The sequence below is a fragment of the Nyctereutes procyonoides genome, unplaced genomic scaffold (assembly GCF_905146905.1).
Source record: "Nyctereutes procyonoides isolate TBG_1078 unplaced genomic scaffold, NYPRO_anot_genome, whole genome shotgun sequence".
NCBI classification, from domain to species: domain Eukaryota; kingdom Metazoa; phylum Chordata; class Mammalia; order Carnivora; family Canidae; genus Nyctereutes; species Nyctereutes procyonoides.
In genome coordinates, this window is record NW_026575043.1 from 57,176,484 (window position 1) to 57,228,510 (window position 52,027).

Here is a 52,027-nt window from a genome sequence, read left to right on the forward strand (position 1 = left end):
ATTATTTCAAAACAGAAACTTAAAAGCAACAAAAATCATTGTGGGGGGAGGAAGGAGTAAGTTGCTTTCAATTAAAAGAGAAAAAAAGTAACTAACAACCAAATATGTGAACTTTGATTGGATTCCTGATTTTTTGGGGTACCCCGATGGTATGTGGTTACCTAGGGGAATGTCCTCATTCCAAGAAAATGTGGGACCTAATCCTAGGACCCTGGGATCATGACCTGAGCCAAAGGCAGATGCTCAACCACTGAGCCACCCAGGTACCCAATGTATTTGAATAAATACACTGAAGTATTTAGAGGTGAAGTATCATGATGTCCACAATATAGTTATTTAATTAGATTTATTTGTTTATTAGAGAGAGAGACAATGTGAGTTGGGAGGGAGCAGAGGGAAAGAATCTCAAGCAGACTCCCTACTGAGCAGAGCCTGATATGGAACCTGATCTCAAGACCCTGAGATCATACCTGAGCTGAAAGCAAGAGTCAGACACTCAGCCAGCTGAGCCACCTAGTGCCCCTACAGTTTGTTTTTTTAAATAAACTCTACCCCCAATGTAGGGCTTAAACTCACAACCCCAAGATCAAGAGCTGTGTGCTCTGCTGCCTGAGCCAGCCAAGTGCCTCCATGATGTTTAGTTTAACTTCAAATGGTTCAGCAATGTACACGCAAATATAAAACTAAGTGGCACACTATTAACAATTGTAAACAGCGCCTGGGTGGCTTAGCAGTTGAGCGTCTGCTTTGGGCTCACGTCGGGATCCCAGAGTCCTGGGATCGAATCTCGCATCAGGCTCCCAACCGGGAGCCTGCTTCCCTCTGTCTATGTCTCTGCCTCTCTCTCTGTGTTTCTCATGAATAAATAAATAAGATATTAAAAAAACAACAAGGATGACGAGAACAGGAGAGGTGTCAACAGTATATTTTTTCCTTTCCCAATGGTATATATTTGGCAGTTGGAAGGCAGATAAAAGGTCTGCCTTTATTAGAATAAAGCTTAAAGTAACTTCAGAGGGAATACTGATAAGGGGCGAGACCCTAGGAAAGCACATCACTGAAGACACCGGGTCTGCATATGATAGGAATGAATTATGGCCTGGCCTCATGTCACTGGATGCTTGTGGCCACTCTTGAGCTTTCTGCCTTCTTGCTTCCACAGGGAATCTTTTTTAGCCATGCTTGGGCCTTTGTATTCCTTCCTCCAGGTTCTGAGTCCCAAGAGGTTCATCCAGTTGGCTCAGCCTGGGTCACAGGGCTGTGCTGCAGATGTTGGGGAAAGGGCACAGCACTGCTTTTTTGGTTCTGTATTAGGAAAAGGGGCTCAGAACCTGTCTCATGATTACCCAAATTGGAAAGGTGTTTGGATTCTAGGCAGCAAAAAAGGATAAATATTCACCTCCCCTTCTAAGAACATAGTATTTCAGTTCAAAGCAGTCATAAGGGCAACTACTGGGGCACCTGGGGGACTCAGTGGTTGAGTGTCTGCCTTTGGCTCAGGTCGTGATCCCGGGGTCCTGGGACTGAGTCCCACATCAGTCTATTTGAATAAATATCTCACCATCAGAATGGTTAGAGTATTTTGTCAACCTTCTCCAAATGTTAAGAATTCTCAATTGCATGTCAAGGATTTTCATTTTGTTACCTTCTAGAAGAGATTCCATCATTTGAGTTTAATGAGATTTTTTTCATTTCTTAAATTATCATTATTATATCAAAAATCATAAACTGGGGGACCTCTGGGTGGTACAGTTGGTTAAGCATCCTACTCTTGGTTTCGGCTTGGGCCATGATCTTAGGGTCATGAGAAAGAGCACCGCATCAGGCTCTGAGCCCAGCAGGGAATCTGCTGGAGATTCTCTCTCTCTCTCTCTCTCTCTCTCTCTCTCTCTCTCCCCCTTTGCCCCTCCCTGCATTCGCACAAGTGTGAACTCTCTCTCTCTCTCAAATAAATGAATGAAATCTTTTTTAAAAATCATAAACTGGGGGCAGCCCTGGTGGCACAGCGGTTTAGTGCCGCCTGCAGCCCGGGGTGTGATCCTGGAGACCTGGGATCGAGTCCCACGTCGGGCTCCCTGCATGGAGCCTGCTTCTCTCTTTCACTCTCTCTGAATAAATAAATAAATAAATCTTTTTAAAAAAATCATAAACTGGGATTAGAACTCATCACATCAAATTTTCCATTTCACTGTTGCCCACAGGGCCTTAGGACCCATGACTGTTTTTGGCATCCTAAATCAGTTTTCTATATGTTGTGCCACAATGCTTTTTCACTTTGTAACTATGTGGACACCATAAATGCAAAAATTAGCACCTTTGGTGAGGAAGTTAATTTTAGTGTTGAATGTTCCTTTTGTCATTATGAAGCAAGGCTTTAGGCTGCCAAAGTTAATTCTCATTTCTGTGTTTACTTCAAAGAGCTTAAGTGCAAAGGGAAATTTTTTTTTCCCATTATATAATCTTTATACAGTGCTTCTGGTTTGGCAAAAAAAAATACAAACAAAAGATGAACAACCAAACACACACACACACACACACACAGAGGCTTTAATGCTAAATGCACAAAATCATAAGGCAAATTTCATCTAATTGAATTTATTCACATATGACATCATCAGGAAACAGAAAATGAAGATGGTCAGTATTGCTCAAGGGGAAGAAAAATACAACCTCTTCCCTGCAGAAAATTTGGCTTTCCAGCTACTCCTGCCTGTAAAGATCTGCCTTAGAAAACTGCCTGCCAGGAAAGCCAGCCACTTATATTTTCCATGTCTTCAAGCTAAAAATGCATCCAGAGTACTAACAAGCAGTAATGCGCTGCTTTAGATCTCTGCATCTGAATAGCAATGGCTAATGACTTGTAATACTGTATTCTTCTGAGGATGAGAAGTAAAGTGTTATTATTCCCATTTCACAGATTAGAGAACTGAGACCAGGTAGATTAAAAGCTCAACACTACTGGAGTCAACCACGATCAAAACTCAAAGAATGCACAGACCTTCCTACATTCACTCTGCCTTCAGGCTCTTGTCAACTGTTAGGTTGAACTGCATGAAATCGCCGGCGTTTCATTATTTTTGTGTACAAAAAGGCAACTTCATTTATTTATTTTTTTTTTATGATAGTCACAGAGAGAGAGAGAGAGAGAGGCAGGCTCCATGCACCGGGAGCCCGACGTGGGACTCCAGGATCACGCCCTGGGCCAAAGGCAGGCACCAAACCACTGCGCCACCCAGGGATCCCCAAAAAGGCAACTTCATTAAATAATTTATATGATTATACTGGGAGCTTAATATAATTTAACATTTCTCTTTAAGGGGGTGTCTTAGCCCATTTAGGCTGCTATAACAAAATGCCACAGGCTGGGTGGCTTATAAAACACAGAAATTTATTTCTTTTTTTTTTTAATAAATTAATTTTTATTGGTGTTCCAGAAATTTATTTCTTAAACTTCTGGAGGCTGTAAGTCCAAGATCAAAACACCTGCAGATTCAGAGTCTGGTGAGGGCCTCCTTCTGGCTCAGAGCTGCCATTCCTCTCTGTGTCCTCACGTAGCAGAAGGGGCACAGGGGCTCTCTGGGTCTCTTTTATAAAGACCCTAATCCCATTCATAAGGACTCTACCCTCCTGACCTAATTGCCTCCCAAAGACCCCACCTTCTGATAACACCACCTTGGGGCCTCAACATATGAATTTTTTTAAAAGATTTTATTTATTTATTCATGAGATAGAGAGAGAGGGAGAGAGAGAGAGAGAGGCAGAGGGAGAAGCAGTCTTCATGCAGGGAGCCCGATGTGGGACTCGATCCGGGGTCTCCAGGATCACACCTTGGGCTGAAGGCGGCGCTAAACCGCTGAGCCACCCGGGTTACCCCAACATATGAATTTGAAGGGGATATAAACATTCAGTCTGTGGCCAGGGATGATGATGACGATGACGATGATGATGATGATGATGATGATAACAATAATAACAACAACCCAGGTAAGTTACACAAGGCTAGAGGATCTTTTCCCAAGAGAGCTCACTTCCAGGTGCTGACAGGGAGCCTCTGATACTTGCCAGGCAAGCCTCTCCACAGGCTGTTTCTCTGTCCTCACAATCTGGCAGTTGACTTTCTTTTCTTTGTTTTAAGATTTTATTTATTGGGAATCCCTGGGTGGCTCAGCGATTTGGCGCCTGCCTTAGGCCCAGGGCGTGATCCTGGGGACCCGGGATCCAGTCCCACATCAGGCTCCCTGCATGGAGCCTGCTTCTCCCTCTGCCTGTGTCTCCACCTTTCTCTCTCTGTCTCTCTGTGTCTCTCATGAATGAATAAATTAAAAAAAATCTTTAAAAAAAAAAGATTGTATTTATTTAACAGAGAGAGAGAGAGAGAGAGAGAGAGAGCGCACAAGCAAGGGGAGGAGCAGAGGCAGAGGGAGAAGCAGGCTCCCCACTGAGAAGAGAGCCTGACACAGTGCTCGATCCCGGACCCCATGATCATGACCTGAACCGATGGCAGACGCTTAACTGACTGAGTCACCCAGGTGCCCCAGCAGTTAACTTTCCCCAGGATGAGAGATCCAGGAGAGCAAGCAAGGAGGAAGCTGCCATGTTTTTTGTAATCTTTTTTTTTTAAGATTTTATTTATTTATTCATGAGAGACAGAGAGAGAGAGAGAGAGAGAGAGAGAGAGAGGGAGAGAGGGAGAGAGAGGGGCAGAGACACAGGCAGAGGGAGAAGCAGTCTCCATGCAGGGAGCCCGATGTGGGACTCCATCCCAGGACCTTGGGGTCATGCCCTGAGCCAAAGACAGATGCTCAATTGCTGAGCCACCCAGGCACTCTTCAACCTAGGAAAATTTAAAACTCTTATTGGCTTTACTCAACTATTCATGAATTGGGCAGCATCCCACCTAGCAAGAATGGTGCTCTGAGGAACTATACAAAATGGAAAGCTTTTATAAGCAGAGGGGGGCAGGAAAAGAAATTTTCTAGCAAAAAGTGCATTGTTTCAGGCAAGGTCACCTTCCTATGGGGGACCTCAGGGGTCTGTCCTGTAAATTACGTCACTAGTGCTGACCAGGTAATTCCAGACTAAGTGGTTAAAGACTGTGTCCCTGGGAGAGGCTGAAACTGCAATCAGGGTGTTAAATTTTGGTTTGCTGACCTAGACTTAGCACAAGTGACTCCATTTAGGGCCTGTTGTTTCTTTTCTTTTCTTTTTCTTTTTTTTTTTTTTTTAGGGCCTGTTGTTTCTTATCTAACAATGTTTTACACAAATATATTTGTAAGATTCTTAGATTATGGATGCTAAATCTAAAGGATGTACATTTAAATTTCCTTTTAATTGCTTTCCAAAAAAGATTGAACCAATTCACTTCCCCACCAATGATGCATGAAAATGTCTGTCTCTCCCTGCCCATGCCCAATCCTACACTTGAACCATTCCTAAATACAAAACTAATATTCCTTCATCACAGGCCATCAGAGGCTACCCGGAAATAACTATGCATATATGTTCCTGCCAGATAAAGCTATTTGAGTCCCAAATGAAATTCCTAAAGTGAAAAGAAGAGTTCTTAAATCTGCTGAGGCCGCTCAAATGTTCAGGTTCATATTCCTCTGTTCAAAAATTCTACATTTTAATGGAGTTTACATCAGTAAGCATGATTTCAGCACCCAGTCTAAGTGAGCCTGGCTTAAAGAATTAGAAAAATAATTAGCTCACAAAACAGGAAGTTTGAAGCAGGGTTGATCTCTGGGGTCAGTTGATTCAGTGACTCGGCAATTTTCTCAAGCACTCAAAACCTTTTCTTCTTCTTCCCTGCTTGTAAGATGGTTGCCAGAGCAGTGGATATTATACATTTCCTTATTCATGTTTTCATATGGCTTTCTAAGCACGCGCACACACACACACACACACACACCCTCCAGCATGCCTCTCTTTGCCTCTGACTGGCCCACATTTGCCCAGGTTCTGCCCATTCTTTTTTTGTTGTTGTTGAGATTTTTATTTATTTATTTATTTATTTATTTATTTATTTATTTATGTATTTATTTTAGAGAGAGATAGAGCATGAGTGGGTGGAGGGGCAGAGGGAGAGAGAGAATCTGAGGCAGACTCCCAGCTGAGCGCAGAGCCCAACACAGGGCTTGATCCTAGGACCCCAAGATCATGACCTGACCTGAGATCAAGCCACCCAGGCACCCCAGGTCTGCCTATTTTGAAATACTATAATCAGGGTAAAGTGAGTATTGCATTCATTGCATTTGTTTGGTTTTTGGAGACCATCACAGAGAGAGTATGAAATGTCCCCCCTCAAAAGCCATTCTTCCCTGTTTCTGCACCTGATTTTTCCTGGCATACGGACATCCAGAATGAAGACTTATATTCCCAAGCTGCCTATGTTATGAGATGTGGCCATGAGAGTAAGTTCTGGCCAAGCTGAAGTGGCCCATGTAACATCTGGGAGGGCTCTTAAAGGGAGAAAGTAACCCCTTGCCTTTCTTTTCTACTTCATGCTCACTGGAATACTGACATGCTAGCTGGAGCTGCAATCACCATGTTGATCCCAAATGAAAAACTATCTGTGACTGGCGGAGCAGTAGCAGAGGAGGATTGTGGGTCCCTGCTGGTGGAAGTCTGTAAGCATGCTAATCAACTAACTGTATTAGTCTCCTGGGGCTGCTGTAAAAAGTACAATAAACTGGGTAGCTTGAACAACAGACACTTTATTCTCTCATAGTCTGGAAGCAGGAAGTTGGCAAGGTGAATTCCTTATGGGCTCTCTGAGAGATTATTTGTTCCATGCCTCTCTTCTGCTTCTGGTATCTGCTGCCATTCATTGTAGACACATCACACAATCTCTACCTCCATCTTCACATGGCCTCCTCCCTGGGTGTCTTTGTCTTTGTTTCCAAATATTCTTCTTGTAAGGACATCAGTCATATTGGATTAAAGGCCCACCCTCCTCCAGTATGATCCTATCTTAACTAAATATAGCTGCAGCCACCCTATTTCCAAATAATGTCCACCTTTTAAGGTTCTGGATCACGTGAATGTTGCGGGGAGGGGACACTATTCAATCCCATACAATGGGTCATGTCAGTGGTAATATCGTTAAATATAACTTAAACAGAATCTGAGTCTGGCACCAACTATGTGTATCCCCTCTCGGAATATCATCCAGGAATACAGCCCAGCCTATCTTGCACTGTATTATGGCTTTGGGAAGTTTAATCTTTTTCTGAGATTACTCTTGGGCTTCTCATCTCTATTTGACCTAAGTCAAGGGCATTCTGATTAGGGGCAGTATTCTCAGCCTACTCTGAATTTTCAGTGGTACTCTGTAGCGACCATAGGATGTCTACCATGTTCCACGTCATCAAGTAGTTAATTGTGTGCTCTTTCTTCCAGGGACTAAAGGTCTTATTCCTCTCTGCATAATGGGGGCTCAGGGAAGTATGTTACACATAGTAGGTGCTGCACAAAAATTCATACCATTTCCTATCTTTTTTTTTGAGAGAGAGTGGGAGAGCACACATGTGCAAGCCAGGAGGTAGGGCAAGGAGGGGCAGAGGGGGAAAGAGAATCCCAAGCAGGCTCCACATCCAACAAGGAGCCAATATCGGGCTCAATCTCACAACCCTGAGATCACGACCTGAACCCAAACCAGCTGAGCCTCTCAGGAGACTATCTCCTATCTTATTCATTTGGATAGGATTCAATCTATGCCAACTATGAATTTTATCAAACTGATGACTTAATTATCACCAACCATATGATATAAAAATATATAACTTTAAAGTTAAATGTGGTACTTCGAGCCACATTTTTTTCCAAGGGATAAAACAATTCCTTGGAAGAGAGATCTGTTCTTGTAGGCCAAATGGATAACAGTAGAGAGTTTTAAAACTAGTGCACTGGGACGTCTGGGTGGCTCAGCAGTTGAATGTCTGTCTGCCTTTGGCTCAAGGCGTGGTCCCAGAATCGAGTTCCACATCGGCCTCCTGGCATGGAGCCTGTTTCTCCTCCCTCTGCCTGTGTCTCTGCCGCTGTCTCTGTGTCTCATGAATAAATAAATAAAATCTTAAAAAAAATAAAACTAGTACACTAAAATTAGATTGGTTTATTAATATTACTATTTGACATGGTTTTAGATGTTAAATATTATCTTATTCCACTTATTTTTTTTCTTTGTTCTGGAAGTTACCTATTTTTAATCTCATATATTTCCAAAATAGATGAGTTTCAAAATAATTTTAAAAGTTAGCATAGTTGGGACACCTGAGTGGCTCAGTTAACCAACTGAGGCATCTGCTTTCAGCTCAGGTCATGATCCTGGGGTCCTGTGATGGAGACCCATGTCATACTCCCTACTCAGTGGGGAGTCTGCTTCTCCCCCTCTCCTCCCCCCACTCATGCTCCCTGCCCCTTTCTCTCTCAGATAAATAAAATCTTTAAAGTAAAAATAAATAAAAGTTATCATAGTTGTAAGGTTACAGATTGCACTAAATGATTATGTGATGTATGAGAATTCTCAAAGAACTGAAGAGACTTATAATACTTTGCTTGAAATATACATAGTAGTAGATTTTGAAAAAGTAGCCACAATATTTTGCAGCTCATGTCCTCAACAGGTGGGATTTGAGCTGATCTTGCTGACTTGCAATAGAATGTGGCGGGAGATGGCTGGGTGGCTCATTGGTTGAGCATCTGCCTTTGGGATTGAGTCCTGCATCGGGCTCCCCACAGGGAGCCTGCTTCTCCCTCTGCCTATGTCTTTGCCTCTCTCTGTGTGTGTCTCTCATGAATAAATAAAATCTTTGAAAAAGAAAAAAAAATGTGGTGAAAGTGACACTGTGTGAATTTCAAAGTGTAGGCCTCAAGAAGCCTTGTGGTATCTATTTTTGCCTTCCTGAAATGCTTTTACTACATATACATAAGCTGTCTAGACTACTGAATGATGTAAGATCATATAGAGAGGAAAGGTGCCCAGTTGACAACTAGTACCAAGGCCCCAGACATGAGAGTGAAGTATCTCAGCCCCCTGTCCCCAGTCAACCTACCAAATGAATGCAGTTTCATGAGTGAATCTAAATAAGATGAAGAGAACTGCCCAGCCAATCTACAGAATCATGAGAAATAATAAATTTTTGGTGTTATAAGATGCTAAAATTTGGGCTCATCTGTCACACAGCAAAAGATAACTTCCACAGACACAATCTTTAATATATCATTAAACATGGGGCACCTGGCTGGGTCAGTTGGGGGAACATATGACTCTTGATCTCAGGGTCATGAGTTTGAGCCTCATGTTGAGTGTAGAGATCACTTAAAAATGAAATCTTTAAAAAAAAAAAAGAAGTGAAATGCCCAGAAAGGAGATGTTTGAGGTAAAATTAGTCAAAGTTAAAAAACTTATATAATCAACTAAATTAGATAATATTTATGTAAAACTTAGAAATAAATTTATTAGGTTCCCTTTGCATGAATATATATGATCACTATATACTAGGAGTGGAACATATCCTTGCCCTTAGGGTTATTAATAACTCAGAATAATGAAAGGATAAGAAAAATGATTTTTTAAAAAAATGTTCAAGGATTATAAATTCTCAGATAATGGGATTACTACCCACAAACTCATTAGGTTCGGGCAGTCTCACTGAGAAGGTGAGATATTATCATACCGCTTCAAGGCAATGAGGAATTTAGCCTATTTGTTTTCAGGAGAAAAACAGCCAGGCAGAGGAAATAGGCAGATCAAATGCCCTATACTGGCCTGAGAAATCTCTCCTCTGGGTGCTCTAATGCCAGCTTCTTGGAGAGAATTCGGAAGAACTTCACCTTTCTTTCAGTTATGAACGTATTACTGAAATTATGATCGCTGTATGCTGGGCTTAATTTTTTTTATAAATTTATTTTTTATTGATGTTCAATTTGCCAACATATAGAATAACACCCAGTGTTCATCCCATCAAGTGCCCCCTCAGTGCCCATCACCCTGTCACCCCCACCCCCGACCACCTCCCTTTCTACCACCCCTAGTTTGTTTCCCAGAGTTAGGAGTCTCTCATGTTCTGTTTCCCTTTCTGATATTTCCCACTCATTTTTCCTCCTTTCCCCTTTATTCCCTTTCACTATTTTTTATATTCCCCAAATGAATGAGACCATATGTGTTTTTAACTCTTTTGAGGAACCTCCACACAGTTCTCCAGAGTGGCTGCACCAGTTCACATTCCCACCAACAGTGCAGGAGGCTTCCCCTTCCTCCACATCCTCTCCAACATTTGTGGTTTCCTGCCTTGTTAATTTTCCCCATTCTCACTGGTGTGAGGTGGGATCTCAGTGTGGTGTTGATTTGTATTTCCCTGATGGCCAGTGATATGGAGCATTTTCTCATGTGCTTTTTGGCCATGTCTACGTCTTCCTCTGTGAGGAATATGAAGACTTTAAACCAGACAATGCAACAAACAGAATGGGAACTGGTTTAGAGAGCTACAGATCAGGACAGGCATGGAAGGCACGTGGTAGGAACAGAAAGAAACTTGTTAGAGCCGGTGAGAAATTTGCCCTGGGTCTAATCCCACAACCTGTCCTAATCCAGATTCATCTGTCATTCTCGTTTATGACTAATGGACTAGCCTCCACCACTGAGAACACTAAAATCTCACTCTTCTATGATGTCACTCCTACAGAGGTGCAATCTCAGCTGTCTAGAATGATAGAAGGCTGGGTTGGGGTTAAACCTCTTGCATTTTCTATAATTCCCTGTATTATAAAAATTCCAAATATAGCCAGATTGTTGATGGTAAATTATTTTAAAAAGGCATTTTTGATATCTAGAATTTGTGATATATAGAATTTCCCATTACCACATATAATACACATTTTGTTAAAAATAAAATCTAATAAAAAAATTGGGATTTTTTTTTGCATGATCTGTTCTTTCAGTTAGATTATAAAATTACTTTTCACATTTTGCTAGTCATTCTAGTTTTTTCACTTTTTTTCCATTTAATCCATAAGTGAAAAAATAATCCAATTCAGAAAGAAAACCCTGAATATATTGACATATAGGGCATAATATGAACCAAATGTGGATAGGAACTAATAAATTTGTCTACATGAAAATAAACTTAAGAGTACTATAAGGAGAGACAGTCTTACTAATCACACAATTTAAATACTGGGGAAGAAATAATTTTTCAATATCAGTTTCAACCAATAACCCCATTATTGGATATCAGATGGTGAGTTTGCAAAACAAAACATCTTCTGGAAAATAGAACATCACACCAAAATAGTTAATTCATAAAGGAAAAAATACAAAGATTTAACTTTTAACAATCTGAAAATTTCTGTACTACAAAAGGTGTAAACAAAATATATATGACAGATTAAAAACATAATTTTGCAGTGTACCTAAGACATATAGTTTAATGAAGAGTTACTATATATCAGGACCCCTGGGTGGCTCAGTGGTTGAGCCGCTGCCTTTGGCCCAGGGCATGATCCTGGAGACCCGGGATCAGGTCCCGCATCATGCTCCCTGCATGGGGCCTGCTTCTCTCTCTGCCTGTGTCTTTCCCTCTCTCTGTGTGTCTCTCATAAATAAATGAATAAAATCTCTTTTTTAAAAAGTCACTATGTATCATTTAGTAAACAAATATTAGTAAACAAATAGAATGAACAAGGGATATGAAGACAATTTACAGAAGAAGTAAAAATTGCTTGAAACACCCATAAAATATCCAATTTGATAACCTAGGAATGCATCCTATAAACAATTTCCACAAATATTTAAGGTTTTACCTTTAATACTTTTTTTAATGATTTTATTTATTTATTCATAGAGACACACAGAGAGAGGAAGAGACACAGGCAGAGGGAGAAGCAGGCTCCCTGCAGGGAGCCTGACGTGGGACTCGATTCCAGGTCTCCAGGATCACGCCCTGGGCTGCCGGCGGAGCTAAACCGCTGCGCCACTGGGGCTGCCCCTTTTAATACTTTTTAAAAGATTATTTATCTTTAGAGAGAGGACGAGGGCAAGGGAGTGTGTTCAAGTACAAGCTGGGGGAGGGGCAAAGAGAGAAAGAATCTCAAGCTGACTCCACTTGGAGCTCGGAGCCAACTAGGGCAAGATGACCCGATTACCATGACCTGAGCTGAGCTGAAGTTGCAGGCTTTACCAACTGAGCCACCCAGGCACACCTTAAGGATTTATCTTTAAAAATGTTCACTGAAAGGGTGCCTGGGTGGCTCAGTCAGTTAAGCGTCTGCCTTTTGGCTTATGACACAATCTTGGGATCCTGGGATTGAACCCCAAGTAGGTGGAGGGTGTTCCTGCTCAGTGAGGAGTGTGCTTCTCCCTCTCCCAATCTGTACTCTCTCTCTCAAATAAATAAATAAATAATCTAAAAAAAAAGTTCACTGCAGAGGCACCTGGGTAGCTCAGTTGGATGTCTTCCTTTGGCTCAGGTCATGATCTCAGGGTCCAAGGATTGAGCCCTGCAACAGGCTCCCTGCTCTGTGGGGAATGGGCTTCTCCCTGTGCCTCTGCTCTTCCCCTTGCTCATGCCCTCTCATTCTCTGTCAAATAAATTAATTAAATCTTTAAAAAAATAATAAACAATATCGAATAAATGAGGTATGCCACCATGTACTCATTAAGAATAGTAACTGGAGGGGTGCCTGGCTGGTTCAGTCTGTGGAGCATGGGACTCTTGATCTTGGGGTTGTAAGCTGAAACCCCATGTGGGGTACAGAAATTACTTAAAACAAAAAAAATCTTTTTTTAAAGATTTATTTAAAGAATAAATCTTTTTTTTAAAGATTTATTTTATTTATTTTAGAGATACAAGGAGAGCCAGAGCATGACCAGGTGGAGGGACAGAGGCAGAGGGAGAAGCAGGCTACCCCCTGAACAGGAAGCCCAACAATGGGGGACTCAATCCTAGGACCCCGGGATCATGACCTGAGCTAAAGGTAGACACTTGACTGAGCTGCCCAGGGGCCCTTAAAACAAAAAAATATTTAAAAAATAACAATAACTATGGATGCCTGGGTGGCTCAGCAATTGAGCATCTACCTTTAGCTCAGGGCATGATCCCAGAGTCCTGGGTTCAAGTCCCACATCAGGCTCCCTGCATGGAGCCTGCTTCTCCCTCTGCCTGTGTCTCTGCCTCTCTCTGTGTGTCTCATGAATAAATAAATAAAATCTTTAAAAAATAAAAAATTAAAATAAATGAATAAAATAACAATAGCTAGACTTCAAATACTTATGAGTACAGCATAATCTCACTTTTATTGAAACACACTTATACATATAAAACATTTTTAAAAATTCTTAGTTGCATATTTGCTCAGGAAGAAGGTATACCAAACCATAAACAATGACTTTTTTCTCTGAAAGCTGTGATTATAAAGGGCTTTATACCATTTTGTTTAAATTCATAAAAACAAAACTGTATTACATTTATAATTAAAAAAATCAAGACTTTCCATTTGGGGAAAGAAAAAAGTTTGGGGTTTAGAAAATTGGTAAAAAGAATAAATTTCTATACTATATGAAGAAGAATGGTGTGGGTTTCCTTTATAGGAGATTTCCCTTTAAATTGATGGCTTTGTTACTCCCTCTGCTTATAATTCAAAGTCAAGATTTTAAAGAAAAAAAATCAAATCTCTCATTTTACTCTTTACATAGTTATGAAGGAGTATAGTTGCAAATGGAAATTAATTAGAAGTGAAATCTAATGCATAGACATTTAACATCAACTAGTTAGAAGTGTATGGGATGTGAATTTTAGAGGACTGGTTTTCTAAATTACAAAATCCACAAATTCAAAATCCAAATATGAATGACAAATACATGCTCTGCAACTAATAAATAGGGAGCAAGGTCTTTCCACTTAATTTTACAGTCTCCTTCCATTCCCCCTCCCCCTCAAATGCAGTTATTTCTTTAGGAGCCTATATATATAATTATATATATAATATATATATATAATATAATATATATAAATATATATAATTCCCTTTTAGACAGCTGTCACATTTTCCCTCCACTCCAATAGTCTATGGAATAGAATTCCATAGATTAGAACATTTTACCTAGATTGCTGGTGATTTGCAAAACATGCCCATTCAGAGACTTTCAATTTAATAGAGAAATAGGGCAGCCCCAGTGGCGCAGCGGTTAGGCGCCGCTTGCAGCCTGGGGTGTGATCCTGGGGACCCGGGATCAAGTCCCACATCAGGCTCCCTGCATGGAGTCTGCTTCTTCCTCTGCCTGTGTCTCTGCCTCTCTCTCTCTCTCTCTGTCTATGAATAAATAAATAAAATCTTTAAAAAAAATAATAGAGAAATAGCTCTGTAATTAAGAACAATTTATGAATGCTTCAACAAAATAATTTCATCCCGAACATTCTAAAGTGAATTTAGACCATTAAATCAATGCATAAATTAGGTTAAAGGAAAAAGGACTTTCCTCACTTCTGAAGAAAAGCGCAGGCTGTGTGTACATGTTGACTTCTTGGGAACTGAGTCATGCCTTACAAACCACCTGGGTATTCAAAATTGCTCCAACACCCTGTTGGCTTTGCATGCTAATGACAATCTACAAAGTATGACACAGAAGGGCAAAATGGTTCCAGCAGAGAGCCTAAAGAATAGAAGCAACTAGGAGAAAGACTGTTGTTGGTAGAAAGCAGGCTCTTTTTGACCACAGAAGGAAATGCAAGCTTTCGAAAGAAGGAATTAGGTATTTGGCTTTAGTGAGGGCAGTGCCTTTTTCCACGCACTTGCCCAAGAGGACAACTGGTCTTGTTTTAGCAACCTGTATTCCAATCCACATTCCTTCTAACCCAAGGCAAAGATGAGAAACCGGTCCCCAGCCCGACTCCAAGTCCATCCTGAAGTACAAATGTTTGCTTATGACCTCACCTGCCCACACCCGGAGATCTGTGCACCGACAAGTCCACACAACAACCTGTTGTTCAGCCCAGCCCTCTCCATAATACTCAGATACAGCAAGTAGAACAGAGTTTAAAAATGGGGCACCTTCCGAAGGCAACTACTTTCCATTTGGGGGAGGCTTCCTTCCGCAAAAGGTCTCCTCTCCAATTCATTTTCTCAGTTCGGCTTTAGGATGCATCTTTTTAAAAATCCCGCTTGGGCGGTGTTACCCCCTCACTGAAAGATCTTTAAGCAGATCCTTTTCCCTAATAAAATTCAAATCCCATAGTAAAACAATCAAGAGTTCTCAGTAGTGATGAGTCAACAACTCTTTTCAAAGTCTTTTTCTACCACCCTGCGTTTCTTGAGTGTTCCTGCTTGTTATTCATGCCATCATCTGTACATTTAATGCTTGCTTTGTCTGTAGAGTCCTTCTACCTCCCCTCTAAGCTTTAGCTCAGAGCTTCTCTTTTCAGGAGTCTTTAAGTACCTTGCAAAGGAACACTCGAGCTCACAGTCCTATGAATTTGAAGCCAGTCCTCCCTATGCACTCTTCCCACTGTCCCAGGTGGTCAGAGAACCTTGTCCTCTTTCTTGGCGCTCAGTGGACCTTGTGACTAAGAGGGAGCCACTGTCTACTGCTGGTATGTAGGCTCCTAGAAGCAGATCCTACCATTTTCTCCTTGCAGTGTCCCCAAGTACACAGAACTACCTGTGTGTCTTGATAAGCAACTGAACAAGTAAAAAATAGAAGCCAATTTTGAGGAAACTAGTGCTTTTATGACGCTTTTTGACAAGGAGGCAACACGGTGGTGAAAAGCATGGATGTGGGGGTCAGAGCACTCTAGAGTTAGGGTCACCAGGTGACTCACCAGCTGTGCGTCATAGGCACTTCCTCTAAAACATGAAGTTAACCATATCTACACCATGGGGATTACGAACATGGGGTAAAGCCAAGAACACACTTTAACTTGAGACCTGTGGTTTATGCTAAGGAGAATGCCTAGGGATGGACGCCTGGGTGGCTCAGTGGTTGAGCGTCTGTCTTTGGCTCAGGGCGTGATCCTGGAGTCCCGGGATCGAGTCCTGCATCAGGCTCCTGTCTCTCTCTCGTGAATAAATAAATCTTTAAAAAAAAGAGAACACCTAGGTGTTTCTCGCTGGTGCTCCAAGGTATCTTTATAGGGGCATTTTACTTCTACAACCAATCTTCAGCTGGAGACTGGCCTGTCAACAACCACTTCTTGCACTTTGACAAGTCCCTGTAACCTCTCAATGCCACCAGTTTCCTCAGGTTATATACATGTGGTGCTATTATACGTACCTGACAAAAATATTGAGCAAGATAACGTATATAAAACCACTATGGTAGACTAGGATTACTTTTATTATGTACTTCAACTCGGAGGGAAAAAAACCAAATATTTAACATTTTATTCCATTTCTAGCACATTCTGTGAGGGCCTTGAAAATTGCCCCCTTCCTAGGATTTTCTTTCCTTTTCCTGTTTATAGAAGAGTGAATGTGGTTATTCAATTTCTCAAAATGAAAAAAGAAATATGGGACGCCTGAGTGGCTCAGTGGTTTAGTGCCTCCCTTTGGCCCAGGGCGTGATCCTAGAGTCCCGGGATCAAGTCCCACATCGGGCTCCTGGCATGGAGCCTGCTTCTCCCTCTGCCTGTGTCTCTGTCCCTCTCTCTCTCTGTCTCTCAAGAATAAATAAATAAAATCTTAAAGAAAGAAATTTGGAATGGTCTGGATTGGTTGTAGTTTGCTCCCTCTGCTGGCCTGAGGGCAGGATCACAATACCTGAGACTAATTGTTTAAGTCGTTTATTTTCAGGGATGCGACTGTTAACAATGTAATGGCATTCCGTTTAAAGACAACATAGTCCAGCTCTATCTCAAATAGCTGACAATTAAAAGCAACTTGTTTATGTTTACCTTTTATTTCTGAGTATTAATTACCTTAGGGTTCAAATCTAGAAAGTCATTTTTGTACAAAGGCTAGCTGCCCCCCCCTTTTTTTTCCAAAATAATTATTTTAAAAGATTTTGCTGCAGTTAAGGCTGAAAGAACACTGAAAAATGCAAGTTTTCCTAGATTTTCTTTGCTACCACTAATTTTTGCAATCACATAATTCATGTTCAAACTTAACAAGGTTGTATACACTAACTGTGAATCACTTTTTTTATATTCAAAGTCTTAGATAATGTATATGAAAGCTAATTTATTAAACCTTTGTACACAAAGATGAACATACCTGTATAGCAAACTTATATGAGGAATGAAGTTACAAAAAAGTAAAAGTGTTATTAAAATTGATGTGTGTAAATCACTTACAAAAATACCCCAAATGGGGTAAAGCTGCTCATCCCTGATTTTTCTCATTTGGTTGTCAGAGTTGAAATATGAATTTAAAATGGTTAGAATTTTTTTCTTTTAAAAAATGATATATTAAACTTATATACAGGATAATTAGCAAAATGTAGAAAGGGAAAACAATGTACAAAAGACAGATAAAAACCATCAATCACTCTTGACAGACACAATCCAAAAGTAGTAGAAACCTTAGCAAACTATCTCTAAACCAGCTCGTACTTACATTCTCAGCCCCCTCCCACCCCAAGTTTTTATCAGTAAGAATAAAATATAGTAAACCAGCAAGCCCAGTCTTTCTGTTCTGTTCTTTAAAACAGGCCTGACTTCAGGCCACAATTAAGCTTTGGATAGGTTTTTACATGGGAGAGAAAAATCTGAAAACAATTTATCTCCAGTTGTTACTAATTAACAAAACACAAAATTATAGATAATTAAATAGCTCTTCCTGCTATGTCAAGCAGTTATTCGGAGGCCTTTTTGTTTTTCTGCTGGTTTCGGGGAGAGTTCTTTAACAAGTTTCTTATCCTGAGGTACATTCCAGTAGATTCGGCCATATTCTCAAATTCAAATGGCGTTATTCCAGTCGCGAACTTGCTCATGTCAGGTACAGGGCTGTGAATCTTCGTGGCTGTTGAAGGGCTGGTGTCCACATGGAGGAGCTTCTGACTGCCTCCATTACTAACATCGCAGTTCGACAGGCCATTGCCGTTATCAAGAGCATCTTTAGAGTCGATCTGAACAGACTCTTCCTCCTCCTCCTGACAAAGCAACGGAGGCTCAGAATCTGGGCTCAGAGAATGTTCAACTTCCAATTTCTTTGTACAAACGTCTGGTCCCTCAGGTTCCTCAGGCCTCTGCTTTTCAGGGGGTTTCCCCTCAGGAACCGGGAGGTCCAGCTCATGTGGACAAGGAGAAGAGACAACCGAGTTCCCAGTGAGAGGGGTGTCAACGGGAATATCAGAATCGCTGTTCACGCTCTCGGCCTGCTCAAGGGCCGCCCAGATCCGCCTCTGCTGTTCCTCAAGTTCTTCCAAAGTCAGCGAGTCCTCATCCATAGCTGCGGATGCTGCTCTGGTCTGGGGCGAGTCGCTGGGAGTCAGTGGCGGGGTGCCCTTGGGGAGTGGAGGGGTGAAGATGGGCGGAGGAGTCCCCTGTGGCAGGGGAGGAGGAGTGCCAGGGGGCAAAGGGGGCTGGAACTGAAACGCTCCACTTGGAGAGCTGTGTGGGACCTCCGCATCTGGAATAGAACAGTTAAGAAACTGAAGCGGTCGCAGCATCTGTGTTTACCAACATTTCTCATTTGAACTCAGGGGCACCCAGAGAGTCAATGGCCAGATAAGCTGGCCAGGGAGGGGAACACCCCGGATGCTCAGGTACCATAACCATTGCCACCTGAAAAGAACGCCTGTAGGGAGGGCTACGGGCTCTCCCAGTGCCCGGAACTTAAACAAAACCCCTGGAAATCCTGTTGCATGCTGTGTGCACCAGCTCAGAGTGAGGAAACATGAATGATGGCCTAGAGGCAGAGGGATTTCTAGGTAGTCTGTAGGCGCTGCAGATGGGGGCCTGGGGAGGGCGATGGCAAGAAACACAGGCTGGGTGGGCCGCTGCTGCAGGAGACCAAGCTGAGGAGGCAGGATGCGATACCCCTGGCCCTGTCTCCCGGTTCTGTACCTCTGGTCTAGACTGCCCACCTGAACTACGGGTTCATGGAGCTCACTGCCCACTGGTCCTCACCACCTAGAATATGTCCCACTCACAATAGATCCGTCCTGTCTGAAACAACAGATCTTTCCCTCAAAGCTGGACTCCATGCTGTTCTCACCAATGGTACCATGGGTGGCGTCTAGCTGTTCCCATACTGGACCTGTTCATCACCTGAGAGTCTCTCCTCTCCCTCTGCCCCCCACCCCTGGTCCTTGGCTCTCTGGGGTCCATGCTCTCCTGCAGACTGTCACAGCCATGACATTATATTCAGAATATTGGAGTCATCCGTGCCTTTGGACTCATCTTCCTTATATCCACTGTCCAAACTATTCTCACCTTTGTAAAGCATCAATCTTTACAAGTCATTAACCTTCCCACCTCATTAGAAACCCTTCAGTGCTGCCATCACCTACAGAACAAAGGCTGATCTGTGCCTTGGAAGGCCCTCTCTGACCAAGACTCCGCCTACTTCACCATGCCATTTTTTACTGCCGGGTTTAAATCCCAGGTGTCACTCCTCTGTTGGACCAACCAGTGTGCCGTGACGTCTCATGCTCTGCATCTAAATTTCCCATGGACTCAAACGCCCTAACCTACTAGGTAAATTCTTGAATTTATCCCTAGAATGCAGCTCCAAGTCTGTCCTGATCAGGGTCTTGACCTCATCCAGCACAGCAGCTCAGCTTTTCCTCAGTGACACCCCTATGGTCTGTAACCAGCTCTGTGGCTCTGTTATCACTATGGGCCACTGCTTTTATACTACAGTGACATTTAGACCTCTGCCCTCCCTAGGAGACAGTACTGGAAACTTAGGGCAGCGCTTGTGTCCCACGAATCTTCTTGTCCTCAGGGTCTAGTAGAGAGGCTTAAATAGCACAGGTTTTTAAAGTTTGGCAACTTCAACTACCATGATCTCGACGGCTATGCAAAAACCAGTCTGAACTTTCTTCGCTGGGCAATAAGACCTGTGAGGTCAGTAACGTACTGTCACTTAGATTTTAAGAAATCAACTTACTCAGAAACATAAAGAACAACTAAGGGCAGAAACGACACAAAAACACCAGTGGGGGGGGGGCAGGGAGAGCCATCAGGAGAGTGGACCTGAACAAAGACGTTATTACTGAGGTACTGCTGGGATCTGCGGAACCGGCTAGAAACTGGGCCAATATGAAGAAGGGTGGATGCACGTACATATGAATGGCACCTCTCAGTCTGGGACTCACGAGGACACCACTGGCACTCTTCACTACAACACACACCACATAGGAGGAGGGGAGGAGCTCGCGGCAGGGAGGACAGAACTCTCATCAGAAGTCTTTTCTTTTACAACCAATGCACCTTACTCATTTAAGAACAAATCATTCCAAAGCCTAACCCGAGCTTCCTTTGCACAGAATATCATGGAGTGCATTCTTGACAGGAGAATGTCAACATCCATGGGGAAAAGACATGTAGGCAACTCTAGTTCATAATTCCAAACTAAATCACTAAACATGCATGTCTGCAACAGGGGATCCGCTTCACTTATATTCATCACTTGCTAATAAAGTTTTCCACAGGAAAATGATAGTGAGACCAACTCAATGCCTCTTCTTGGGAGTGGGCTGTCCACAGAGGCCATGTGCACTGCTCCTCCTTCTGGACTTCTGCCCCTGTAGGGCAGGAAGAGGCTGGATGAGAGCTGTACCGGGGGTGGGAAGGCCTGCCTCACTTAAGGACCACATACCTGGGTGTTCACAAGCTAGCGCGGTTCAGTTAGTAGACTGTCATGGCTCTTGCACTAAGCACCCTAAAATCTGGTCCTGGTGATGTAATATATGATTACTGATCACTTAAAAGTTGTTCAGAACCTAGGTGGAAAAGTAGGTTGCTATTAAGCACTCTCAAAACCCCTGACATCTGATGAGTAGAGGGGAAACACCAGAAATTTCAACAGAATGAAGGAATGACTGGGGATGGAGAGATGCATGGGGACACAGTGTGGTCAAGACATATGGCTTCAGGCCTTGAGCTTTAGCGTGTGGTCAGTGTTCTGATCCTGGTATTTCGTAGAGGCTCATACTGGCTCATCTTTTAAGTCTGTGTTTTGGGCAAGGAAACTCTTGCCACATGGTCCTTTCTTCTCAGCAGGTGAGTCCACCTTATAGTGACTTCACTTATAAGCGCGGTTTTTCTGAAGAGGCAGAGGCTTATCAACACAGCCAGTTGCCACTGCCCATGGCAGAGGCTAGAGGGCCTTTAGCAAGTTGCCTGGGACCTTGAACCACACCTGGCAAATTTGTGCAAGCAGGCAGATGAGTACAGACACCAGCAGAGGCCCCATACCAGGCACCACTGAGGACAGAATTCTGTCAGAGACCATGGGGTGAGAGTGAGCTGGAGAGCGAAGGCATGGCTGACAAAGGGAGTCTTGGGGCCCTGGCTCAGCTCACCATGTGGCACCACCACGGCTCAGGAGATGTGCCCGTGCCAGACCTGACTGTATGCTATGGAAATGACACATCTCAGGACTCTCATGCACAAGGCATAAATAATCTTTGTTCTGAATGGTCCCATTTGCCTTAGACACCCAGTGTTCTGTGAGCACTGTTGATCCCAGGGTTGTGAGACATGCACGTGGTCTTCCGTCCCAAATCCCACTCCAGCCTGAGAGCCGTAGAGGGAACGTGGGGGAGTGCCTGGGTTCTCAAGACTCTGGCCTTAGGATGAAGAGTCGCACTTCACCACAGGGGGCTCAGGGTGGCTCTGGGCTGGTTAATGATTTGGAAGAGGGGGGAACTTCCCCTGGGAAGCAGGTTCCTCAGGCCTCAGCAGTTCCCCCAACAGGAAATAAATGATGCTCCTGTCACACTGGGCTGAAAATACCTGCATGGAAGTTTGTAGACCCAGTGATGGGAGTGTGTCACCACAAATCGCCACTCTGAGACACAGAAACGATGTCTCAAAAGGTTCAAAACAGAGGCACACAGGTGGCCCAGTCAGTTAAGTGTTGACTCTTGATTTCAACTCAGGTCATGATCTCAGGGTGGTAAGATTGAGCCCCACATCAGGCTCCATGTTGGGCATGGAACCTGATTACGATTATCTTTCTTCTTCCTCTGCCCCCTACACTATTTTTTTAAAGATTTTATTTATTTATTCATGAGAGACACAGAGAGACGGGGAATCCCTGGATGGCTCAGCGGTTTAGTGCCTGCCTTCGGCCCAGGGCGTGATCCTGGAGTCCTGGGATCAAATCCCACATTAAGCTCCCTGCGTGGAGCCTGCTTCTCTCTCTGTGTCTCTCATGAATGGATAAATAAAATCTTTAAAAAAAAAAAAAAAGAGACACAGGCAGAGGGAGAAGCAGGCTCCACGCAGGGAGCCTGATGTGGGACTTGATCCCAGGACTCCAGGATCACACCTTGAGCCAAAGGCAGACGCCCCACAGCTGAGCTGCCCAGGTGTCCTTTGCCCCCTATTCTAAAAAAGAATTTCAAAATGCCAAGCATAGGTGGCTCCTTTCCATAGATATCCTAAGTGCCAAGACCAAAATTCACTTCTTGTGGGCGTTTCCTTCCAACTGAATTTAATTCCACAGGTGATGGAGGCAGATAACTGGCACCGACTGGAATCCCTCAGACAGACAAGATTTTTGCCCTCCACTCGGAAATCTTGGCTAAGTGTTGGCCTCCAGGGATGTAATTTTGTCTGGGACAACTGCCTTCAAGCTTTGGAGAATTTGGCAGAGCCAAATTTCATGAATATGGCAAAGGCTGTAATAATTGTTATGAACTTGCCAACCTTGTGGAAAGCAAGATGGATACTGACATCAGTCTGTAGCTACTCAATGCCCTGTCTGTGCTCTCTATTCTGGCATCAAGAACTCCTGTGGCTGAGACTAAGCGGAGCAAAACTTGTGGGAAAATGGTTGGGGGGGGCTTTGATTTTGGACTTTAATTACCTTGGATTTTAAGGGGATTTATCTGTGACCTTTAAATTCTCCCTGGGAATTTTAAAAATAAGGAGATTCACAAATCGGGGTGATCTGTATTGCTAGCCATCTTACTACTAGGGTATCTAAATGCACTTCATCGGGACAGCTGGGTGGCTCAGTGGTTGAGCCTCCACCTTCAGCTCAGGGAGTGACCCTACGTCTGGGGATGGAGTCCCACCCACGTAAGGTTCCCTGCAGGGAGCCTGCTTCTCCCTCTGCCTATGTCTCTGCCTCTCTCTGTGTCTTTCGTGAATAAATATATAAAACCTTAATAAATAAATAAATGCACTTCATCTTAACATTGCCATCTGATATGTGAACAGGACCAAATAGCTGGGCATAATTTGGGATGGGAGGGGAGGGAGGGAGGCAAGGAAGGAGTTTTTCTGTCTTGGATTCAGAGTAGCTTCGCAGTTCTGATATAAAGTTGATTCATTCCAGAGCTTTCTAGGGGCAAAATCTAGACTACACACCAGCAGTCCCAAGGGAAAGTCCCAAAGACCAGTGGAGTGGTTGGTAGTAGGGGTCGGAGACAGAAAAGTGGGTGTGTGCCTGTCCTGATCCACTGCTGAGGAGTGTCATGGTCCTGGATGGCCACAGCTTCCATACCTAAGCCCAGAGGATTGGGAATAAAAAGCCAGAAAAATATCAGAGGGCAAAGCCTTTGTTCCACTGTGGGTTTCCAGGACAGATTTTCCTCATGGCCTCTCTGTCCTGGGAAGGAAGTACAACTTACCAAGTTGGGGTACGAAGAATGGGAAGAGTAACTGGAAAAGCCTGGCTCAGCTCTGCCTTTCTCCCTCTTAGGATGGAGCTGCTAAAGTAGAACACTTTCTACCGCTTTCCAGGGCGCTGCCCCTATTTGGGGGGCAGTCCAGATCCAGGCCCACTGGGACGGGTAGGTAGACTTGGCAGACTCAGGAACTCAGCTAGCCCCCTTGGTCCTCACACCAAGCTGTCTTCCACCTTACCTTGTATCAGTAGTAGGGGTGAAGTTCTCATCTCCAAGGATAAGATCAAGGCATTCTGCTAGTGCCATAAGCAGCCCCCCTTCCTAATAGAGCATTCGCTCTACCTTCTCAGTGAAATCAAGACCATGAGATGAAACCTACCGGAGTCGAGCTCCATATCTGCAGGCGAGGCTCCTGAGCTGCTTTCCTTCTTCTGCTTCTTTGGGCTGCTAGGGCTGGACTGGGACGAAGACCTCTTGCTGCCAGACCTCAGACTTGGCTGACAGAGAGGAGCCAAGCCAAGCACAAGTTAATGGGGTAAACAAAGAATGAGACGCCACACCTTCCCTTCAATTCCATGCAGAAAACCAATCTGGAGCAAAGTGTAGGTTATTGGTGAATGTAGCTACCCTTGTCCTTGTGATTCATCAGAAAACACAGAGTACAGAGTACTTTACAAAGCCTAAGTGCAATAAGATGCTTAGGAGTTACAAAATCCCACAGATTATAGGCAACACATGCTTAAGAAGCTATTTACCGCTTGGAAGTTAGAAGTAAGGTAATTGGCAAACACGTCCTTCTGTTGACACGCCTGCATTGGTATGGACCCAAACATCCTCCATTCCTAATGAAGAAAAAAGGGAAAAACAAGCCTGGATTTGGAAAACATCATACTTTTGAGATATATATATTTTTAAAAGATTTTATTTATTTATTCATGAGAGACAGAGAGAGATAGAGAGAGAGAGAGGCAGAGACACAGGCAGAGGAAGAAGCAGGCTCCATGCAGGGAGCTCGACGTGGGACTCGATCCCAGGTCTCCAGGATCCCACCCTGGGCCGAAAGCGGTGCTAAACCGCTGAGCCACCGGGGCTGCCCATACTTTTGAGAGTTTGTGAAGTCGAAGTCTCAAATCACATTTTTGCTTCACACGTGACTTTTCCTTTTTAGGAGGATTAATGAAGATGATGGTGCACCCAGGAAAAAAAAAACCCCAACCAACTCCACCTGCAAAATAATCTGAACTCAATACTAAAAGCCTACCTGACAAAATCACCTGGCCCAAAAAGCTTCTACTGATTATAAGCAAAAGTTCTAGGCAGTGAAGACGTGGCCTCCCCACCCCTCACATACTGGCCTGCTGACAGTGCCTTCACTGCTTATCTCTAACATAGTCAGGCACGCTGAGCTTCCATCTTCTGTTCTTTCCCTTTCTAAACCCAGCCTTCGTGGATCCCTGGGTGGCTCAGTGGTTTAGCGCCTGCCTTTGGCCCAGGACGTGATCCTGGAGACCTGTGATCAAGTCCCACATCAGGCTTCTGGCATGGAGCCTGCTTCTCCTTCTGCCTGTGTCTCTGCCTCTCTCTCTCTCTCTCTCTTTCATGAATGAATAAATAAATAAAATCTTTAAAAAATAAAAAAATAAACCCAGCCTTCATCCTTATGGTTCAACACCACTTCTCTCTCTCTCATCTCAAGAGCACATGCAACAGCAGTTCTCGAGGAAAGTCACTTTGGGCTCTTGTCAAATCTACAGATTCCAGGGTCAGATTAGTTAGATCTAAGGGTGGGATAGGTGGGATACAAGAACATGCATTTCTACTGAACGCCCCTGGTGGACTCTGATTTAGGGTGGGACTGGGACCATTTCCAGAGGCACTGATGGTTCACCATGCAATTTAGCCCTTAATTAATTACACACTTGTCTTCACATCTATTCGCTAGATGCTAAGTTCAGATCTTTGGCCTCTTCTCTGCTGCTCAGTTCCTAAGTACATCTAGAATGCATTTTTTTAATTGAAATTTATCACCACCATCATCACTACCACAAAAGATCATTGTTGAGTCTTAAAAACATAATAACGAAGTTGGAAGAGATTAAATGTAAAAAACTATTCTTATATAGAATGAGAAATTTTAGGGACGCCTGAGTGGCTCACTCAGTTAAAGCATCTGCTTTTCAGCCCAGGTCATGATCTCAGGGTCCTAGAATTGAGTCCTCCATCTGGCTTCCTGCTCAGTGGAGAGTCTTTCTCTCTCTCTCTGTCCCTCCCCTGGCTTGTGCTCCCTCCCTCCCTTCCTCTCTCGCTAATAAATAAATAAAACTTAAAAAAGAGAAATTTTACTTTAAAGAGAAAAAATGGGGGGGAAAGGAATTTTAGCTTAGGAAAAGAAGTTATAGTAACTTAGATTTACTAAAGGCAAAGAAAAAAAAAAGATTTACTAAAGGCAGAAATTTACTTTCCAAGTAATCCCATAGAACTTACAATACTGCCTCAGAACCATCCCATGTTTTAAAAACAATCTTTTATAGGGATGCCTGGGTGGCTCAGTGGTTAAGCATCTGTCTTCTGCTCAGGGCATGATCCTGGAGTCCTGGGATCGAGTCCCACATTGGGCTCCCTGCATGGAGCCTGGTTCTCCCTCTGCCTGTGTCTCTGCCTCTCTTTCTCTGTCTCTCATGAATAAATAATATCTTAAAAAAAAAATTGGGGGACGCCTGGGTGGCTCAGCGGTTAAGCCTTTGGCTCAGGTCATGATCCTGGGACTCGGGATCAAGTCCCACATTGGGCTCCTTGCATGAGCATCCTTCTCCCTCTGCCTATGACTCTGCCTCTCTGTGTCTCTATCATGAATAAATAAAATCTTTAAAAAATATATCTTAATTTTAGTATAGTTTTAGATTTATAGAATCTAACCATTCTTTTTAGCTCCTTTTCATAAGGCATAACAAACAGAAAAAAAATGTTGTTTTTTTTTAAAAATGAATACAAGATTTCACTTGAGATTCTAGTTAACATAGGGTTGCCTGGGTAGCTGAGTCAGTTAAATATCTGCCTTTGGCTCAGGTCATGATCTCGGGGTCCTGGGATTGAGCCCTTAGTCAGGTTCAGTGGGGAGCCTGCTTGTCCATCTCCTTCTGTCCTTTGCCCACACTCTTTCTCGCACATTCTGTATCTCTAATGAATAAATAAAATCTTAAAAAAGACTCTAGTCAACATAAAGGAAGTTACAAAACTAAACACACAAATGACACATCTACTTCTTTCCCTAACAGTAACTGCTACATAAGCTAACATTTTGAACAATCATTATAATAGTGTCCCATCCCAGAAGAATAGAAAAACAATATACTTACGTCTGGAATTCCTCTGGGAGTAGAGATATTAAAACCTGGATAGTTTACCAATTTCGAGAGATCATAGGTGACACTTTTGTTCTGTTGGGTCTCTCCGGCTTCTGCTTCCCCATCAGCACCATCTGTCACAGACCATCAGAGGGTTCATGTTACTGGACGCCAAATATCAATTCCTTTCCAGACCAAATGTAGACTGGGCAAGTGCTTATATTCATGGCAACAGAATTATTCTGAGAATGGCTTCAATTACAATTTTTCTAAATCATTAAATTAGAACTTTTAAACAATGTAAACAGGATACTCTAATAAAAATGTTGAAAATCTTGGAAACCTAGGTTCATCCGTGGGTTGCTTAAAAGTCTAGTTTGCACTGATCTGATGATATGCCTGATGCTCTATTGCAATGTCTTTATTTAATTTAATATATAAATAATTCTTAGTATGTATCAGACACTGTTTTAAATGGTTTCCAAGTATTAACTGTTCATCTTCATAACAACTTTAAGAGGTACATACTATTAAAACCATTTTACAGATGACAAAAGGATATTTGGGAACCACTTCTATTCTGAAAACTACTAAATAAATCATGCATTTATTTTGCCAGTCCTATGATGTCTACATACATAAGGTAATCAGAGAAGTTTCTCTTTAGATAAGTATTCTAGCTAATAAGCTGAGAAGTAACGTATGAATGAGGATATAACCATTTTGCAACCCATCATTAACAGGTTTAGGTTTAGATAGGCAATGGTCCTTGGTGACTGATTCCATTACAATAAATGGAGAACAGAGGAATATGCTACAGTAACACACCATGGGGAATGCAGTAGCAAAATCCTGAAAACTTGAAAGGACAAAATACAGTTTTGTTAAAAACAAGGGTAATCTACAGATTAAAAGAGAACCTACAGAAACTGGCTTGAGAATTGACACTTCTATATGTCGGCATGACTTGGGGATATGTTAAAAGGGCTGTCCTAAATAACTCTTTGGCAATAATTGAGAAGGGGTGGCTTGGTGAATAAACATATTTTTAATTACCTAATACACATTAAAAAAGATTTTTTAAATTTATTTATTTGACAGAGCACAAGTAGGGGAAGGGGCAGAGGGGGAGAGAGAAGCAGCATCTGCGCTGAGCAGGGAGCCTGATGTGGGGGTCAATCCCAGGACCCTGGGATCATGATCTGAGTCTAAGGCAGACGCTTAACCAACTGAGCCACCCAGGCACCCTGAAACATTTTTATTTTTAAAAGATTTAGAGTGGGGCACCTGGGTGGCTCAGTCGGTTAAGCATCCAACTCTTGGATTTGGCTCAGGTCCGGATCTCATGGCTCCTGAGATGAGCCCTGAGTTGGGCTGCCCACTTCATGGGAGTCTGCTTGGAGGTTCTCTCCTTCTGCCCCTTTCCCCACTCATGTACACATACACACTCTCTCTCTCTCTCAAATAAATACATAAATTAATAGACAAATAAATGAGATGGTCAGGAAAGGTTTCTCTAGGGACACCTGGGTGGCTCAGTGGTTGAGCATCTGCCTTTGGCTCAGGGCATGATCCTGGGGTCCCAGGATCGAGTCCCACATCGGGCTATCTGTGTGGAGCCTGCTTCTCCCTCTGCCTACGTGTCTGCCTCCTTCTCTCTGTATCTCTCAGGAATAAATAAATAAAATATTTTTTTTTTTTAAAAAAAGGAAAGGTTTCTCTGAATCTGAACCCTAAAATCTAACCAGTTCTGTTATCATCTTTTATTTATTTATTTTTAAAAGATTTTATTTATTTATTTATGAGAGACACAGAGAGAAAGAGAGAGAGAGAGGCAGAGATACAGGCAGAGGGAGAAGCAGCCTCCACGCAGGAAGCCTGACGCAGGACTTGATCCCAGGTCTCCAGGATCAGGCCCTGGACTGAAGGCGGCGCTAAACCGCTGAGCCACCCGGGCTGCTCCCAGTTATCTTTTAAAAATACATTTTACAGGGATCCCTGAGTGGCGCAGCGGTTTGGCACCTGCCTTTGGCCCAGGGCGCAATCCTGGAGACCCAGGATCGAATCCCACGTCGGGCTCCTGGTGCATGGAGCCTGCTTCTCCCTCTGCCTGTGTCTCTGCCTCTCTCTCTCTCTCTCTCTGTGTGTGTGACTATCATAAATAAATAAAAAAAATTTAAAAAAAAATACATATTACATAAACATCCTCAGAAAAAAACATAGAGCATTGTTTCATCCATCCATGCAGATTCTTTCTTTTCTTTTCTTTTCTTTTTTTTGATGTAAGATGAATGAAATCACTGGTAAATTAGGCAGAAATTCAGTACAGCACAGAGGTTTTGCCATGTCAGCTCACACAGATTCATTCCACTCTAACTCCTGTGAGAATTCCACAGCCCAGATCTACCATCATTTATTTAGCCATTCTTCTTTAGGGCCTTACCACTGTTTTTAAGTTTTCATGGTCATATTCAACGCTACAAAAATACGTATACATTCTTTCCTTGTGCATAAGTGTGAATTATTTTTCTAGAGTAGATACCTAAGAGAGTTCTAGATCACAAGAGGCTTTATGTATTCTATATTTCTTAATATATTTCCTGATGAACAGATTTCTGTCACTATTTCTTTTTTTTAAATATTTTATTTATTTATTCATGAGAGACAGAGAGAGAGAGTGAGAGGCAGAGATACAGGCCAAGGGAGAAGCAGGCTCCATGCAGGGAGCCCGACGTGGGACTCAATCCCGGGACCCCAGGATCACACCTTGGGCTGAAGGTGGCGCTAAACCACTGAGCCACCCAAGCTGCCCTCTGTCACTATCTCTTTTCTTTTTTCTTTTCTTTTTTCTTTTCCTTTCCTTTTCTTTTCTTTCTTTTTCTTTTTCTTTCTTTCTTTCTTTCTTTCTTTCTTTCTTTCTTTCTTTCTTCTTTCTTTTTTACATATAGATTTTGTTTATTTATTCATGAGAGACACAGAGAGAGGCAGAGACACAGGCAGAGGGAGAAGCAGGCTCCACACCGGGAGCCTGACGTGGGACCCAATCCCGGGACTCCAGGATCACACCACTCTGGGATCAGGGATCCCTGGGTGGCGCAGCGGTTTGGCGCCTGCCTTTGGCCCAGGGCGCGATCCTGGAGGCCCGGGATCGAATCCCACGTCGGGCTCCCGGTGCATGGAGCCTGCTTCTCTCTCTGCCTGTGTCTCTGCCTCTCTCTCTCTCTCTCTCTCTGTGTGTGACTATCATAAATAAATAAAAAATTAAAAAAAAAAATCTTTAAAAACCACTCTGGGATCACACACCGAGCCAAAGGCAGACCCTCAACCACTAAGCCACCCAGGCATCCTTCTGTCACTATTTCTAAGGAAGACAAGAGCTTATGAAAACCAGTGGAAGAGCTGATGCTCTGGCCTATGTAGTCACTGAGCTGGTCCAGTTAATCATCTGGTAATTCTCAATGAAATTTTAGTTCCTTCCTTGTAAAACAAAGGAAACGGGGTGCCTGGGTGGCTCAGGATTGGTTAAGCATCTGCCTTCGGCTCAGGTCATAATCTCAGATTCCTGGGATAGAGCCCCATGTTGGGTTCCCTGCTCCACAAGGAGCCTGCTTCTCCCTCTCCCTCTGCCTGCCACTCCCTGTGCTTGTGCACTCTGTCTGTCTCTGTCTCTGTCTCTCTCTGTCAAATAAATAAATAAATAAATAATAAATCTTTAAAAGAGAAAACAGGGATGCCTGGGTGGCTCAGCAGTTGGGCAGCTGCCTTCAGCTCGTCGTGATCCTGGGATCCCAGATGGAGTCCCACATCAGGCTCCTGTGAGGTGCCTGCTTCTCCCTCTGCCTATGTCTGTCTGTCTGTCTGTCTCTATGTCTCTCATGAATAAATAAATAAATCTTGGGACGCCTGGGTGGCTCAGCGGTTGAGTGCTTGCCTTCGGCCCAGGGCATGATCCTGGAGTCCCAGGATCGAGTCCCACATTGGGCTCCCTGGGTGGAGCCTGCTTCTCCTTCTGCCTGTGTCTGCCTCTCTCCCTCTCTGTGTCTCTCATGAATAAATAAGTAAAATCTTAAATAATAAATTTTTAAAAAATCTTTAAATAAAAACATAACAAAAAAAATAAACAAAGAAAACACCATTGAGATATTTTCTAGTTAACTCAGCACACACTAAACAAGCCAGCCATTCCTATCAGATATTACTGTAGTTCTCTTATTTTTTTTAATAAATTAATTTTTATTGGTGTTCAATTTACCAACATACAGAATAACACCCAGTGCTCATCCCGTCAAGTGTCCCCCTCAGTGCCCGTCACCCATTCACCCCCACCCCCCACCCTCCTCCCCCTCCACCACCCCTAGTTCATTTCCCAGAGTTAGAAGTCTTTATGTTCTGTCTCCCTTTCTGATATTTCCCACACATTTCTTCTCCCTTCCCTTATATTCCCTTTCACTATTATTCATATTCCCCAAATGAATGAGAACATACACTGTTTGTCCTTTGTAGTTCTCTTATTAAGAAAAAAAGAAAAAAGGTAACATTTAGGCTGACTTATCTAACCTAACATACTATACCTTTTCCATCGTAGAGTGCAAGCCCTGAGTTCTCAAGTTCAGCCTCTTTGAGCCACCCTGGTGGGTACCCCAGCTGGCGCATCCGATATATAAAAGGCGGGAGGCTTTTGTCGGTCAGACCTAGCGCGTCCTGAAGTTCCTCACTGAGAAAGAACACAAGGGGAAGAAAAAATACAGGATTCTTGTTTGGATGGAAACACACACTGTCTCAAATGTTTTTTTTTTTTTTTTTTTTTAAGATTTTATTTATTGGGATCCCTGGGTGGCGCAGCGGTTTGGCGCCTGCCTTTGGCCCAGGGCGCGATCCTGGAGACCCGGGATGGAATCCCACGTCGCGCTCCTGGTGCATGGAGCCTGCTTCTCCCTCTGCCTGTGTCTGTGCCTCTCTCTCTCTCTCTGTGTGTGTGACTATCATAAATAAAAATTAAAAAAAAAAGAAAGAATAAAATCACTTTATAAAAAAAAAGATTTTATTTATTTATGAGAGAGAGAGAGAGAGAGAGAGAGAGAGAGAGAGGCAGAGACACAGGAAAAGGGAGAAGCAGGCTCCATGCAGGGAGCCTGATGTGGGACTTGATCCTGGGTCTCCATGATCAGGCCCTGGGCTGAAGGCGGCGCTAAACTGCTGAGCCACCAGGGCTGCCCTGTCTCAAATGTTTTAAAACAACTATGAGTCTTATGTCACACATGGTGACATGGTGCTTAGCAGATCCATGGGTGTGATTCCAATGAACGTTTCTGAATGAACTGGTGCATATTCTCGAAAGCTGTGCCAGAGCACCCCTATATCCTGATGAGTACCCTCAAAACACACAGGATGCTCCAATACTGCTGACATGGAAATGATATTCTATGGGAAAATAACAGAGGTACCTAATGACTCCTGGCTTGAATCTTCCAAATCTTTCTTCCACCTCTTCTGCATGGTATCGCTGCTGGAAATTCTGGCTATTTGTCTCGCTGCAGGCATCCATATACTCTTTTCTCTTTTCACTTATTCGAGCAGCATTCCGCGGCTAGATCACAGTGCATTTGAGAAGAACGGAAACAAGCAGTTTAGAAATATTTGAGGAGTTAAGTATACCTAAGCATTCTGTTTCAGGTCAAGCAAACAGATGATCCTAGTTTTAATATATAACAAACAAGTAAAAAAAAAAAAGAGTAGATATTTTAGAAAAATAAGCAAAGAAGCAGTCACCTTCTTACTACTCAATATTATCTTCCAATAAAATCAAGTTTTTAGAATAAACTCTAAAAAATAACTCCTGTTTCACTCATCTCAAACAAAGAGCACTGTAATAATTCTTTTTAAAATCTAAGATCTTAAAATTTAAGTACAAATTTGAAAAGGCTTCACATTCAAGGACCAAAAGAAAGTTAACATAGCAAGTTTCTTTAACGCAACGCTATAAATGTGTGGAAAACATTAGGAAGTTCTAGTTCAAAGATTTTTTTTTTTTTTTATATGAGAAAAATTTACCATTGGGCAATCTTTCATTTGATGTTCTTCAGAACCACAATTGAAACAGTGAGGCTTTGGCCTATTTGGTCAAAAAACAAAGATGTGCATAATGTAAATGAAGACATAAAAGCAAATCAATACAATTCTCTATGACAGCGAAAGTGTACCAGAGAGACAAGAAAGCACGCAGATCCCAGATCACTAATATCTGCAGTCATGAGTACACTTTCACCTCCTGTACTCAGCAATTTAAATAAACAGTACTTTTAACCAACTCTTCTAACCAAGGACCCTTAGGCTCCCAAATGATCTGTCACCTCTGTGCTTTGTCAGTGGTTAATAATAGAACAGAGGCAAACATATTATATTTCCTTTAGGTAACTTGGGAAGGGGCAGGTCATAATAAAGACAACAACAACGACACCTTTCCACCCACCCGAGCAATATTAGGTGTGAACTAATGAATTCCAACAAATGGCTGACGGACTTACACATTTAATATGGCTATATATCAATATTCTAGCTTAATCTGTACTTTATTTATAGTAAGCCAGCAATGAAGAATATTAATTTTTCAAGCTAAAAGAGTTTATGGTTTTGGTTAAAAAAAAAGTCTTAAAAAGAAGAAGAAAACAAAACAACTCCCCACACAAACCTTTTTGCCTTTACTTGTATTTCTTGCCCTTCTAGAGAAACAATGTGGCTGAAGACTTGCTGGTACCTTTAGTGAATTTTATTAAGGAATAGTTATCATACTCTGCAAAATTTGGTAAGTTTTTTTAAAGGTGAACTTAATGGCAAGATGCATAAAAGATCTTCGTTCACTATGTAGGATACTTGGGTATTTCCCATCCTTCGGTAAGCTGAGGGTTTTCATTTAGTAGCGGTTGCCCCAATTTATCAAGGCAAAAATTAGTAAAATACAGGACACTTCCTACAACCTGCAGAAAACAAGTCAAAAAATATTGCTATTTAAGCAGGAAAAAAAAAGACATTAAATTATGTAAGACTATGATTAATTGTTTTAACAATTTTGGAGGATATTATTAGAAGTCATAATCAACTCCCTAGTTAAAGAAGCCAGATTCTGAGGTGTAAGCAAGAGCTGCTTCTTTAAATGCCCCTGTGTCTCCCAGGTCAGAGTTCCCCTCTGAGGAGATCATTACTATCCGCTGCAGTCTCCTCAGACTTTAAAAATAAAAACTTTGACTCTCATGTTTCCCTCCAATTCCCCATCTCTTTGTTTCCCTTTGGCAGCAAGACAATTCAGAGAAGTCATCTGTGTTTACGATTTTCATCCTCCCTTCCACTCCCTTTTTTTTCCCCCTCTGATTCTGGGGGAAATTTTCACATGGAGAAGTTGAAAAAAATGGTAGAGAACACCCAAGTACTTACTCTCCACCTAGATTCAACAACTGTTGGTATCTTCCATGTATGTGTGTGCCCACATGCATGTGTGCGCTCTCTCTCACACACACATGTGCTTACTTTTCACTGAGTTATTGGAAGAAAGTAAGCCACGACCATTAACTTAGTCTAAGCCAATATTTTCTCTCGCCTGAGATTAACGTAGTAACTCCTAACTGGTTTTCAGCTTCCACAGATAACCAGCCAGACTATTGTCATGACCCTTCACCTCTGAACACTTCAGGATGGATCTTCTGAGGATAAGAACATTCTTCTTTTTTTTTTTTTTGAACATTCTTCTACAAGACACAATACCACTGTCACACCCAAGAAAATTAATAAATCCCTGATATCATCTATATCCAATCCGTACTATTTTCCCAACTGTCCCCAAAATGCCTTTTTTTTTTCTAAGCCAGGATTTAAGGTTCATGTGCTGCATTCAGATGTTATGTCCTTTTAGTCTCGGGATGCCTGGGTGGCTCAGCGGTTGAGCATCGCCTTCGGCTCAGGACGTGATCCCAGAATTCCGGGATCGAGTCCCACATCAGGCTCCCTGCATGGAGCCTGCTTCTCCCTATGTCTCTGCCTCTCTCTCTGTGTCTCTCATGAATAAATAAATAAAATCTTTTTTTTTTTTTTAAAGATTTTATTTAGGGATCCCTGGGTGGCGCAGCGGTTTAGCGCCTGCCTTTGGCCCAGGGCGCGATCCTGGAGACCCGGGATCAAATCTCACGTCCGGCTCCCGGTGCATGGAGCCTGCTTCTCCCTCTGCCTGTGTCTCTGCCTCTCTCTCTCTCTGTGTGTGTGTGACTATAATAAATAAATAAAAATAAAAAAATAAAGATTTTATTTATTTATTCATGAGAGAGAGAGAGAGAGGTACAGACACAGGCAGAGGGAGAAGCAGGCTCCATGCAGGGAGCCTGACGTGGGACTTGATCCTGGGTCTCCAGGATCACGCCCTGGGCCAAAGGCGGCGCTAAACCGCTAAGCCACCAGGGCTGCCCAATAAATAAAATCTTTAAAAAAATAAGTCATTTTATTAGTCTCTTTTAATCTGGAATAGTCCTCCACTTCTTTTTTCTTTGATCCCTGCCAATCCCTCTTGAACATCTATCTCCAGGAAGGCTTCCGTTCCTTTATGGTGCTACGTTCCCCAGTGACCCCCACACGGCCACATTCACTGGATAGCTCAGTCTTCGTCTCAACCTGTGAGCAACAATCGACACAGGGGATTCCTCCTTCCTCAGAGAAACCTCTAGGCTTCTAGGACACATGCTCCAGTTTTCTTCCTACCCTGCTGACTAGTCCTCCTCAACTCTCCATCTTCTGTGAGACTTGGCCTCAGTCATCCTCTCTAACCTGCACTCTCGAAGTGGTTGCCCAGGCCCATGGTACAAAGGACTATTACATGCTGACAACCCCCAGACATCCAGTTTCTACCTCCTAAACTCTAATCTTATATATTCAAGTGTCAATTGACAGCTCTCCTGGACACGTAAGAGGCATCTCAAACTCACCTACCTAAAATAGCACTGGGATTCCCATTCCCTTCCAAACCCGCTCCTCCTGCCAGTTTCCCATCACAGAAAAGGTGAAGACATTCTTCCAGCTGCTCAGATCAAAAACCTGAGTCATTCTGACTTCTGTTTCGCTTTCGCTTCTATACATCCAATTCATCAACACATTTGATCAGTTCTATTTTCAAGGTATACCCAGTTCTAACCACTTCTCACCTCCGCCACTGGCTCTTTAGACTGACTAACCTGCCATGTTCTCTCACCTGAGATCAATCTATTAACTTTCTAACTGGCTTCCAGCTTCCACATGTAAACCAGATACAGACTATCTTCCACAGAGAAGCCAGTTCTTCTAAAAATTCAAGTCGTATCATGTCACATTTGTACTTAAAATCCTCCAGTGGCTTGTCATCTCACTCAGAGTAAAACCCAAAGCCCTCACTATGACTTATGAGGTAACATAAAGATTTAACTATGTTCTATGGGCGCCGGGGTGGCTCAGCTGGTTAAGCATCTACCTTCAACTTGGGTCCTGACATCCAGCCTCACATCTGACTCCTTGCTCAGTGGAGGGCCTGCTTCTCCCTCTCCCACTGCCTCTCTCCCCCTGCTTATACTCTCTCTCAAATAAATAAATAAAATCTTTAAAAATATATAAATAAATAAATCTATCTTATGTTCCAGTGTCAGAAGGCCTGGCTTTGTCGCTTACTAGCTAAGGGACCAATGGCAAGTTACTTAGTTTTCCATGTCTGTTTCCTCATATGTAAAATGAGAATAATAATAGTACCTTCATGAGCAGTGTCTGTAAAGAGATTAGAAAAGTACTTGATACATAGTGAGCAACCTCTAAGTGTCTGCTTCTGCCCCAGGGGTTTCCACTTACTTTTTCTACAGCCTGGAGTACTCTTCATTCAAACTATACTATAGCTCACTCCCTCAATTTATTCAGGTCTCAGCTCAGAGAGGCTGTCACCATCTACTCACTCTACAAACCAAATGCCCACAGCTACCCTCTAACTCCTTATGCTGATCTAGTTTTTTCAGAACACTGCTTTCCCCCATTAGGATGTAATTTAATGACAGCAGAGACTTAGCCCTTCTTTTTCATTGCTGTGTCCCTGGAATCCAAAAGGGATAATAATATAATAATAATAATAATAATAATAATAATATTATATTTATTCTTTATTAAAAGACTAAATCATACATAAAATTATCCCTTTCCAGGCAGGTGTCACCCTAAATCCCAGAACCCTGGAGTTAGATAGGACATGAGAAGTTATGTAGTTCAAATTTTTTCTTTAGGGATGCTTGGCTGGCTCAGCAGTTGAGCATCTGCCTTTGGCCCAGGGTTGATCCTGGAGCTCGGGATCGAGTCCCACATTGGGCTCCCTGCATGGAGCCTGCTTCTCCCTCTGCCTCTCTCGCTCTCTTTGTCTCTCATGAATAAGTAAGTAAAATCTTTAAAAAAAATGTTTTTCTTTAAAGTGCCTTGAGTTTTTACAGTGACATGGAATTTGCTGGGTTTTTTTGTTTTTGTTTTTTTAATGAGACCTACTCCACTTCATTTTCACATCTCTGACAGAAATTTGCACTAAAATTTGAGTTGCAATGTGCCTGTTTGTAGTTCATCCAGTCACTGGTCCTGGTTCTGCCACCTGGCACTACAGTGATCTAAAATGACACCTTTTGCAAACAGACTTTATTACATTTGCAGAGATGTGATATCCCCTGTCAATCTCTTCAGCAATGCTGGGGGCTCTTCATCACCCCAGCAGCCCCATGTCTTCAAGACTGTGACCTATCAATGGGGCACAATACTCCCTAAACATAAAAACTAGTCTGCCTTCAACAGAATCTAGGATTACATCATCTTCCTTAAAAAACCTCTAAGTTGCAAAATCACAGCACTCCATTGCACTGACAGTGAAATTCCGGCTAGGTGCAGAAAGGCCTAAATGTAGGCTTATCTCTGTTATGCTGCTTCTATTTTTCACCCACCATTTGAGCTTGTCAACATTTTTATCTATCTGCCATCTGTTATATTAGTTACTTATCCATCCCCTCTCAGCTTCAGCCATCTGTAAGTGCACCATGCACACATTCTAGATCATCATCCACATTCACGAACATCAACAAAATAAGGTTTGTCAGGACAAAAATAAAGTCCTCCAAAGTATGCCTGTTGCATATGCAATAGGTATTAAAAAGCAAACTATACTATTTAGAGGCTGAAGTCTATACCACTGTTTATAACAAATTTCATGAAAGGATGGTGATCATTTGATGACATATGGCTATACCATCTAATCATTTCAATGCCACCCAAATGACACAGGATAGGAAACATGTTATCTACAGAATTCAAAACTAAAATGTCCAAACTTACACTGAAAGCTTCCTTGTTGTTTTCAATGGCACAGGATTCTTCTATTTTATGGTCCTCTTCTAGCATAACACTAGATGGCTAGTGCAAAGAAAAACACATTACAAAAGGTAACCAATTTTTAACAACTTCGAATCTCAAATATTAGAAATTTAAATACACCCCTTTATCTTCTAATATATACCACTAAGGTATATAAAGTTTTTAATTCATCATTGTCATAGGGTAAATTTAGAGGCTAAAAATGTTTATGAAATAAAATTTCACAAGCAGGAAAATTTAAAAATTATAAGACACAAAAGACAGCACCTTCTGAAGCATTAGTGTACATTTTGCTTTTATGTTATTGAATATTAATTCATTTATTAAATTTAATGAATTAAATATTTAAACTCTCAATGCTTAAATTGGCAGAATTTATCTTGAAATCAGATAACCAGAAAGATAAAAAAAAAATGGGACTCTACATTACTGGTCAATATGGATAATAGAACTCTCATAGAACTCACACCACTATAAAATTCTAAAGTGCTCCTTTAATAAAAAATTAGGTAATATTCAGTGTGGTTATTATTAAATGCATTGTTTCTTGAATCTTTAAAAATTGTATATGATACATGAAAACTAAAGGTGGTAAAAATGTAATCAGAACACTGTTCCCCAACCTGAGGATAAACAGCTAACAATCCTTGTTTGAAGGACTCTACTTACCTTAATTTTGAATTTAAAAAAAACCTTCCAAAAAAAAGCCCGAAACCATAATTCTGATTTTTTTAAAATATTAAATTCAGGGCAGCCCGGGTGGCTCAGCGGTTTAGCGCCGCCTTCAGCCCAGGGTATGATCCTGGAGACCCGGGATCGAGTCCCAAATCGGGCTTCCTGTATGGTGCCTGCTTCTCCCTCTGCCTGTGTCTCTGCCTCTCTCTCTGTTTCTCATGAATAAATAAAATTTTAAATAAATAAATAAATAAATATTAAATTCATGCTCATAATAGTCACAAAATTTCTGAGATTTCTCTGGACATGCTACCGATTTTTTCCCAATAAATAGAAGGGGAAAAAAGAATGGCATGGGAACCTGTTGGTTTTTAGAGAAAAAGAATTCATCTTTTATAAACTCCAAAAATAGATATTTTTTTTTCTGGCTTAAAATTAATGTTTTGCCCCAAACCATGTGTCCAAGTGAGGAAATGGGAAAAAAAAACTAATTTTGAGTGAAGCCAGGTCTGAATACAACTCCCCTGAGGGAAGGAACCACACAGTGCAAAAGAAGCCCCTGTGGTGGCACTGGTCAGATCAGTGAAGGAAGCTGAACTGAAGGATGGGAAGAGAATAAACAATCTTAACAACCTTGTTATTTTTAAGTTATAGTTGACATACATTATATTAGGTTCAGGTGTAGGACATAATGGTTTCCATTTTATCATTTTCATTTTGATACAAGAGGATCCCTATGGTCTAACAATTGGCAGTGAAAAGCACAACCTAAAAAAAAGAAAAAGAAAAAGCATAACCTATCAATCTTAAAGTCTCTTAAGTTTGAAATACCTGGGGCAAAAGATTAAAGGAAGTCTTTTCCACATCATTTTTCTGCTGTTCCTCAAATCTTTTTACTAAATTTGATACAAATTCCTCTATTTCTTGATGATATTGCCTGCATGAGAGGACACAACAGTCAGAACCCAGAGTAAATACTGAAACAACTGCAGTCTTACACATTATTAGAAGATGTCAGGAGTAAATTCTGTTATTCTGTTCTTCAGTGATTTATCTAATCACTGACTATAACACTCAGGAACATATTTCTTAAGAAAAAAAACACACATTGTTGCTGAGTGAATAAAATGACTATAACCTCACTCAGTGTTTGGCATGTAACAGTGGCAAACATTTATGCTGAGAATAGATAGATTTTATTTATAAATTTTACACACTTGAATTTTGAATAATCCATGTAAAACACAGTTCAAAATCCAAAAGAAGTAAAAGGATTATGTAATGAAAAGCTTCCCTACCTTCCCTACCTTCCCTACCTTCCTCCCAGATACGCCCTATGCACATATAAGAAAACACCTATATAAATGTTAAGCTGGGGAAAAAAAATGTAATAGAAACACAACGTGAAGTAGCAAAACTACTGAGGTCCACCTACTCCAGCTTTCCAGGTCAAGAACTGCCTTCATCACATATTTGTTAACACTTGTTCAGGAGGTGCCAAAGGAGAGACCAGGTTAGGCTGCAGTGGGGCAGCCAACTTGCTCTTCACCAGACTTGATCTTTCAGGTCCCTTTAGCTCTGACATTCTAAGATTTCTGCAAGCAAAATGGTAGATATATGGTGCAGAAATGAGATTGCCATGAGCTACAGGAGATGCTGATTCAAATCCGATGGTGACAGCAGTGCTAGTGCCCAGTACCTTGCTACTGCCACACTCACCATCCGGCGTCCCCACACCTCAGAGCCTTGGGTTCCACCTGGGCTGAGATAAAGTAAGTAATGGGCCTGCCACACAGCTAACACTCTATATATGGTTCCCATAACCTTCTTTACCTTGCCTAGCACCTAAGATAACAATAGATTCAGTGAGCCAACAGAATGGCAACCAATTGTCTGAAATGTCTAGGACCATGTTCTGAGGAAGAGATAGGGCACAGCCTCAAACCATTTCAGGACATTCTAGCAAGCACTGCAGGAACGCACAGTCACCCTAGACCCAAGCATGCTGGAAGGCTTGCAAAGGTCTAAGTCTCACACTCACAAACATAAAATCATGTGGCTAAGTTTTAAAGAGTGCCAACAGGGTAAAAGTACCTAATTTTGGGGGAAAATCCATTAGCATTACTTACTGCTGTGGTGGCAGTTGTCATGTTTATTAGAGGCTATTACGGGTGCTCATTTAGCTGGCTATCTAAGAAATAGTTATTATTAGTATCCTGTTTCCCATTAAGGAAACTGATACACAGACAGGGTTGTGACCTGCCCAGATTCACCATATTTAGAAAGTAGGCGCTCAGTTTCAAATTCAGGTTTACAGATGCTAATGTCCTTAGTCTTAATCATGATTCCCTAAATTTTAATTAAAGATGGAATTAAATACAAATGAAAACAGTACACTTATAGAAGACATTGTTTCATAAACATATTAACTCATCATATGTAGAAAAGGGAAAATTACTTACTTTGAAATAACATTGTTCATAAATAGAATCTGTAATAAAGGTCCATCTAACTTAGTATTGTTCACCAATATTCCACTAAAACAGAAGTTAAAACATATTCTTAGAAGATATTAAAGCTCATAAACGTATAAACACATAACTTTTTAAAGTATTAAGTACCAAAGACTACAGAATATTTTACAAATAAGATCAAGAACCACCAAGAACTCTTGTTTTCTCAAGAAAAATCTGTTTCAGGGACATCTGGGTGGCTCAGTGGTTGAGTGTTTGCCTTCAGCGAGGGTCCCGGGATTGAGTCCTGCATCCGGCTCCCTATGGGGAGCCTGCTTCTCCCTCTGCCTACATCTCTGCCTCTCTCATGAATAAATAAAATCTTAAAAAATATATATCTAAGTTTTCACAAAATTTTACCTATTTTAATGGTGTTACATAAACCTCTATGTAAAACCCTCTACCCCTTACATATTTTTAAAAATATTTCATGGGATCCCTGGGTGGCACAGCGGTTTGGCGCCTGCCTTTGGCCCGGGGCGCGATCCTGGAGACCCGGGATCAAATCCCACGTTGGGCTCCCGGTGCGTGGAGCCTGCTTCTCCCTCTGTCTGTGTCTCTGCCTTTCTCTGTGACTATCGTAGATAAATAAAAATTTAAAAAAAATAATAATAAAAAAAATAAAAATATTTCACATAAAATTTAAAACCACAGTTAATCTTTCAGTTTTCAAACAAAAAAAAAATTCCTTATCTAATGGCTAGTTCCTTTACAGACTATGGGAAGGGAGGGTCTGGATAAACTAGCAGATTACAAGAATATATTTCTAAAAAAATCAGAATGAATTTAGCTTAGGAATATATAGGAAAATGAAACAGTTTATAAATATATGGACAGCCTCTTAGAGCAGAGCACCTTCCAATATTCCAAATCCCAGATTCTAAAGCAGAGATATAAAAAGTATACTGTTCTTAGATTTGATTTTCAAATACTGGGGGGAAAAGTAGAATGTGGCCCCAAGACCTGCACAATATCCCGGTGGTAACCTGGACCAGCTGAGTCTCAGATTCCTCCTCTTCCCACCTGCCTCCTAGTCCTTTACCTACACAGCATGTGAAATAAATCAGTCTAAATTTGGAATTGCTTGCATCAAGAAACAAAATTAAATAATATGGAGAAGTTCAGAAGCTTATTTGAATTTGCACAAACTTCTCTTTTTAAAAATACATAATGTCTTGAAGTGCCTGGGTGTCTTAGTGGGTTTAGCATCTGAGGCTGCTTGATTTCGATGTCATGAGATTGGCCCCTTGCTGAGCTCCATGCTCGCAGCAGAGTCTGCCTGAGTTCCCTCCCTCCATCTTCTCTTTCTAAAATGAATAAATCTTAAAAAAAAAAAAAAAAGACTTTTTTGGGGGGCACCTAAGGTGGCAGAACTGGTTAAGTGACCAACCCTTGGTTTTGGCTCAGGTCATGATGTCAGGGTTCTGGGAATCAAGCCCAGGGAAGGGCTCAGCACTGAGGCACTCAGTGCAGGATAGGCTTAAGACTTTCTCTGCCCCTCCCCCTGCTCTCCTGTGCACTCACATGAGAGCCCTTGTGCTCTAAAATTAAAAAAACCAAACAAAACAAAAAAAACAAAAAACAAAAAACATGACGTTTTAAAAAACCACATGCAATTATTGTATGGTCCTTTTTTTTTTTTTTTTTTTTTAAGATTTCTATTTATTTATTCATGAGAGACCCAGAGAAAGAGAGAGAGAGGCAGAGACACAGGCAGAGGAAGAAGCAGGCTCCACACAGGGAGCCCGATGCAGGACTGGATCCCAGGATCCTGGGATCACGACCTGAGCCAAAGGCAGGTGCTAAACCACTGAGCCACCCAGGGATCCCCAGTTGTATGGTACTCGACTAGAGTCCAATTTGAGTGACCAGCTATAAAGACATTCAGTTGGGGAAATCTGAATATGGACTGAGGTGGGAATGTTATTTAAAAAATCATACCAGGGACATCTGTGTGGTTCAATGGTTGAGCATCTGCCTTCGGCCCAGGGCCTGATCCTGGAGTCCTGGGATCAAGTCCCACATCAAGCTCCCTGCATGGAGCCTGCTTCTCCCTCTGCCTCTCTGTGTCTTTCATGAATAAATAAATAAAATCTTTAAAAAACAAAACAAAACACGGCAGCCCCAGGGTGGCTTGGCAGTTTAGTGCCTGCCTTCAGCCCAGGGCCTGATCCTGGAGACCTGGGATCGAGTCCCACGTCCAGCTCCCTGCATGGAGCTGCTTCTCCCTCTGCCTGTGTCTCTGCCTCTCTCTCTGTGTGTGTGTGTCTCTCATGAATAGATAAATAAAATATAAAAAAAAAAAGAAATCTGTAAAACAAACAAACAAAAAAACAAACAAAACCAAACCAGTGGGCAGCCCAGGTGGCTCAACGGTTTAGCGCCACCTTCAGCCCAGGGTGTGATCCTGGAGACCCAGGATTGAGTCCTGGGTCAGGTTTCCTGCATGGAGCCCGTTTCTCCCTCTGCCTGTGTCTCTGCGTGTCTCTGCCTCTGCCTCTCTCTCTCTCTCTCTTTGTGTCTCTCTCATGAATAAATAAATCAAATCTTAAAAAAAAAAATCATCCCAGATACTGTGATGGTGGTGGTGTGATTATGCATGACAAAGTCTTGTTTTAAAAAGTTACATGCTGAAATATTTAAGGTAAAATGTGTATGTGGGATGAAAAGGAAATATGGCCAAATATTAACTTAAATATAGTAATGAAAAAACCTGGTATTAATTGTAATATTTATTTTCCAGACATTTGCAACTTTTTTTTTTAAGATTTATTTATTCATAGAGACACAGAAAGAGAGAGAGAGAGAGAAGCAGAGACAGAGGCAGAGGCAGACGCAGAGGCAGAGGGAGAGGGAGAAGCAGGCTCTATACAGGGAGCCTGATGCCGGACTCGATCCCGGGAGACCAGGATCATGTCCTGGGTCAAAGGAAGGTGCTAAACCACTGAGCCACCCAGGGATCCCCACAACTTTTCATAATATAAAGTTAAAAATGTTTATTGCACAAAAAAGGGAGAAACTCCTGATCATGACAGTTCCAAAAATAAGGATTAAACCAAAAGGCTTGTGGTACAAATTTTACCTAAATAATTTTATTTCTTCTTGTTTTTAAGTTTCCCGTAGAATGTTTTATCAGTCTGACAACATGAAGAGCACTAATTCTAAAAAGAAAATTTTTTTCTTTTTCTTTTTTAGAAAATTTTAATTTATTCCTTTTTGAGGACACTAATACTTGCCTCAGGTATTGGCAAAGCCCACAATGCTATCATTTAAATGGGTGATTATAAAAAAATAAATAATAAATAAATAAATAAATAAATAAATAAATAAATAAATGGGTGATTATAACCCCTTTATAAATGAGTATTTGTTTAAATTATCAACTCAATTAGAAAGTCTGCTTATCAGGTGCCTGGGTGGCTCAGTGTTGAGCATCTATCTGCCTTTGGCTCAGGGCATGATCCTGGGGTCCTGGGATGGAGTCCCACAGGGGGCTCCCTGTGGGGAGCCTGCTTCTCCCTCTGCCTATGTCTCTGCCTCTCTGTGTCTCTCATGAATAAATAAAATCTTTTTTAAAAAAGTGCTTATTTTTAAATATTTTAAAAATTATGATTTTTGAGGAATCCCAGTTCTATTCAATATATTTAATATCTAACCATAAACAAGTTTAAATCCACTAAGTATGCTCACATTGAGAAGTGAGGTAAGGCATACAGAGGCTTCCAAAATACATCTGAATTCTGAATTTTTTTTTTTTAATTCTGAAATTTTAAACTTTTAGTCATCAATGTAGCTGGTTACTTCAGCTGGTTCCAAAGACAAAAAACTCCATGTGACACTGGATCATGGGCCCCCAAAATTCTAAAAGCCTGACAATACTATTCCACATAATAAGGTTGTCCTTTGACAAATATTTTAGATTCATATTACGGGAAATGAGCATTTACTCCTTTTTAAATTTTTTTTTTGTTCTTTCTAAAATTTTTTAAAAGATTTTATTTACTTATTCATGAGAGACACAGAGAGCAGAGGCAGAGACACAGGCAGAGGGAGAAGCAGGCTCCATGCAGGGAGCCCGATGTGGAACTTCATCCTGGGGCCGAGGGATCACGCCCTGAGCCAAAGGCAGACACTCAAATGCTGAGCCACCTAGGTGTCCTATACTCACTCTTAAAGTCAGATGTCTGAATGCAAACTTACTCATTGTACTTTCTTCAAAAGCAGTCATTTCTCTTTTCCTAAAATGAAATCTTGTATCATTTCTATTTAGGAAAACATCTCAACCGTGTAAATAAATCTTCACCTAGTGTAATACTATAATATGAATCCTAGAATAACTCCAATATTTGTGGAGTAAGAACGGCTAGGTTGGCAACTTGCCTGTTCTGAATATTAAGTCAAAATTTTCTGGATATGTTTCACAAATATTTTTAGCCAGTAAGTCAGTTTAAAAGTTACTCAGGTATACAACATAATGGTTCAATATTTGTATATGTTGTGAAATGATCAGTGCAATAAATCTAGTTAACATCTACCCCGCAAATAAACCAATAAATTAATTTAAAATTTAATGCAGGGACACCTGGGTGGCTCAGTGGTTTAGAGCCTCCCTTCAGCCCAGGGCACGATCCTGGAGTCCCGGGGTCGAGTCCCACATTGGGCTCCCTGCATGGAGCCTGCTTCTCTCTCTGTCTGTGTCTCTGCCTCTCTCTCTCTCTCTTTCTCCCTGTCTCTCATGAATAAATCAATAAAATCTTTTAAAAAAATTAAAAATTTAATACAATTTTAATTGTATTCAAATAAATTAAAAAATTCAAATTTTACCTCCAGAAATTAAAAGCAAAGGATCATGACTGATTTTTGTAGAGTACACTGAACAAATAAAAACAATACAAAAATCCTAAATACTTTTTACAGAGAAATTGTAGCTACATATTCAATATTAATAAAGGACAATGATGTAAGTGCAATATCTCATACCTTGGTCGGGTCAGAATGTTCAATTTTCTTTTAAGTTGTTGATGTTATTACTTGTTAAGGAATATAAGCCCTCATTAAACAGAATCACAAGTATCATAAAACTCAACTACTCACTCCCTACTTTACGTGTCAGAATGTTAAAAGACCCGCAAATATTTTGAGGATGATACACTTAACGGAGCTCCTATTTTGTTGTAGAACTAGGCATTTAAACCTAAAAATTAAAATAGTTTTCTCATCTCTTCTTAGATATTCTGGGATCCCTGGGTGGCGCAGCGGTTTAGCGCCTGCCTTTGGCCCAGGGCGCGATCCTGGAGACCCGGGATCGAATCCCACGTCGGGCTCCCGGTGCATGGAGCCTGCTTCTCCCTCTGCCTGTGTCTCTGCCTCTCTCTCTCTCTCTCTCTCTCTCTCTGTGTGACTATCATAAACAAATAAAAATTAAAAAAAAAAAATAAATAGATATTCTAAGGCAGGGTCACGTAGTTCAAAAGTGACTAACCAAACCAAAAATGTTATTCCGAGTGACACCCCATCAAAATTTAAACAGCAATTCATTTTAAGAAAAAGCAGCATGGGACGCCAGGGTGGCTCAGTTGGTTAAGCATCCGACTCTTGATTTAGGCTCAGGTCAGGAGCCTGCTTAAGATTCTCCATCTGCCTCTACACCCCCCCCCCCCGCCACTTGTGCACGCACTCTCTCTCAAATAAATAAAATAAAATAAAATAAAATAAAATAAAATAAAATAAAATAAAATAAAATAAAATAAATAAAATAATAAAATAAAATAAAATAAATAAAATAAAATAAAATAATAATAAAAAGAGCAGCCTGATAAGCAATAAAGTCAATATGGTAAAACAAAGTCCTGATGACAAAAGAATCTAGGATAGAATCTTTGGATGTTCACCTTACAATCCTTTCAACTTTTCTGTATTTTGAAATCTCGCATATTAAAAGGTAAAGGAAAAAAAAAAAGCATCATGAAAAATCAAACTTCAAAACCCCTTAAAGATGATTTACCAACCGCTTTTAGGGGTTTATTTCAAACGGGAAACTATGTGAACCCGAAATCACCCGCATATAGTTCCAAAAAAAAAAAAAACCAAAACCAAAACCAAAACAAAACAAAACCACTCTCTAAGAACGTAAAGAAACATACTAACTAATCTTGCTAGAAAGGCTGTCATCATGTAACTAAGCCGAACGGAAACTTATCTGGCGCGTTTTTCCTAAAGCTTGGCAACGCACCTTCACCACGGAAGGCATTTCAAAGTCGAAGAACTTTAAAACGGACCCACCCAACTCTATCAGGCAACTGGCCATGCCTCGCTGATGCCTCAGCTCCTTGAAAGCCCCCGACCCCGCACCCTGGCCACTGGCTTCGACCCCACTGTAAAGCACAGATCCACGCGAAGGTCTGAGCAGCCGGCTCTCTCCTACGGACAAACGGCAAAATGACTGCATCGACTTGGGCTTGGCTGCAAAACACAAAACACAAAAAAAGGCAGAGCGGATAAGGACTTCAGAGAGGACAAGTGGGGGCCAGCCTACAACCTAGCAGTCTGGAGGCACCCTAAAAACCCAGCCCCAGCTCGGAGCTTGGGGGTGGGGGGAGCCGGCGAGGAGCACGTCCAGTCCAGGACGCGGGCCCCCGCGGCGGCGGCGCACGCGAGCCGAACCCTCCGTTCTCCGCCCGCCAGCGGCGACGAGAGACGACTCGGGAACTCCGGCCCCCCCGGGTCTCCGCCGCGCCCTCCCAGACAGGCCGCCCACCGCACGCCGGCGAGCCGGCCCGAGCGAGCGGGAAGGATATTCTCGGCGCGGAGCTGCTCGATGGTTTCCTCGCACTGCCGAAGCCGCTCCCGTAGCCCCGCGTCGCCGGCCCCATGCTCGTCCTCCTCGTCGCCGTCGTCGTCCTTGAAGCGGGTGTGAACGGGCTTCGGGATCGAGTCCTCTGGGTGGTCAAACGCCTCGAACAGCTCTAGGTCGCCAAAATCCACCTCCGCCGCCATGTTGGGCTGTGGGAGAGATTCGAGAAGAGGCGGAGCTGGCCGCCGGCCCGGGGGCGATGGTTGTAGGGCGGCACCGCTCGCTAGGGCTCGGACCGCGCCAAGCCACCGGGTAGACTTTCTCCAAACGTAGGCCGCCGAAGCTGCACAAGGGGCGGGTCAGCCCCCGAGAGACTACAACTCCCAGAATGCAATGGAAGTGACTCAGAGTCACTTCCGAGATTGCTAGGGAGCATGGCATGCTGGGACACATGGTTTCTAAGCGACTGTTAACTCATTGTTTGCATTGCATAGTGGGATTGTTCCTTTTTAAACGTGCGGAAAGCGTGCCTAGATCAGAATGGGTTAAAACAATATACCTTGTTCCTGTGATGCATCCAAGGCTGAAAAATCAGAGCGTGACGCACGTCTTATCACAGATTCTAGTGTGCGTGCTAAATTGCAACAACAGAATAAGGAACTCTAGTTTTGCCACAAATTCCCTCCGTGATCTTGGACAACCTATTTCAGTTTATTGGGCTTGTTGCACTTTTTCATGAAACACAGGCCAGCCAAATCAGACCGTTTTAGACTTGTGTGTTGCGGGTTTCCGTGGTTTCTCTCGTTCAATCTCTCATTCATTCAATAACATTGCTTTCCCACGTTCAAAGTGCCAGGCCCTGTTCTAGATCTCCAGGATGCAAGAGAGCAAAATAGAGAAATTACTGCTATGGTGGAGCCTACAGGCTAGCAAAAGGAACAAACAACAACAAAACAAAAAATCCTAACTGTTCTTGCTCTTGGGACCCGGGAGATGTTGATGGTGTTCATCATATTTAAAAGTATATGAAATAGGGACGCCTGGGTGGCTTAGTGGTTGAGCATCTGCCTTCAGCCCAGGGTGTGATCCTGGGGTCCTGGGGTCGAGTCCCACATCAGGCTCCATGCATGGAGCCTGCTTCTCCCTCTGCTTGTGTCTCTGCCTCTCTCTGTGTGTCTCTCATGAATAAATAAATAAAATATTAAAAAATAAAATAAAATAAAAGTATATGAAATAAAAACAGTGGGATGCCTGGGTGGCTCAGCGGTTGAGCATCTGCCTTCAGCTCAGAGCGTAATCCCCGTCTAGGATCGAGTCCCCCAACTGGCTCCCTGCGAGGAGCCTGCTTCTCCCTCTGCCTGTGTCTCTCTTGAATAAATAAATTAAATCTTTTAAAAAAGTATTTAAAAAAACAGCAAGTTATGGGCATGTAACAATTTACTTTGACAGAATCTGTGGGAATCAATGAACTGAGGAACTGAGGTTTGAATTGAACACACGAAATGTTAGGAGGGCAAAGTTGGTGAATGCAATGCGTGCAGACTTAAGAGCATCCTCCTTGAAGAAATCATATATGAAATGAAAAGAGAGTGGAGCACATGAGGCTGGTCACTTTAGGCCAGTACTCAGACCAGGTTAGGGAATTCTCTCTACACCCCCAAAATTGGGAAGTCATTTCAAAATTTTAAACAGGTAGTGAGTTCATGACCCACAAATTTTCATTTTGGTAAGATGGTCTTGATTATGTGATAAACAATTCAGGGATGCCTGGGTGGCTCAACGGGTTAAGCGTATGCCTTTGGGTCAGGTCATGATCCCAGCATCCAGGACTGAGGCCTGCATCAGACTCCTTCTGAGGAGACTGCTTCTCCTCTATGTCTCTGCCACTCTGTGTGTGTGTGTGTGTGTGTGTGTCTCATGAATAAATGAATAAAATCTTTAATAAATATATATAAAAAGAAAAACGATTGAAAATCCAGCAAAAGTAAAGTTCCGAGCCTAGCAGATTGATAGGTTTTTGTAGTCAAACCAATAAATATTAGTTTGGATTAGGGTAGTAGAAATAATGGTGGAGAGTTGATATTTAGAAGTAGAAAATAGAACATAAAATTAAATCAACAGTTAACTGGAGAGTTGGATATAGCAAATGAAAGAAAATGAGTCATGAATATTTCTCAAGATTCTGACTTCAGAAACTGAATAAATGATCAATGGATGTGGATCAGGTTTGGCAGCAACAAGGGAAGTTATGCGGTACCTTGAGGCAATTTTATCCTCAGAGGCAATAAAGAAGCAACTGAAGGGGCAGCCCCAGGTGTCCAGCAGTTTAGAACCGCCTCCGGCCCGGGATGTGATCTTGGAGACTCGGGATTGAGTCCCATGTCAGGCTCCCTGCATCCAGCCTGCTTCTCCCTCTGCCTGTGTCTCTGCCTCTCTCTCTCTCTCTGTCATGAATAAATAAATAAAATCTTTTTATTATTATTTTTAAAGATTTATTTTTTTATTTATTTATGATAGACACACACACAGAGAGAGAGAGAGAGAGAGAGAGAGAGAGAGAGACAAGCAGAGGGAGAAGAAGCAGGCTCCATGCCGGGAGCCCGACACAGGACTCGATCCCGGGACTCCAGGATTGCGCCCTGGGCCAAAGGCAGGCACGAAACCGCTGAGCCACCCAGGGATCCCAAATAAATAAAATCTTAAAAAAAAAAACTGGATTGGTGAAAAATTTTTTAAGCATTTGATATATTTTTCTTAAAGATTTTGTTTAGAGAGAGAGCCAGAGCAGGGGAAGAGGCAGGGAAAGAGTTTAAGGCAAATGCTGCACTGAGCATAGAGACCAACGTGGGGCTTGAACTTACAACCCTGAGATCATGACCTGGGACAAAAATCAGGAGTGGGATATTCAAATGACTGAGCCACCCAGGGACTCTTACACATTGATATATTTAAGGTAAAATCTGAGCCCCAATTGAGATGTTGTTTTCTAGGCAGCTGAATCTTTGAATAAAGCTCTGAGAAAAACGTCTGCACTAAAGGTTAACATTTGTTGTTTTTTTAAGATGTATGAATTTTATTTTATTTTATTTTATTTTATTTTATTTTATTTATTTTATTTATTTTATTATTTATTCATGAGCGACAGAAAGAGAGAGAGGGGGGCAGAGACACAGGCCGAGGGAGAAGCAGGCTCCATGCAGGGAGCCCGACATGGGACTCGATTCCGGGTCTCCAGGATCATACCCCGGGCTGCAGGCAGTGCTAAACCACTGAGCCACTGGAACTGCCCAAAGGTTAACATTTGGATGCCCCACATTTTTAAGGACATTAAATATAACTACGGTAAAGGGTAATTGCATAATGAAGAATACAGAGAAGAGTCTATGATTGAGTCTTGAGACAATGGGATGGAACTGACAAGAGAAATACAGAAATTGGTGGTGAATTGCCAGAGTGAGAGAACTGGGAGTGGATCCAATAGAAATTGTGTGTATATACAATTTTATTTTTGTGAATATTTGTTTTAAGAAGGATTTTTTTTTTAAAGATTTTATTTATTTATTCACGA

General features: G+C 42.0%; 1 protein-coding gene and 1 non-coding gene across 4 annotated transcripts; both read right to left on the reverse strand.

Moving 5' to 3' along the window:
• Window positions 1–17,152: 17,152 nt before the first annotated feature.
• On the reverse strand, window positions 17,153–48,896 carry ZCCHC8 (zinc finger CCHC-type containing 8). 3 transcript variants are annotated; one of them, XM_055322411.1, is made up of 14 exons: window positions 48,424–48,896; window positions 47,949–48,086; window positions 41,616–41,690; window positions 39,985–40,090; window positions 38,440–38,517; window positions 33,955–34,058; window positions 33,773–33,838; window positions 33,136–33,196; window positions 32,529–32,671; window positions 31,656–31,798; window positions 27,097–27,218; window positions 24,496–24,582; window positions 24,120–24,237; window positions 17,153–18,561 (listed from the first exon to the last, which is right to left on the reverse strand). In XM_055322411.1, exons 1-14 carry the CDS (start codon window positions 48,660–48,662, stop codon window positions 17,786–17,788), a joined length of 2,256 nt encoding a protein of 751 aa, XP_055178386.1. In that variant the 5' UTR covers window positions 48,663–48,896; the 3' UTR covers window positions 17,153–17,785. The 3 variants fall into 3 exon arrangements, with proteins under 3 accessions (XP_055178386.1, XP_055178385.1, XP_055178387.1); XM_055322410.1 differs by having other exon boundaries at window positions 47,949–48,128; XM_055322412.1 differs by lacking the exon at window positions 47,949–48,086 and adding an exon at window positions 46,647–46,687 and having other exon boundaries at window positions 48,462–48,893.
• LOC129508460 (small nucleolar RNA SNORA9) lies at window positions 41,041–41,173 on the reverse strand. Its single transcript, XR_008664194.1, has one exon. It is a non-coding gene; the product is annotated as a small nucleolar RNA SNORA9 (small nucleolar RNA).
• Window positions 48,897–52,027: the final 3,131 nt, after the last annotated feature.

Excerpts from the sequence above, each read along its gene's own strand:
- ZCCHC8 (XM_055322410.1), bottom strand. The coding sequence starts at position 48,662 with ATGGCGGCGGAGGTGGATTTTGGCGACCTAGAGCTGTTCGAGGCGTTT. Across the intron at positions 33,197-33,772 it reads ATACAAGTAAAGGCAAAAAG|GCCAAAGCCTCACTGTTTCA; the intron begins GTTTGTGTGGGG and ends TTGACCAAATAG. Across the intron at positions 18,562-24,119 it reads AGATATGGAGCTCGACTCCG|ATGCGGAGGTCCCACACAGC; the intron begins GTAGGTTTCATC and ends GTTCTATTCCAG.